This window comes from Musca domestica, unplaced genomic scaffold (assembly GCF_030504385.1).
Source record: "Musca domestica strain aabys unplaced genomic scaffold, Musca_domestica.polishedcontigs.V.1.1 17, whole genome shotgun sequence".
In the NCBI taxonomy this organism is placed as follows: Eukaryota; Metazoa; Arthropoda; class Insecta; order Diptera; family Muscidae; genus Musca; species Musca domestica.
The window spans coordinates 7,702,031-7,774,119 of record NW_026712230.1 but is presented as its reverse complement, the minus strand read 5'-3'; the positions used below and the strand labels follow the sequence as shown (position 1 = coordinate 7,774,119).

At 35.1% G+C, this 72,089-nt stretch overlaps 3 protein-coding genes and 1 pseudogene across 3 annotated transcripts; 3 read left to right on the top strand and 1 right to left on the bottom strand.

The window, feature by feature from the left end:
* Positions 1-43,569: 43,569 nt before the first annotated feature.
* Positions 43,570-49,242, bottom strand: LOC101894604 (membrane-bound alkaline phosphatase). The gene is made up of 3 exons (XM_005186596.3): positions 48,766-49,242; positions 47,697-48,711; positions 43,570-43,838 (listed from the first exon to the last, which is right to left on the bottom strand). The coding sequence occupies exons 1-3, from the start codon at positions 49,162-49,164 to the stop codon at positions 43,654-43,656; spliced, it is 1,599 nt and encodes a 532-aa protein (XP_005186653.2). The 5' UTR covers positions 49,165-49,242; the 3' UTR covers positions 43,570-43,653.
* Positions 49,243-51,766: 2,524 nt separating this feature from the next.
* Positions 51,767-53,637, top strand: LOC101894764 (alkaline phosphatase). The gene is made up of 2 exons (XM_005186597.4): positions 51,767-52,191; positions 52,257-53,637. Exons 1-2 carry the CDS (start codon positions 51,796-51,798, stop codon positions 53,466-53,468), a joined length of 1,608 nt encoding a protein of 535 aa, XP_005186654.3. The 5' UTR covers positions 51,767-51,795; the 3' UTR covers positions 53,469-53,637.
* Positions 53,638-59,745: 6,108 nt separating this feature from the next.
* Positions 59,746-64,164, top strand: LOC101894928 (membrane-bound alkaline phosphatase-like). The gene is made up of 3 exons (XM_059120695.1): positions 59,746-60,151; positions 62,869-63,892; positions 63,956-64,164. The coding sequence occupies exons 1-3, from the start codon at positions 59,765-59,767 to the stop codon at positions 64,162-64,164; spliced, it is 1,620 nt and encodes a 539-aa protein (XP_058976678.1). The 5' UTR covers positions 59,746-59,764.
* A 4,190-nt stretch (positions 64,165-68,354) lies between these two features.
* LOC131801751 (membrane-bound alkaline phosphatase-like) lies at positions 68,355-71,382 on the top strand (annotated as a pseudogene).
* The last annotated feature ends 707 nt before the right edge of the window (positions 71,383-72,089 follow it).

The window sequence follows — 72,089 nt, the reverse complement described above, 5'->3', positions numbered from 1 at the left end:
ACAACTAATAGAAGAAAAATATTACTTTGTAATAGCTGTTTCTACTACAACCCAGAGAAGATCTGATGGTTATTCACAAAAGTATTGTAGTTGTTTCGTAACAAATATGTCCAAGTCTGAAGAAAGTTATTTTTTTTTATTATTTTGGTTGGCCCACTTTCAATAGGGATAGAAGGTTTAGTGCCATGTATCCATGTGTAGCATTGCTACGATTTAATCGGTATGTTCAGTGCTGGCAATATTTTATATGTCGATTTCAGCTTCTTTGAGGAATTTAGCTACTATGTTCAGACGCTCTAAGCCTTGTGAATTTACGAAGTCTTCAAAGGTCAAGAAATCGCATAGTGTTAGGAAACATCTCCGTTTGGTATTATACTTACAGCATTCAAAAATAACGTGGGAAGCAGTTTCATCAACCCTGCAATCATGGCATAAATTAGATGTAACAACATTCATTTTGGCTAGTGTATTATTGCAAAAACAATGGCCGCTAAGTACACGATTTATCTGTTTTTGAGAAAAAGAATTAAATTTACAATTTTTAAACCAGGGTGTTCTGGATAAAGAATGAACAATTTTGTAAAAGTGAGAATTACCGTTTTGAGCTATTAAATGATATTCGCTGCTCCATTCGTTCCAGAGTGTGTTCGATATTTGATTAATGGCATCCGCTAAGGGCCATGGAATTTCAAGATTAGTTCCGTTCTGGATTGCGTTTTTTGCAGCTATATCAAGAATTTCATTAATGAGAATGTTGGAGTGACCAGGAATATAGTGAATTTGTACGTCAGTGGCAAAATTATTAACCTTGTTTATAAAAGCATCAATCAAATAATTTCTATGTTTTTGGTTGCTGATGGCCTGGATACCACTTAAGCTGCCAGTAAGAATGGCAAATTTTTGAATTTTGTTGTTTTCTGCATACTCAGCTGTTTTGAGAAAAGCTAGCACTTCGGCTGACATTGAAGAGAGTTTTTTTGAGGTGAAAAAAGACATTGTAGTGTTTGTATTAAGATGTTAGAAGGCAGCCCCAATAGTATTGTTGTTGACCGAGCCGTCAGTGGAGAAAATCTCGTAACCAGCATTCCTATGATTATTAATTTTTTCAGTGGCAATTGCTGTAATTATTTCATGATTGGCTTCAGCTTTTTTAAAGTTGGTTCCCTTGAAAAAGAAAGTATCAACTTTAATTATCATAGAATTTGAACCCTGGACTTTGGTACGAGCAATATCTGATAATATACTTTCAAATTTTGTCCATACCTTGGCATAGCTGGTATTTATGCTTGTATTGCTTCTTATGATTTCATCGCCAGGAAGGTTAAATGCAACGCATTTAGCAAGCTCCTTGGCAATAGCAAGTTGGAACCTGTAGCTAGGAGGTAGTTCACATGATAAATTATAGATAATAGCAGTGGGAGTTGATCTTATGAGTCCAAGGGCTTTTATGAGACTTTCTTGAATGCATGTTTTGAGTTTATTTTCGGATTCTTTTGTTAAATTTGATAAGGATGATGCGCCATATTCAATTTTGGATCTGACAAATGCTTTGTAGAAATGTAACGCTCTAGATGGACTGATACCAAATTTGCAACCTCTCAAAATTTTTAAGAACTTGCAACTGGATTTGACGGCAGATGTTGATTCATTCATGTGTACTTTAGCTGAACCACTAGAGGTAATGGTTACACCAAGATATTTAATTGTATTTGTTTGATTTAGTCTGATGTTGTTAATGTTGATACCAAGTTGTTGAGGTTTCCTGCTAAAGTGGACAATATTAATCTTTTCCATAATTCTTGAAAATCATTTATCTTGCTTTGCAGCATAGTTCTGGCGTTGTTTATGGTTTTATCATGGCAAACGATGAAAAAATCATCAGCAAACTGAAATAGATTGCAGTTATCGTCAATTATTTGGTGTAGCGAAGCAGTGTAGATGTTGAAAAGTATGGGACTCAAACCGCTGCCTTGAGGAATTCCATTACAGATTAATGCCAGTTTTCCAATATCGGTGTTGTCAAAAGCTTTCTCGATGTCAATGCGAGCACCAACAACAGTATTTTTGTTTTTCTTGTGAATTTCAATGGTGTTAACTAGGTCGTTAATACAATTTGTGGTGGATTTACCCAAGGAAAAGGCATAAGAACTTTTTGGAACTATTTTCTTGATATCTATGTGTTCTAATATTAAAGGTTTGATCGCAGCTTCAAGTATTTTTTGCGGGGCACACATAAGAGCAATCGGTCTATAATTTTTGACGTCGGATAGATCTTTGTTTCGTTTGTTTTGGGATTTTAATATTGCGCCACTCACTCGGAAATGAGCCATCTTTCCATGGTTGCAACAGCACATTGAGGTATTTGTTTTTTTCGGAAGCATCCAGATTGTTATTGATGTTGTATGAAATTCGATCTGGTCCAGGAGTTGAATTTATGTTCCTTTTGACAAGAAAACTTTCCATGGCACTTATTTGAAGTTCAGGTTTATTTGTGCCAATATTACCAAAAACAACAGAGGTTCGTTTTGAACAGATACGTGAAGAGCTAGTTATGTGTTTTAAAAATTTTTCGTTCTGTTCGTCATTCCAAACATTGTTGGGTGACTTTATTTTTTAATATTTTTTGACATTCTTCATTTTAGACCATACCTCTTTAATGGGGACATTTCCAGATATGTCGCTTTGTAAAAGTTTTTAAAGTTTTTCTTTTTTAATTTGGCTATTAGATTGTAAAGTTTTCTTTCAGTTCTCGCTAAATTACCGGCATCATAAGTTGGTTTTTTGATAAATTTCTCTGAGTGCAGTTCTTTCATTATATAGATTATTCACTTGGGAGTTCCACCACGGTTTGGGAACATATTTGTTATTTGAATCCACCACAATTGTATTCCGGGCTATGGCTTGGTTTATTTTGATATTGGTTTGTTGGAAGTTGTCCTCAACAATAATACCTTTGATATCGTTGTAGAGGTTCTCTTTGTGCAGTATTTTGCTATTTTTAATGGCTATTTTGTTACAGGTTTCAATGATGATAGGTAGATGGTTACTACTGGTGATTTTGTCATGTCTGACTGACCAAGAAAAGTTGAAGAAGGTACTGTTGGAAAAAGCGAGGTCCAGGAGTTGAATTTATGTTCCTTTTGACAAGAAAACTTTCCATGGCACTTATTTGAAGTTCAGGTTTATTTGTGCCAATATTACCAAAAACAACAGAGGTTCGTTTTGAACAGATACGTGAAGAGCTAGTTATGTGTTTTAAAAATTTTTCGTTCTGTTCGTCATTCCAAACATTGTTGGGTGACTTTATTTTTTAATATTTTTTGACATTCTTCATTTTAGACCATACCTCTTTAATGGGGACATTTCCAGATATGTCGCTTTGTAAAAGTTTTTAAAGTTTTTCTTTTTTAATTTGGCTATTAGATTGTAAAGTTTTCTTTCAGTTCTCGCTAAATTACCGGCATCATAAGTTGGTTTTTTGATAAATTTCTCTGAGTGCAGTTCTTTCATTATATAGATTATTCACTTGGGAGTTCCACCACGGTTTGGGAACATATTTGTTATTTGAATCCACCACAATTGTATTCCGGGCTATGGCTTGGTTTATTTTGATATTGGTTTGTTGGAAGTTGTCCTCAACAATAATACCTTTGATATCGTTGTAGAGGTTCTCTTTGTGCAGTATTTTGCTATTTTTAATGGCTATTTTGTTACAGGTTTCAATGATGATAGGTAGATGGTTACTACTGGTGATTTTGTCATGTCTGACTGACCAAGAAAAGTTGAAGAAGGTACTGTTGGAAAAAGCGATGTCAATGGCCGAATGTGTATTATTTAAAACAAAGGTGTGTTCTCCAGTGTTGAGATATGAGAAGTTGTTGATATCAGCGAATCATAATGGAGATTCCAATTACCTCATGTTCATTATCAAAATTAATGAGTGAGTATTTAAAACTGCGCTTGATATAGATGCCCACACCACCGTATCCATCGTCTCTTTTTTTCCATAAAAATTGTAGTTGCAAAGATAGGTACTTGTTCCATCTCTGACCCAAGTTTCAGTTAGAAGAGCTATGTCAATTTTTTCATTTTCAAGAAAGAGTTCAAGGATGTTTTTATTTTCAATTTTGTGTATGCTTTGTATATTATACTGCAGTATTTTAAGCGTCATAATAGATTATTTGGAATTGGAGGAGATAATCTCCTGGATGATACTGGTAGTTTCTTTAGGTTTCCTGTTAGGATTAACCAAAAGTACATCAATATTAAGTATTTCGTTTAAGATTTTGTCTTTAATATTTTTAAGTGTTATTGTTTGTGCTTCGTTTAACTTACCAATTTTTTCGGAGGTTAGTTCATTGATGTTGTTTAGCACGGTGTCTAAAATTTCTTGGGTTTTACGTATTTGTGACCCATTGGGGGAGGAGTAAATTTCCCCTTCCTCCAAAGCATCCTTGTACTCCCTCATATTTTTTCATGCATTTTCCTGCTCTCTAATTCAATTTTTATTAACTTTCGCTATTTTTGCGTATGACGATTTGGCATGGATGAAGTTAGCTGATTCAGTGTAATTATTGATGGTGTTATTTTTGTTGCCACTGGGGTATTTAGAATTTTTGTTGGACCTTTCTAGAGTTGGGAAATTTTTGTCGATGTCCTCATCGAGTATACTGTATGAGTTAAATGACCTGCATATTTCTCTCTAACTTCTTTTTGGACAAGTTTTCGATTGTCATAATTCTTTTGGTTTCATACGCTCTTTGCCTGGCATGACAGCCTCCTTCCAATGAGCTGTGGTCACCTTTACAATTGATACAGATTATTTTTTCAGCGCAAGGCTCATTTTTCTCATGAGGAGAAAAACACCGTTTACATGACTCTATTTTTTGTTTGCAGTGTTCCGCCGTATGTTCATGTCTATAGCATCTATAGCACCTTCCTAATTGGATAAAATGTTTGACCTCTTTTCTGTGAAATTCATAGATTTTGACAGTTTGTGGTAGGTTAAGACCTTTGACTTGGCCATTTGGACTAGGGTATCATTGTCTGCCAGCAGGTTAGCATTTGATGCACTATTTAATAATACTTTACTACGTCCAAAACCAATTTTCCTTATATCCAAAAACCCTGAATTTTCAAATTGAATATAGTTCGCTTTAAACTGACCGTATTTATTCCTACTCGATCATTATCTTTACTGATTTTGTCGATATACACGACATAAGGACCTTTATGGTCTTGATCATAGAAAAAATTATAGTTGTTAGGACTGTTAACCAATAATTGCAGGGTCTTACCTGTAGAGATGTGTTACCTGTATTATGTGGGATGGATTCACTAAGGCTAGTAACTCGTGCGTCGTCGCATTTCGCTAGCCTCCCCTGTTGATCGTCATCTTCCAATTTTTTCTTCTTATTATCGTCCACTCTATTCCCGCTTCGACTTCCGCTACGGTTTGTCTTTGGAATTCCATTACAGATTAATGCCAGTTTTCCAATATCGGTGTTGTCAAAAGCTTTCTCGATGTCAATGCGAGCACCAACAACAGTATTTTTGTTTTTCTTGTGAATTTCAATGGTGTTAACTAGGTCGTTAATACAATTTGTGGTGGATTTACCCAAGGAAAAGGCATAAGAACTTTTTGGAACTATTTTCTTGATATCTATGTGTTCTAATATTAAAGGTTTGATCGCAGCTTCAAGTATTTTTTGCGGGGCACACATAAGAGCAATCGGTCTATAATTTATGACGTCGGATAGATCTTTGTTTCGTTTGTTTTGGGATTTTAATATTGCGCCACTCACTCGGAAATGAGCCATCTTTCCATGGTTGCAACAGCACATTGAGGTATTTGTTTTTTTCGGAAGCATCCAGATTGTTATTGATGTTGTATGAAATTCGATCTGGTCCAGGAGTTGAATTTATGTTCCTTTTGACAAGAAAACTTTCCATGGCACTTATTTGAAGTTCAGGTTTATTTGTGCCAATATTACCAAAAACAACAGAGGTTCGTTTTGAACAGATACGTGAAGAGCTAGTTATGTGTTTTAAAAATTTTTCGTTCTGTTCGTCATTCCAAACATTGTTGGGTGACTTTATTTTTTAATATTTTTTGACATTCTTCATTTTAGACCATACCTCTTTAATGGGGACATTTCCAGATATGTCGCTTTGTAAAAGTTTTTAAAGTTTTTCTTTTTTAATTTGGCTATTAGATTGTAAAGTTTTCTTTCAGTTCTCGCTAAATTACCGGCATCATAAGTTGGTTTTTTGATAAATTTCTCTGAGTGCAGTTCTTTCATTATATAGATTATTCACTTGGGAGTTCCACCACGGTTTGGGAACATATTTGTTATTTGAATCCACCACAATTGTATTCCGGGCTATGGCTTGGTTTATTTTGATATTGGTTTGTTGGAAGTTGTCCTCAACAATAATACCTTTGATATCGTTGTAGAGGTTCTCTTTGTGCAGTATTTTGCTATTTTTAATGGCTATTTTGTTACAGGTTTCAATGATGATAGGTAGATGGTTACTACTGGTGATTTTGTCATGTCTGACTGACCAAGAAAAGTTGAAGAAGGTACTGTTGGAAAAAGCGAGGTCCAGGAGTTGAATTTATGTTCCTTTTGACAAGAAAACTTTCCATGGCACTTATTTGAAGTTCAGGTTTATTTGTGCCAATATTACCAAAAACAACAGAGGTTCGTTTTGAACAGATACGTGAAGAGCTAGTTATGTGTTTTAAAAATTTTTCGTTCTGTTCGTCATTCCAAACATTGTTGGGTGACTTTATTTTTTAATATTTTTTGACATTCTTCATTTTAGACCATACCTCTTTAATGGGGACATTTCCAGATATGTCGCTTTGTAAAAGTTTTTAAAGTTTTTCTTTTTTAATTTGGCTATTAGATTGTAAAGTTTTCTTTCAGTTCTCGCTAAATTACCGGCATCATAAGTTGGTTTTTTGATAAATTTCTCTGAGTGCAGTTCTTTCATTATATAGATTATTCACTTGGGAGTTCCACCACGGTTTGGGAACATATTTGTTATTTGAATCCACCACAATTGTATTCCGGGCTATGGCTTGGTTTATTTTGATATTGGTTTGTTGGAAGTTGTCCTCAACAATAATACCTTTGATATCGTTGTAGAGGTTCTCTTTGTGCAGTATTTTGCTATTTTTAATGGCTATTTTGTTACAGGTTTCAATGATGATAGGTAGATGGTTACTACTGGTGATTTTGTCATGTCTGACTGACCAAGAAAAGTTGAAGAAGGTACTGTTGGAAAAAGCGATGTCAATGGCCGAATGTGTATTATTTAAAACAAAGGTGTGTTCTCCAGTGTTGAGATATGAGAAGTTGTTGATATCAGCGAATCATAATGGAGATTCCAATTACCTCATGTTCATTATCAAAATTAATGAGTGAGTATTTAAAACTGCGCTTGATATAGATGCCCACACCACCGTATCCATCGTCTCTTTTTTTCCATAAAAATTGTAGTTGCAAAGATAGGTACTTGTTCCATCTCTGACCCAAGTTTCAGTTAGAAGAGCTATGTCAATTTTTTCATTTTCAAGAAAGAGTTCAAGGATGTTTTTATTTTCAATTTTGTGTATGCTTTGTATATTATACTGCAGTATTTTAAGCGTCATAATAGATTATTTGGAATTGGAGGAGATAATCTCCTGGATGATACTGGTAGTTTCTTTAGGTTTCCTGTTAGGATTAACCAAAAGTACATCAATATTAAGTATTTCGTTTAAGATTTTGTCTTTAATATTTTTAAGTGTTATTGTTTGTGCTTCGTTTAACTTACCAATTTTTTCGGAGGTTAGTTCATTGATGTTGTTTAGCACGGTGTCTAAAATTTCTTGGGTTTTACGTATTTGTGACCCATTGGGGGAGGAGTAAATTTCCCCTTCCTCCAAAGCATCCTTGTACTCCCTCATATTTTTTCATGCATTTTCCTGCTCTCTAATTCAATTTTTATTAACTTTCGCTATTTTTGCGTATGACGATTTGGCATGGATGAAGTTAGCTGATTCAGTGTAATTATTGATGGTGTTATTTTTGTTGCCACTGGGGTATTTAGAATTTTTGTTGGACCTTTCTAGAGTTGGGAAATTTTTGTCGATGTCCTCATCGAGTATACTGTATGAGTTAAAATGACCTACATATTTCTCTCTAACTTCTTTTTTGGACAAGTTTTCGATTGTCATAATTCTTTTGGTTTCATACGCTCTTTGCCTGGCATGACAGCCTCCTTCCAATGAGCTGTGGTCACCTTTACAATTGATACAGATTATTTTTTCAGCGCAAGGCTCATTTTTCTCATGAGGAGAAAAACACCGTTTACATGACTCTATTTTTTGTTTGCAGTGTTCCGCCGTATGTTCATGTCTATAGCATCTATAGCACCTTCCTAATTGGATAAAATGTTTGACCTCTTTTCTGTGAAATTCATAGATTTTGACAGTTTGTGGTAGGTTAAGACCTTTGACTTGGCCATTTGGACTAGGGTATCATTGTCTGCCAGCAGGTTAGCATTTGATGCACTATTTAATAATACTTTACTACGTCCAAAACCAATTTTCCTTATATCCAAAAACCCTGAATTTTCAAATTGAATATAGTTCGCTTTAAACTGACCGTATTTATTCCTACTCGATCATTATCTTTACTGATTTTGTCGATATACACGACATAAGGACCTTTATGGTCTTGATCATAGAAAAAATTATAGTTGTTAGGACTGTTAACCAATAATTGCAGGGTCTTACCTGTAGAGATGTGTTACCTGTATTATGTGGGATGGATTCACTAAGGCTAGTAACTCGTGCGTCGTCGCATTTCGCTAGCCTCCCCTGTTGATCGTCATCTTCCAATTTTTTCTTCTTATTATCGTCCACTCTATTCCCGCTTCGACTTCCGCTACGGTTTGTCTTTGGTTTTTCTATTTTGGTGATTTCCCTGCGCGGTGACAAAGGAGGTGGAGGGAGGACCACGTCCTCCTCCATGATGTAGTTTTGTGGTTTTCACTATTTAGCTCTGTGCTATTCTGCGCGTCAGTTTCTGTATACTGACGCCACAGAGATCCCGTTATATGAACGGTACAGCAACGTCAATGTTAAAATGTTTTACGAATCCAAACACGTGTTTGACAAAAATTGTTTTCAAAGAAATTGAAAAAAAAAATGAAAGTTTTTTAAAATGGAAATTTTTTTGTTATTATTTTAAAACACTTTTAAACAATTTATGCACAGTTTTTTGTGTATTCGATACAATGGAAAATTGATTTTAATAAAGTACAGTTTATTTTTGATGTTGCATTTATTGCGTATTTATAACTGAAGCGTCACTTTATTAAAGTTCACAATTAATGTTTTTTTTGCTTTCTTTTAAAGCGTAAGCTTTAATTGAATTTTTAATGTTTTTCATGTGAAAACATGAATTTCGAATTCTTTTTCTTTAAATGCGTTTTAATAAATCAAACGAACGATGGCGTCATTTTTATTATCTTTTCACTTAATTCACACTCCGTAACACTTGCGAAAGCAACCGTCTGCGATGGCGTTGTACAAGATAATGGAAGAAAGTATTTTATAATTTAAGAACTATAGAAAACAAATGGACGTACCATTTGTTATTTACGCAAATTTTGAATGTAATTTAGAGACTGTAATAGCAGATGGGTAAAGAGTTAAGAAGTACATTCCATGTGCATTTGGATTCAATATTAAATGTATATAGTGGCGAGGATGCAGCCCAGAAATTTATAGAGCAATAAGATGTTTCCTGTAGAGAAATTTATAATAATTACTTGTCCCTTAATATGCCAATGAAACCGCTATCATCAATCGAGCAAAATATATTTTACTCAGCAATAAATTGTCATATTTGTGATAAAAAAATTATATGATGATAAAGTTCGTTCTAAATTTACCAGTAACGTGGCAATAACTGGTAAATTTAGAGGGGCAGCTCATAATCTATGCAACATTAATAATACGGTAGCGCAATTCTTCCCAATATTATTCCATAATTTTTCAGAATATAATTGTCATTTATGATAGACGCAAGACGTTTGAATATAGATTTTTGGACTCAATTCGGTTTGTGGCTAGTAGTTTTGATGCTTTATCTAGCTACTGTACAGATGGTGATATGTTATCTATTAGAAAACATTTCACCAACGATAATGAATCCACTCTCATGAGGAAAAATGGGAATATTCTGTTCTGAATATTTAATTTCCTTTGAGGAGTGGAACGACACTATCCTTTCTCCAATCGAGTTATTTTATAGTACATTAAATGCCAAAAAGGTGCTATATGAAAGAACATGAACATGCTATAAAAGTAGCAAACATTTAATTGTAAAACTTTACGTGATTATATGGAGTTATATTTAAAGGTTGACGTTCTACTTCTTACTTACGTTTTTGAAAATTTTAGAAAGTCGTGTAAAAATGTACATAGGCTTGATCCTTGCCAGTATTATACAGCACGGGGATTATCATTTGATGCTATGCTCAGACAAACAAAAGTAGGTCTTGAATTATTAACCGGTCTAGACATATTTCATTTAATTAAGAATGGTATTAGAGGTAGTCTTACACAGTGCTCAAGGAGGTATACTAAAGCGAAGAATAAATATATGAAGAATTTTGATAAAAACTCTCCATCAAGCTACTTGTTATATATTGATGCGAATAATCTCTGCGGTTGGGCTATGAGACAATATCACCCTAATGGTAATTTTCAATGGGTCAAAAATGAAGATATAATAAGAGTTGCTACATAAATTCAGGACTTTTAAGGAAATTCAAACATTGGTTACATTGGTTACGAAGTGGATCTAACATAACGATTTGCCTTTCAGTTCTGAAATCAACAAATTTTGGGGGTTCAAAATATGATAAGCTGATAGCCGATTATGATCTAAAGAAATCGTATATCATACATTATATGACATTAAAGCAATGCTTAGATAATGGTCTGATTTTTGGATAAAGTAGTTTCCTTTGATCAGTCTTCATGGTTAGCTTCATATATAGATAAAAATTCTAGAGAAAGGCAAAAATAAGACAATGATTTCTAAAGAAATTTGTTTAAACTTTTCAGGGTTGTGTATATTGGAGTTAGCAAAATGTATGATTTCCATTACGGTTATATGAAGAACAGATTTGGTGAGTGCGTAATTCTAAATTGTATGGATACGGATTCATTCATATATACTAAATATAAGATATCTATGAGGATATAAGAGCAATGTATATACATTACCCCGACGAAATAAAAAAGTTATAGGTATGATGAAAGATGAAAATTGTCTGAAAATTATGCTTGAATTTGTTGGTTTAGGCCCAAAAATGTACTCGTATACGGTAGATCGTGGAAAGGTAGTTAAAAAAGCTCAGGGTTTAAAAAATGTGTAATTAGGCGATATAACATAGAAGATTATAGAATACTCTACTTAATAAAGTCATAGTGATACCATGTGATCTAAGCTCCATGAAATTTATACAAATGAGTTACCTAAAATTGTATTCAGTTTTAAATGTACTATAAGAATGTTTCGACAAGACAAGGTGAACACATATGCTCGGGGTCATATAGCTATATAGCGTGAAAAAAACCTTTACAAATCTATTGAATGAAGCAGATATTGGTGATACATTTTTAGTTAAGATTAACTTATTTCATACGTATGTTTATATTTGCATCTACATTTAAAAAAAAAAACGAATGAATAAAATTATCAATTTATTAATAAAGTGAGTATAGAATATTACAACATTTTTTCCATTCCATTTAAAGGATTATAGTTGATTAATCGATCGTGAAGGACTAAGCAGTAAACCGCTACACCAGCTGGAATTTGTGGATTAGTTTCAAATTCCACTTGAACATCTATTGGACCGCTTTTGACTACTTCTTTTTGGTGGCTTACATCAATTCAACAATTGGGTTTTCTTTAACCCACTTGGCACAACTGTCTTTTTAAAAGAGCACCAAAAGAACTTCTGGTAAATGAGAGAATGCACCGTATGCGCGTGTATTTCTCTAAATATTTTTATACCCTACAACACTATGTGTTGGGGGTATTATAAGTTTGATTGGGCCAAAAATTATGTAACACCACGAAATATTGGTTTCCCACATAGGAAAGTATATATGGATCATCCTAGCTCGCCGAGCTGAGTCGATCTAGCTATGTATGTCCGTCCGTCCGTCTGTCCATGTTAATTTGTAATCACTCCACAGGTCGCAATTATGGCCCGATCTTCACGAAATTTGGAATGGAGGTCGGGGTCGGCCCAGAATAGAACCTTATTCCTTTTTGAGATGATCGCCAAATGTTTAGGGGTTGAAATGGACCAAATACTGAAAAAATGTCGGATTTTGCAGTAGCTATAGAGGTCACAATTATAGACCAATCGACGTGGAATTTCGCATGTAGCTAGAGTTTAGGACGAGGAAGAAGCCTACCAATTTGGGTGGTCATCGGATAATATTTAGCGGGTAAAATAGACCATATATTTTGTGTTGAAAAAATTCAAAATTTTTCATTAAACCGCGAATATTTTAAATCCCGGCGAAATCACAAAGCCATGAGAAGGTTACTTCTGACCTTTACATTGATGTTAACATCCAACAAATCGGATATATAGCAAAAAATATGTGCGATATATATGTTTATCAAAGAAGATATGCTTGAAAGATCTCTTATATGTCGAGAACGGCTGAACTGATTTCGACAGTTCTCATTAATTCAGAATGGCCTCTTGTCAGGAAAGTAAAAATGTCTAAAAAAAATCGCATAAAAATATCTCTCTAAAGATGAAAATATTGATTTTGTAAAATTTTCTCATATTTTTTCAATTTTGTCATATTTTTGGAATATTTTCATTTTGAATTAAACATTTGGTAATATTTCTACAGCTAACAAAACTAAGTATTTAGGATACCAGGATATCATATACAGATCGCATTTATGGCCCGATCCTTACGAAATTTAGCATGGGGATAAGATGAGGGTCAGAATAGAAGCCTACTCTTTTTGGAGATGATCGCCATATATTTAGGGGTTGAAATGGACCAAAAAACTGCAAAATTGTCGGCAGGTCGTAATTATCGCCCGATCCTCACGCACATTTGAAAGGGGGTTACCGGACATTGCAAAAGCCAAGCAGTTTTGGATGGCCATCCAAAAATATTCAATGTGTGAAATAGTTTGCCAACTTTGGTAGACAAAATACGAAAATGTCCATTCCAGAGACTTTTTGGAGAATTCACAAATACAGGAAAGATGCACTTCTGACTATTTCGTTAACGCTGATTTCGTTGAAGAACATAGTCAAATGTCTGTATCTCATATAGATGCGTTTTAGTCAAAAACCAATAATAAATGTTAATCTTTTGCCACTTCTGAGAGATTATAGGTCTTTGGGAAATATTGGTTCCAGATCTAGGAAGATCTTCCAATAAATTGGAAATGAGTAAATTAGTTAAAGTTGCTATTATTCGAAAATTAGAGAACGAAACCTGAGGGTTTTCTTTTATTATTTGTCACAATATCTTGTGGAATTCTTTCGAGTAGCTCGCCTATATAAACTGTATCACTTATTATAGTGTTGGAGGGTATTCAACGGTCGGCCCCGCTCGACTGTAGCCTTTGCTTACTTGTTTTATATTATTATTGTTTATGCTTTGTTGCGTAGTTTCGCAGCTCGAAAGTGTCAGTGTTGAATACTGTTACACGTGTTTTAATTGTTTATTGAGTGTTTTGCGACAAGTTATTTTTTTAATAATGCGAAATGAAAAAAACATCCAGTTAATCATGTGTTTTGTTTAAAAATTAATATAAGTAACAACTGAGTTAACGCAACAAATAACTGAAAGCTTCTGTAATGCTGTATTGCAGAGCAAGTGCACTGTTCTTTTAAAAGAATAGTGGCAAAATATACTACCTACGTTTATAATTTTCATTACATATTATTTATGTGTTTTTGCAGCATGTCAAACCGAAAGGCATTAAAGCTTAACGAAATTTTGGAAGAACTTGATGAATTTGACTTTTTCTTTAAGATTACTGATTAACATATAAAATGGTTGTTTATTATAAAAACTTAATTAATTACAAACGAATCATTCGAATAAGAGGCCTGGATATGAATTTTGTGGTCCCGGTACAAAATTGGAAAAAAGAGGCGATAAGGGGAAAAATGTTTTAGATTCGGCATGCAAACTACATGATATTAAGTATTCCAAAACTAATGATGAAAAACACAAGGCATAAAGCGGATCAAGACCTAGCTGAAAGGGCTTGGCAACGAGTGACAGCAAAAAATAGTAACTGGGCGAAAAAATTAATGCTTTTTTATTTAGCAATACCATTAAGGATAAATTATGTATGTTGAAATCAGAAAAAAAAAACTATTTTTTCGACTTTTAAAAATGCAACTTCGATCCTTGTTTATAACAAGTAAAAAAGCTGTAAGTTCGGCCGGGCCTCCACCATTTGGTACAAATTTGGCAATTTCCAAAAAAAATAAAATAAATAAATAAATAAAATAAAAAAATCCTTTAAAAATTCTGTTAAAATCTTAAAAATACCGAATGTCTATACGACGACGTATACCTGCATAGGCAACTTTTGTCATAAGTTATTACAACATTTAAATGCGAAACTTGACGAAAAATTTGTTTTAATGTAGCTAAAATCATCAAAATACCGAATATAGGGGGTACCGTTATATGGGGGCTATATGAAGACGTGGACCTGCACAGACAATTTTCTGGCATGGGCTGAAGTATCCATTACGAACTTCAAATGCGAAATTTAAAACAATCCCGGTAAATAATGTCGCTAAAATCATCAAAATACCGAATATCGGGGGGTACGGTATATGGGGCCTATACGTAGACGTGGACCTACATGGTCCATTTTCTGTTTTCTGCTGCAGTATCTATTACGAACTTCAAATACCAAATTTGGAACGGTTCCGTTAAATAATATCGCTAAAATCATCAAAATACCGAATATGGGGGGTACGGTATATGGGGGCTATACGAAGACGTGGACCTACATGGCCCATTTTCTGTGTTCTGCTGCAGTATCTATTACGAACTTCAAATACCAAGTTTGGAACGGTTCCGTTAAATAATGTCGCTAAAATCATCAAAATACCGAATATCGGGGGGTACCGTTATATGGGGGCTATACGAAGACGTGGACCTGCACAGATAATTTTCTGTCTTAGGCTGTAGTATCCATTACGAACTTCAAATGCCAAATTTGAAACAATTCCGGTTAACTTAACCTTCCTACTGGCAAAATATACATGTGTGCAAAATTTTTGCCTTCTATCTCAATTTGTTCCAAAGATAGCGTGATTACAACAGACAGACAGACGGACAGACAGACAGACACACAGACAGACAGACGGACATGGCTAAATCGTCTTAGAATTTTATGCTGATCAAGAATATATATACTTTGTTGGGTGTGACGTGAGTATTTCGAGGAGTTACAAACGGAATGACAAAATTAATATACCCTCCATAGTATGGTGGAGGGTATAAAAAGAATCTTGGAAACTATACTGTGATATTTTACTTGACATTACTAGCTTTTTATATTTAAAAGATTCACTATATTTCTCTTTCCCTTCTACATAAAATATGTATGCACCTTTCCTACTCCCATAAATAAAATATAAAAAAAGATATATATTTTTAATTATTTATTAAAATGTTTTACAAGTATTTTAACGGATCATCATCTTTTAAATCTTCAACAGGTATTTTTAGTTGTTCTATATGCTTAGTAATAGATGAAATTAAATCTACTAATAAATTCCTTTATTGTGATTTAGAATCCCTTCCGTTTACATGTTGACTCTCCGCACTGAATTGTATGAGCCATTCGTCATCATCCTGAAGGCCTGTCAACTGCTGTCCATTCTGCTTTACCTATTTGATCACCATGGTCATCTTCTATAACTTTACTGGTAATTATGTCTTCGGAACGGAGGGGGAGATTATAATCAAAAACACGCTGATAGACCTATTGTGTTGTCTAATATTCTTCTCAGGACTGCCCAGAGAAAGCTAAAAAATCTTCCGACATATCGTCTGACAAAAGTATATCATTTATGATGCAGAGGTCTTCATCAATAAAGTATCGGTTATTTCCTCCAGTCCTCTCATCTTCACGGAATTCCTCAATCAAGAATGCTCAGAAGAAACTTTAAGAATACATACGTCATAATAAATCTATGGAGAACATCGCCATTGGTAATGGCTTTACCTCAAACCATTTAGAAATGGTATGGGTATTGTATACAAAAAGAAATCTTGGAAATTATACTGTGATCTTTTACTTGGCACCATTAGCTATTTATATTTAAAAGATTTACTATATTTCTTTTTCCCTCCTACATAAAATATGTTTGCACCTTTCCAACTCCTGTAAAAGTAATATCAAGAAAGATATACATATTTTTAATTATTTATTTAAGTGTTTTACATGTTTTTACGTATCATCATCTTTTAAATCTTCAACAGGTATTTTTAGTTGTTCTATATGCTTAGTAATAGATGCAATTAAATCTACTAATAAATTCCTTTATTGAGGATCATCATCTTTCAAATCTTCAACAGGTATTTTTAGTTGTTCTATATGCTTAGTAATATATGAAATTAAATCTACTAATAAATTCCTTTATTGTAATTCAGAATCCTTTCCGTTTATATGTTGACTCTCCGCACTGAATTGTATGAGCCATTCGTCATCATCCTGATGGCCTGTCAACTGCTGTCCATTTTGCAAGACTTCGTATGCTTTACTTATTTGACCACCATGGTCATCTTCTATAACATTACTGGCAATTATTTCTTCGGAAAGGAGGGGGAGATGGTAATCAAAAACACACTGATAGACCTCTTGTGTTGTCTGATATTCTTCGCAGGACTCCCCAGAGAAAGCTAAAAAATCTTCCGACATATCGCCTGACAAAAATATATCATTTATGATGCAGAGGTCTTCATCAATAAAGTTTCGGTTAGGTCCTCCAGACCTCTCATCTTCACGGAATTCCTCAGTCAAGAATGCTCAGAAGAAACTTTAAGAATACATACGTCATAATGAATCTATGGGGAACATCGCCATTGGTAATGGCTTTACCTCAAACCATTTAGAAATGGTATGGGTATTGTATACAAAAAGAAATCTTTGAAATTATACTGTGATATTTTACTTGATATTACCAGCTATTTATATTTAAAAGATTTACTATATTTCTCTTTCCCTCCTACATAAAATATGTTTGTACCTTTCCTACTCCCATAAATGTAGTATAAAGATAAATAATAATAAATATTTTATTAATTATTTATTTAAATTTTTAGAAATATTTTAACAGAAGCGTCATATTTTAAATCTTCAACAGGTATTTTTAGTTGTTCTATATGCTTAGTAATAGATGAAATTAAATCTACTAATAAATTCCTTTATTGTGATTCAGAATCCCTTCCGTTTATATGTTGACTCTCCGCACTGAATTGTATGAGCCACTCATCATCATCCTGAAGGCCAGTCAACTGCTGTCCATTTTGCAAGACCTCGTCTGCTTTACTTATTTGACCACCATAGTCATCTTCTATAATATTACTTGTAATTATGTCTTCGGAAAGGAGGGGGAGATGAGAATCAAAAACACGCTGATAGACCTCTTGTGTTGTCTGATATTCTTCGCAGGAGTCCCCAGAGAACGCTAAAAAATCTTCCGACATATCGACTGACAAAAATGTATCATTTATGATGTGGAGGTCTTCATCAATTATGTTTCGGTTAGGTCCTCCAGTCCTCTCATCTTCACGGATTACCTCAGTAATGAATGCTCAGAAGAAACTTGCGGAAAACATATGTCCTAATAAATCTATTGAGAACATCGCCTTTCCTACCCCCATAAATGTAATATAAAGAAAGATATTTATCTTCTTAATTATGTATTTAATTTTTTTTTTTTTTTTTTTTTTATAAATATTTTAACAGGAATATCATTTTTAAATCTTCAACAGGTATTTTTAGCTGCTCTATATGCTTAGTAACAGATGAAATAAAATCTACTAACAAATTCCTTTACTGTGGTTCAGAATCCCTTCCGTTTATATGTTGACTCTCCGCACTGAGTAGTATGAGCCATTCGTCATCATCCTGATTACCTGATTGACCTCTTGTGTTGTATGATCTTCTTCGCAGGACTCCCCAGAAAAGCTAAAAAATCTTCCTACATATCACCGGAAAAAATATATCATTTATGATATGGAGGACTTCATCAATTATAATTCGGTTAGGTCCTCCAGTCCTCTCATCTTCACGGAATTCCTCAGCAATGAATGCTCAGAAGAAACTTGAAGAAAACATACGTCATAATAAATCTATTGAGAACATCGCCATTGGTAATAGCCTTTACCTCAAACCATTCGAAATGGAATGGGTATTGTATACAAAAAGAAATCTTGGAAACTATACTGTGATATTTTACTTGGTATCACCAGCTTTTTATATTTAAAAGATTCACTATATTTCTCTTTCCCTCCTACATAAAATATGTTTGCATCTTTCCTACTTCCATAAATGAAATATAAAGAAAGATAATAATTTTTTAAATTATTTATTTAAATTTTGTATAAATATTTTAACAGGATCATCATCTTTTAAAACTTCAACCGGTATTTTTAGTTGTTCTATATGCTTAGTAATAGATGAAATTAAATCTACAAAAAAAAATTCCTTTAGTGTGGTTCAGAATTCCTTCCGTTTATATGTTGACTCTCCACACTGAATTTTATGAGCCATTCGTCATCATCCTGATGGCCTGTCAACTGCTGTCCATTTTGCAAGACCTCGTCTGTTTCACTTATTTGATCACCATGGTTATCTTCTATAATATTACTGGTAATTATGTCTTTGGAAAGGAGGAGGATATGATAGTCAAAAACACACTGATAGACCTCTTGTGTTGTCTGACCTTCTTCGGAATTCCATAGACCTTCCTCCTGGGTTTCAACCGAATCTCCTTCATTATTAATATCTTCTTCTTAATATCTTCTAGCGATTATCTCTTCATTTTCTTTTTTAAAATATTTCCGTCCAAATAAAAGTCTTCAAAAACTCTGCATCACTCCACTCGCATTGGGAAAAAAGATTTTGCTGCGTTTATTGTATTATATATTGTATGTATTATATATTTTGAAGACTGAATACCTTTCTACAAATTGTCCGATAAAAACTCCGAAAACAATTCTAATCTTAGATCTTCATTTATATTTTCTCAATATTGTATCATTTACAACTAGAATTTATCCTATTAAATAGGGATAAAGCAAATAACTATCCAACTGTAAATATATACAAGGACGTTGCTATTAAACGCACAAACAAAAGTACAAAAACACATGAATGTTTTCTCCCTAGGCACGATCGTATATGTTAACATTCGTATACAACAATATTTACTCAAAATGGTCACTTGAGTTGGTTCTAGTTCACACCCGTTTAAAAAAATCTTTTCTGGCCACACGTCTAAAAAATGTCTCTAAAATGTCTTCCGACTCAAACAGTTGTCTAAAGGAACCACTAGTAATTTTCTAGTTAACAACAACGTAAACAAACTGTAGGTGCGAAGAAAAACCTCAGCGTCACTTTTCATCGACACACGAGTCAAACAAAATTATCTAACCCCATGCAATTCTCACCGCATTTCAAAACCGTCTATTGGATTGCTCTATGTCTATTTAGTAACAACATAATCAACTGGGGTTTATATTCGTTTTCTTACTATACACAACTCGTACACAAGAACATTAAGTCAAGGTATCAATCAAAACTTGGCATAAATTATTGCCCCTAATCCCTTCCCTTTCTTGAATTGCTCTAGGTGTGAAATAAATCCTCACTTAAAACTAGATCGATCCGAACTTGTCATAATTTATTACCGCTAACCCCCTTCCCAGGAGAAGGAGAAGGAAGCGAGATAGACCCATAGTTACTATATATATAGAATCACTTTCTGAGTTGATTTATGCATGTCAGTCCGTCTGTCCATGTATTCTTGTGAACAAAATGCAGGTCGCATTTATTATCCGATTGAGATGAAATTTTGCACAAATCATTTGTTTGGCACAAGGACGAACCCTATTGAAATTGGAGATAATCTGTTAAAATTTAGATATAGCCCCTATATATATGTTCGTCCGATTTGCCTTTTATTGTGCACCAACTGTGTAATATCAGTCCGAATAGTGTGGAATTTTGCACATACAACCAAATTAGGCCTGAAAATAAGTATGCCAAATTTGATCTAAATCGATTCAGATATAGCTATAGCTCCAATATCTATTGTTCATCCGATTTGTTATTTTCGTCCTCCGCAGCCGTAATATGCACTCTGTAACAACAATGTTTGGGCAAATTTATTAAATGTAGCTCAGAAATACATTTGTTAAATTTTATCGAGATCGGTTCAGATTTGGATATATCTCCCATATATAACTTCGTCCGATTTACCTTTTATTGTGCACCAAACGTCTAATATTTTCCCGAATTGAATCTAGAAGCTAGTATGTCAAATTTGGTGAAGATCGGTTCAGATATAGCTATAGCCCATATATATAATGTTCATCAGATTTGTAGTATTTGTTACCCACAGCCGTAATATGCACTCCGTAAAAACGATATTCAGGGAAATATATCAAATAAGGCCTGAAAATAAGTATGCCAAATTTGATCGAAATCGGTTCAGATATAGCTATGGCTCCCATTTATATTGTTCATCCGATTTGTTATTTTTGTCCTCCGCAGCCGTAATATGCACTCTGTAGCAAAAATATTTGAGGAAATATATCAAATGCAGCTCAGAAATATCTTTGCCAAATTTTATCGAGATCGGTTCAGATTTGGATATAGCTCCCATATATATCTTTATCTGATTTCACATTAATTTTGCACCAAATGGACAATACAAGTCCGAATTTAAAAGATACAAATGCGTCGACATATTTAGTCCTTTGAACTTTAAATTATAATTATAATCATTGCGTGTATGATTGAATTCTCCCATTAAAACTTTTGTTATGTGGAGCTCTACTAAATTAGCAAAGTGGTGTAGAGTATCGTAAAGTCGGCCCCGCCCGACTTTAGGACTTTCTTTACTGGTTTTTAACGTGATTGTCTGGAATTGGTATTTGAAGGTTGTTACAGTTTCCCAAACACCTTGCAAAAGAAATGTTGTGGTATATCTCCAACCCGATATTCAATACTCTGCTTGCTTTCACCCATTTTTCAACGGAATTTTGTACATATTTGAAATTTCTAATGAGTGTCTAACTGTCAAAAAACATTGAACTTTGAATACCTTTCACCATTTGGAAAAAATTGGCAATTTAAAAAACCCATTGAAAAATACTGTTAGAATCATAAAAATTATACGGAAGCAAAGATCTGTAAATGTAAATTTCGAATAGGTCATTCGATATTCGAATACGAAACTTGAAATAATTCCGGTGAATAATGTCGCTAAAATCGTCAAAATACCGAATATAGGGAGGTACCGTTATATGGGGACTATACGAAGATGTGGATCTATTTTCTGTCATAGGATGTAGTACCTATTAGGAACTTCAAATTGCAAATTTGAAACATTTCCCCTAAAATATGTGACACAAATCATCAAAATACCGAATATTTGGAGGTACAGTTAAATGGGGACTATATCAAAACATAGATCTACATTCAGAGTTCTATGCAATATATCAAATTTGAAACAATTCCGGTGAATAATGTCGCTAAAATCATCAAAATACCGAAAAAGAGGAGGTATCATTATATGGGGGCTATACCAAAACGTGAACCTATATGGCCCATTTTCAATATCAAAAGTCCTGCAGACATAACATACATTTGAGTAACATTTTATCAATCTATTTCGATTCGTTCGGAAGCTAGAGTGATGAACGGACATCACTAATTTGACATAGAATTTTATGCTGATCAAAAATATATATACTTTGTGGGGTCTAAAATGTGTATTTCGAGGTGTTACAAACGGAAAGACAAACTTAATATACCCTCCTATATACTATGGTGAAGGGTATAAAAATTATCATCCCATATAGCATCAATCAATATACACATATATTCAAATTCAAATCTCCTTTCTTTTACAAAATTTCGTTTTGCAAATCTTCCCCAAAGTTACAACATAAGCCACTGCATCTGTCACTTTGTGCCTTTCGCAAAAGTACAAATTTCCATATGTGCTGTGACATACATATCAATTTCAAGTTATGACAGTTTAATATAAAACTGATTACGTTCACAAAAATGTAATATGTTCACAATAAAAAAGTTGAAAGAAATTTTGACGTGAAAAAACTAAACTTTTACGTGAAACTCTTTTTCTTCTTCTTTAAAAAATTCAATTGAGAGTTTTTTTGAAGTTATTAGTTATGATATAAATATTGTCAGCGGGGAGTTTGTGGACTCTCATAATGGTATTTCATTTTGAGTTTTTTTCGATTTTCCTTAAACACGTTTCACGTCTGATATGTTGGACTATAATAGGATGTCACACACAGCAAAATGTTTTAAAAAAATCCTTCAAACTTTTCAATAGGCTTGTTAAATTCATCACTCGTCTTCGTTTTTAAATGGTAAAGTTTGAAAAGTTTCAAAGCTTATATAAAATTTTCGTAATTCCTAATCGCCTGACTTCATTGTCATTGCCCGATTCTTATGAAAAAGACCACAAAAATAATTCTAGCCGTTCGTTTGGAAATTAATGGGTATTTCGTTAAGTTATTTAAAGATTTTTTGCAGCCATTTCAATTAAAATTACTCCTCTGAAAACGAGCTATGAATAGAACATCAATCATAAAATTATCTCATTATTTTCTCTATTAAATTTCGCATGGACAGGAGGAAATTTTAATTCCTAACAACATTAAATGACTTCACTTCTTTAGTTAGTTCACTGAGGCATTGTTCCACTAATAGGATCCTATTTCATTTCTATGTCATCTTTTATTAATTTTTTTTCGCCTACTAAGAACCAACAAAATTGAATTCACCCGCTGGTGATGACGACGTCGATGGTCGTTTAACTTTCCGCTGTGGTTTTGAAGTTATTCACAGCTATAATTGAAAATAAGTGCTTGTGTGTTGGAAAAGTGCAAGGAAAGCAAAAAACATCACAAAAATAGAAATAATAGTAGAAAGAAAATATGAAGTAAGCGATGTAATTGTGTTGTGGCTAACAGTGTGTGGTCGAAGAAATTATGGCGGTTAGCAAAATGTTGTAACGAGGTTGATTTAGTGTTTCAAAGCTAGACTCTGTAGCCATAGACGACCAAAACTCTAAACAGTGGTCATTGCATGAGAATATGAGATAATTTGCAAGGCTTTTAGGATGTCTGTGCCCCAGTAGTGCCACTACAAGTTTAGGTAGGATATATTGAGGGTATATTAACTTTGTCATTCCTTTTGCAACATCCCTAAATATTCGTCGTAGACCTCATAATCAGCATAAAATCTTAAGTCGATTTAACGATCCCCTTCTTTCTGTTTTGAAATCACGTTGCAGCCCACATTATTTGATGTAAAGCTTCAAAATCTGGCACAAGAACTTGTGTCTAGGATGGTTGGTATTGAAAATGAGATATATCGTTACACGTTTTGGTATAGCCCCCATATAACGATACCTCCTGACATTCGCTATTTTACTTTTTTTCACATTTTTTTTACGGATTTGTCCAAAAATTGGCATGTGTAATTCGTAATGGGTTCTAGCTCTGGTGGCGGAACATTGTGCACATAGGTCCACGTTTTTCTATAGCTCTCATATAACTGTACCTCCCGATATTCGGTATTTTAATGATGACGGCATCACCCCCTATATGGGTTTTGAAAAGTTTAACAGCATTATTCAAACGGTCTTACTGGTATTTATAGTTTAAAGTGCACATGTTCGAAATTAGATACTTGTATATAAAAATGTTTTCTTTACCCAATGATGGAGGGTATTAAAAGTGTGGGTTCCCGTCCGAACTTGTTTGCTTATTATAACTCAAAATGCACAGTTTAACAATTTTTTTTAATTACAACTTCATACATCGTACTTAATTTTCAGTCTTTCAAAGTTTTAAATAATATTCATACTACGCATTTTCAAAACAGTCAATTCTACATCGAGTTTCAGAATTTTATCTCTATCCCTTTACCGAATACCAAATTCAGTAATTTTCATACAAATCGAAATTTCCCATATCCGAAACCACATTTATATGTCCAGGCTACATAGGACATTGACAAATTTCTAATTTCAAGCATTATCTGTTCACTCAATACCAAATACAGTACCAGTAGTACTTTTCGTGCACTTGTAGTACACATTTTCAAAACCATCTCTTTATCATAAACCTAACACCAACGGGGACCCAAATACAAAATTTCAGCTTCATCCGTTCCTCCTAAACCAAACTTCCCCAAATTTGCTACAGTTCGAATACCTAGTACATATTTCCAAAACTACCTTCTTGATGTATGAACTACTTTCCAACCTTAATTGACATTCCAAATCAAATTTTTAGCTCTATTCGTTCACATAATACCAAATGATAGATTTGTTGTATCATTTTAGAACTTTACGTAACCTTAACGTTCGATTTTCCAAAAACTCTTTAGTATATGTATCCTGCACTCCATATGTGAATCTCAATCCAAATTTCAAAGTCTGTCTCACTTCGTTTGTCCAATACAAAGTATTCAATTATTTGTACATTTCAGTACTTTTTGTATACTTTAGTTTGAATTTCCAAAAACTCAGACTTATCACACGCCTACGCACCTAGCCTGGACGTTGATTCTCGATCAGTCAGGTATTTCACTACACTTTTAAATAACGAAGAATCTCACTTGAATCGAAACGAGACATATGAAAATATCCCAATATGGCAATAATAACGTCCTTAATTTTGATGGTTGCTTTTGCTGTATTTTTGGAACATATTTTCTTTCTCTTGCGGGCTTGACACGTTTATATGTTGATTGTTCATTTATTATGTTGGGTGGGGCTCGACTTTCTCCATCTCTTCCACAAATGCTATATGTCACCTCACCAATATCCCAATTTTATTTGCCATCTTTTTATCGAAGTAATTGTATTATCCCTTACTGTTATCACCCACTTTCGAATACTGCATTGGTATTGGTAATTGAAAAAATCAAAATTGTGTTAAATTCATCCGGTCTCTTGAATAGGATCCTATTCAGCAAAATGGTTGAGTGTTGCGGTCTCCCATTTGTTCTATGCAGTCGTCACAACCATATCGAACTTGTTGAGGGAATTTCTTTCTGAGCACAAAGCACAAATTCGCTATGCCAGGCTAGTGGTTCTGATAACTAAATAAACGTTTGAATAAAATCATTCTAATTGTCATTTCATCAAAGCCACATTCAATACAATTGGGACAAGGGAATATTTCCAATTCCCACGCTGAACAGATGTTGCTGATTCCGAGGAAAATGCAAGGTAAATATAATTAAAATTAATTTATTTTTGAGTCGGGACGTCAAACACCCAAATAAAATGAATATCCAAAAAAGTATTGGTTGGTTAGGTCAGGAGGTATCAATATATAGGGGCTATAAGAAAACGTGGACTTTTCTGCTCGCAGAAAAGAAAACGATTTAGACGCGAGCGGACTGACACTAAATGGAAAAAACGGATACAGCTAAGTGCCTTTGGATCAAATCCGTTTTAGGACATTTAGGGTCGGTCTAGGGTTGTTCGTCTGTCCGGCTGGTGCGAACCATAACTCTCTAAGGGAGCATCCGATTTAGTCCAAACTTGATACATCGCAATATTATTATTAAACTTAGGACCATTCAATTTTTTGCAAACTTTGCAAATCCTAGTATTATTTAATATTTCCCACAACAGGTCAAATTGTTGAATAACTATGAAGTTCATAAAAAGCGAAATGAGCGTCCGATACATTTAAACTCGGCACATTCCAATGTTTCTATCAATACAAAATCTGGTGTGAAGATGGTATACATCGGTCCACTTCTTCTGATACCTCCACCACAAAGGGTCAAATTTTCGAATAGTCAAAACGTTCATACAATGCAAAGTAAGACTCCGATTCTCTTCAAATTTCACACATCCCAGTATTTCTTTAAACACAATATTTTTTCTGAAGATGATATATATCGGCCCACCCCTTCTAGTACCTCCCCCACAAAGTGGTCAACATTTGCAATACTTATATGTCTCTCAGCGATTCTTTTCAAACTTGGTTTCTCTTAAACCAGAGATCTGATGTGTGTATGAAATTTATCGATCCACTCCTACTGGTGCCTCCACCAAAACAATTATTCTCATAAAATTGGAAATGAATGTTCGATTTTCTTTAACTCTTCCGTCCACTTGACTTGGTACCTCACGCACATTTCAACATTTTTCAAAGATCACATATTACCTATAAAGTGAAATAAATAGTCGATATAGTCCAAATGTGGCTCTTTGTAATACTTATATCAGACTTAAATCAAATATGAAATGGATAATATGTATTGGCTCACTTCTCGGGACCTCCCACATAATGGTGCAACAGATTGATGCAAATCAAAATATATTTTAATAAACGGACATAAGCTGAAAGAATACATCTGTCGATAAAACCGACTGATACTTTTCAACTTGTTTTACTTTTTTTAGGACATTAAATACAGGGTGAGATAAAAAAAAACTGCAAAAAGGACAAACGCCATAATTTTTACATTTTTTTTTTAAATTTTATTGAATTAAAGCAAAAAATTTCGGAAATAGCATGAAATTTTATTTTGGCCCATTCCCGGCAAAGCGCTTGAGGTGATCGACACTTTGGTATTTTTAGTGCCAACCTTGCTTTCCAAAATACGCCTGACACAATAGTCCAACGGATTGGTATCCGGAGATTTTGGTGGCCATTGTGCGCTGGAAATGACGCGAGGAACCTCATTTTGTAACCATTCTGAGGGCGATGGTGCTGAGTCCTGTTGGGTCTGTGGCCAAAATTTTTGCGTGTCGAAGGCTTTAATACACTCTCCAGAATGATTTCGCGATATGTTCGGCATTTATTCTAATGCCATGGTCGATTAATACGAGCGGAGAGCGACCATCGCTGTTATGGCAACCCAAACTATCACCATGACCGGCGCTAAAGTTCTGGTGGCCAAACCAAGGTGCACATTTTCAGCTAACATCTTTGGCAAGTAAACACGATCATTTTGTTTGTTTACAAACTGCTGGACAATGAATGTTTCCTCATCGGAGAAAACCAAATTCGTCAGTTCGGCCAAGCAGAGCAACTCTTTAACTCTTTTGAGTCTATTCTCTTTCTGTTGCAGTGTAAGTTCTTGCACTTTTTGGAATTTCAATGGCTTTACCCTGAGCTCATGTGTATACCCTACACCACAAGGTGGTCAGGGTATTATGTCTTTGTGCATTTGTTTGTAACAGGCAAAAGGAAACGAGATAGACCCATAGTTCCTTTTGATGATCTGCATAGAATCACATCCTGAGTCGATTTATGCATGTCCGTCCGTCTGTCCATGTATTTTTGTAAACAAAGTGCAGTTCGCATTTGGCCCAAGGACGAACCCTATTGAAATTAGAGATAATCAGTCAAAATTTAGATATAGCTCCCATATATATCTTCATCTGATTTGCCTTTTATTGTGCACAAAACGTGTAATATCAGTCCGAATAGTATGGAATTTTGCACGTACGATCAGATTGGACCTGAAAATAAGTGTACCAAATTTGATCGAAATCAGTTCAGATATATAGCTTCCATATATATTGTTCATCCGATTTGTTATTTTTGTCCTCCACAGCCGTAATATGCACTCTGTAACAACTATATATGGGGAAATATATCAAATACAGCTCAGAAATACATTTGCTAAATTTTATCGAGATTGCTGTGAAAAGGATCTGCCAATAGAACTTGAGTCGAACTTGGAGAGTTTCTAGTGTATAATTCGCATATGCTAATTTGCAATAAGATCGAAATATATACTACTTTCCAGAGAACGGCCCTTGTAGGCCATCATCCACACCAAATATGCCTGATGAGCCGCTTAACCAACGGCGAAACGCGTCGCATAGTGGTGAGTGTGTGATAGTGTCAATCTGGTTTTCCTTTTCACAGCAAATCTCAGATCATTAAGCTCGTCTCGAAAGAGAAAACAAACACATAAAACTTTTAGTTAAGTTATTTTTAGAATAACTTCTGGCGAGAATATCCCAGACAAAAAACAAGGGAACTGATGAGGATTGGTGGATCTTTCCGAAACCTAGGTATTCCCCGCCTTAACCCCTGGTAAACATTACCATCGTTCTCCACTAATAAACAAATGTTGTTTTTATAAAAAAAAAAAAACAACAATAAAGGGATAAAGCCTGACTATTTTGCAACAACAAAATACTACGGTATCCCGAACAAACAAATATTCAAATACAAAATCTGAAACAATTCTGTTGAATAATGTCGCTAATGTCATCAAATTTGATTTCGGTGAATAATGTTGCTAATATCATTTCAATACTCCATAAAGGGAGGAACCGTTATATGCTGGCTATACGATTACGTGGACCTGCATAGATAATTTTCTGACATAGGTTGTAGTGCTCATTACGAGCTTCAAACTTTAAATACGAAATTTGGAACAATTCCTGTCAAAAATGTCGCTAAAATCATCAAAATACCGAATATCGGGTGTTCCGTTATATCGTGGACCTATATAGACAATTCTCTTTCAGGGGGTGAAGTACTCAGAAGCGACTCCTGGTGTGGATTCTCAGAAAATTCCATTGAAAAATGTATGTGCAATCATCAAAATACCCAATATTAGGAGGTACCGTTATATGGGAGACATACGATATCGTGTACCTATAAAGACAACTCTCTTCCGGGGGTTAAAGTACTGGGAAGAGACTCCTTGTGTGGATTTTGCGACAATTCCATTGAAAAGTGTGGCTAAAATCATCAAAATACCGAATATCGGGAGATACCATTGTATGGGGAATATACGATATCGTGGACCTATATAGCCCATCTTCGAACTATCTTAATTTAGCTTCCTATGTCGAACTTATGGTATATTAATATGTATGGTGGAGGGTATAATAAATGGGGCGAGTTTCTCTCTCTTTGTCGGGCCGTCGGGGAAACATACGTTCACCATTTAGTGTTCAAAGGCAGATGAGGTTGACGGTGGCTGAAATATTTGTTATATATATATATTCGGACCGAACTTCGATACCAAATCCAAAAAAGATTGTCGATTGTATGTCGAAGGAAAACACTAATTCTGTCTGCGTTGATTTCGAGTCAAAGACTGTCCAAAAGTGACTTGAACTTGCAGCCGCATTTTCAGAAAAATCAAAGATTAAACAACATATATTTTCTCTATGGGAAATGCAACCTTTTGCCATATCCATTTTAATAACGTTTTGGCTTGGAATGTGGGAAAGTGATCGAGAGATATACCTTCAGTCTGGTTTCCAAATAAATTTAGTTGATATTTTTTCCAAAGATGGATTGACGGAAGATTTTCACTATATAACATTGTGTGTGCCCCAGCAAAATGCGTTTATTTTATAAATACTGTCCCAAACCGAAAGTTTTAAAAACTTTCTCCACATGTGAATTAATTCAATTGACTTACTAGAATTTCTTACAACCTACAACTTCTTGTTGTTATCAAATGCATACATATGCTTCCATATGTTAGTGTGTATTCTTGCTTGGGTAGATGTCTATTTGCATTTTCTAATAGTTCCTTCCTTAAAACTTTACCACATAATTTACCTTTGCAGACATTTTCGGAAATTTAATAAAAACATATCTTTCTCGACAGGTTGCAAAATGTAAATATGTGTGGATGCTTGTATGAGCATGTCATCCAACCTCTACCGCAATATTCGTCTCTTCTGCAAAATCACCTCAAACATTCAGTGCCAAATTAAGCCATATTTCTTGAGTAAAATTTATGACACACGCTTATAAATCTTAACGTAAGTATGGCAAGAATGTGTTGATGTCTTTGCAAATATATGTTTGTGTGTGTGTGATTTGAATAAATATCCTCACCTTGCTTCTAATATTTCATAAAGTTGCAAACTCTGTATGTTTTCCCCAAGGCTTTGCAGGTTTGAGACAGAACAATTTTTCTTCCCATTTAATGCCAAAAAATAAATGGGCTGACCTGTGGGAAAGTCGTAAATATTCGGCTTCTGAAAATATGGCATTTTAATTTCAAGAGCCTTGGTGATACAAAAATATGCTGCATAGGAATATGTTGAAAATTAGTATGGAGCGAGGTCGGGTTTATGGTAAAGTAAAATAAAATATACAGAAATGCAAAATATATTTTCAAACCCACACCAATGTTTATCTGAATTTTAGCGTTAATTACAACAAATTGCCTTGAATCGTGAAATTTGGTATAGCGGTAGTTTTTATACCCTCCACCATATATAGTATGGAGGGTATATTAAGGTGTCATTCCGTTTAGAACTCATCGAAAAAATAAGTTTAGACATAACAAAGTACATATATACTTGATCAGAGAAAAAATCTAAGATTTATCCCTGTCCTGTATGTCCGTCTGTTGTAATCACGCTACAGTCAAAACAAATTAAGATAGAAAGGTAAAATTTTGCACAGATCTCTGTTTTGTCTGCAGGCAGGTCAAGTTTGTAGATGAGCTATATCGGTCCACGATATTGTATATCCCCCATATAACGGTACCCTCGGTATTCGGTATTTTCATAATTTTAGCCACATTTTTCAATGGAATTGTCTGAAATTCTACCTAAGAAACTATTTGTGAGTACTTTATCCCCTAAAAGAGAATTGTATAAATAGGTACACGATATTGTATATATATATATATATATATATATATATATATATATATATATATATATATATATATATATATATATATATATATATATATATATATAAACTAGCTGAACCCGGTGCGCTTCGCTACCCCTTTTGATTTTATATGCATTCAAAATTTTATTTACGAATATATGTTGGTTAAAAAAAACAAATTTTATAATTAAAAAAAAATTATTGCACTACTTTAATGCGTAAATATACAAAACCATTAGAAAAACAGTAACATGACATATATACACGAAGGGTTTGTCGTTCGGATTTATTTATTTCATAGCAAATACCAAGCGTGCAGTAAACTGCAATCTTTTGAAGTTGAGTGGTATTTCTGTTGCAATTAATGAATTCGAGATAGCAACATACTTCGCCGTAATAAGCGTATTTCAAATTAATTGTTGTGTTGTTTTTTAGTGTTAGCCTAAGGCGTTGTGGGTCAATGGTTCTTATTAAAATCATATCCCAATCTGATACGATTTAAATATAATTTAAAAAAAATTACTTTTACACCAAATTCCGCCACACCTTTCATATTTCATTGAAATTGGTGCGTCAAATGCGTGAAATCGGCCGAGAATATATATGGGAGCTATATCCAAATCTTAACTAATTTCCAATTAATTTGTCACATTTATTATTGTAACCACACATTTGTTAGCTATACCCAAACCTCAACTGATTTCAATAAAATTTGGCAATTTTTTCTGGAGAGAGATTTCGTCTTTCTCGCTTTGGGTGCATCAAATATGTGAAATCGGCTGAGTATATATATGGGAGCTATAATTAAATCTGAGCGTATTTGAATATAATTTGTCAAATTTTTTTTTGTACCAAATTTAGCCACTCATGCCGAATTTCATTGGAATCGGAAATACGTATCGTGTTTTGTGCATCAAATATGTGAAATCGGCGGAAAATATATATGAAAGCTATATCCAAATCTGAACCGATTTTAATATAATTTGACTAATTTATTTTCTAATCAAAATCCCGTTACATATTCCAAATTTCTTTGGAATCGAACATACATATCGTGCATGGTGCATAAAATACATGAAATCGTTCGAAAATATATATGAGAGCTATATCCAAATCTGAACCGATTTTACTATAATTTGACAAATGTATATACGTTTTAATTTCCCCTACAGATTCCAATTTTCATTGAAATTAGAGATACATATCGTGTTTGGTGCATCAAATACATGAAATCGGTCGAAAATATATATGGGAGCTATATCCAAATCTGAACCGATTTCAATATAATTTGAAAAATTCATTTTTGCTCCCGATTCCGTTACTTATTTTAAATTTCATTAAATTTGGACATACATATCTTATTTGGTCCACCAAATACATGAAATCGGCCGAAAATATATATGGGAGCTATATCCAACTCTGAACCGATTTCAATATAATTTGGGAAATAATTTTTTTTAGATAAAATCTATCACACGTTTCAAATTTCATTGAAATTGGGGATACATAGCGTGTTTGGTGCATCAAATGCTTGAAATCGGCCGAAAATATATATGGGAGCTATATCCAAATCTGAACCGATTTCAATATAATTTGACAAATTTATTTTCGGATCAAATCCCGTCACATATTCCAAATTTCATTGGAATCGAACATTCATATTGTGTTTGAGGCATCAAATGAACGAAATCGGTCGAAAATATATATGGGAGCTATATCCAAATCTGAACCGATTACAATATAATTTAGCAAACTTATTTTTGTTCCAAATTCCGTTACACATTCCAAATTTGGAGACTGTATCTTTAACCGATCAATAGATATGTGCATATAAAATATAAAGTTTTGGGAGGTACCTCCGATTCTGATGCTATATCTCCAGTTCCAAGTGGAAATTCAAAAATGTATATAGCCTATGTTACTTTCAGGCGATGTTGCAGTATATATGGAAATTTTCAGAAAAATCTATTCAGCAGATTTCGAGTCCATAAATTACAAACAAACAAACAAACGTACAAACATTTTCCTCTTTTATAGATATAGATATAGATATATATATATATATATATATATATATATATATATATATATATATATATATATATATATATATATATATATATATATATATATATATCCCCCATATAACGGTACCTTCCGATTTGATGATTGTAGCAAAATTTTTCAATGGAATTGTCGGAAAATCCACACAATGAGTTCCTTCTGAGTATATTGCTCCCCTGGAAGATAATTGTTATACGATATCGCATACCACCCATACAACGGTACCCACAATACTTGTTATTTTTATGATTTTAGTGACAGTATTCACCGGAATTGTTTCAAATTTCGTATTTGAAGTTCGTAATGGGTACTTCTACCTATGACGGAAAATTTTCTATGCAGGTCCACGTCTTCGTATAGCCCCCATATAACGATACCTCCCTATACTCAGCAATTTAATGATTGTAGCCAAATTTTTAAATGGAATTGTCTGAAATCCCACACAAGGAGTTCTTTATGACCAAGATATCGTATATCCAAATATAACGATACTTACCGATATTCGGTATTTTTATGATAATTTGAAGAAGGTGTTCACCGGACAGACGGACAGGCAGACAGATTGACATGGTTAAATCGACTTAGATTTTTATGCTGATTAAGAATATATGTTCTTTATGGGGTCTACGATGAAATTTAGGGATATTACAAATGGAATGACAAAGTTAATATACCCTCCTTTCCAAGGTGGAGGGTATAATTATAAGGGAATTTAACGATGTCCGTCTGTCTGTTGATATTACGATAGAGTCCACATTATTTAACCTGGAGCTTAAAAATTTTGTCACAAAGGTTTATATTATATGTAGGTAGATTCGTATTGAAAATGGGATATATTGGTCCACCTTTAGATATGGCCCCCATAAATAGAAGCTCCCGATTTTCGGTAGTTTTGAGATTTCTGCCACAATTTCCAACCAAACCAGCTGGAACTTGGGGTTCTCAGAAAGTCTGTTTTTTTCTTTGCGAAATATATTTGATTAAGGTCCACTAATTAGTATAGTTTCCATATTACGGTACCCCTGAATTTCGGTATTTTGAGGTTTCTGTCACAATTTCCAACCATATCAGCTGAAACTTGACATTTGGGATTCTTGGTAGGTATTTTCTTTTCTTGAGAAAGATCTTCGATTCAGGTCCGCTTATTGGTATAGACCCCATATAACGGTACTTCCGAATTTTAGAACATTTTTAGGTTTCTGCCGCAGTTCTCAATCAAATTAGCTGAAACTTGACAATTGGGGTTCTCGGTAGGTCTGTTTTTTCCTTACGAAAATTATTCGATTGAGGTCATTAATTGATATACCCCGTATAAAACGGTACCTCCCAATTTTTGGTATTTTTGAGATTTCTGCCACAATTTCCAAACAAGTCAAGGTCAAGGGTTCTTAAAAGGTATGTTCTTTCCTTGCGAAAGATTTTCGATTTAGATCCACTAAATGATATAGCCCCCATATAACTTATTACTAACACTTAACTTGTTTACCTTTTAGTACTTTTTTAAAAATCCGGTTATATATCATATCGGAATTTTGACTTTGTCATATCAAATGGTAAAGCTATTTGGCTGAGCGTATAAAAATTCAAAGTAAAATATGAATTCACGTTACCAGTTGTGTCACTACTTCCACCTATGGAATTTATCAACATTTGCATCAATTTCAGACTATGATTCAAATATTTTCTAGATCAAGGTTCTCACATTGTTCCACTTAAGAGTCAGTTGCCTATAACTAACTCTGCGAATTCAGAATCAGTAGTTGGACCCAGGGTGTAATGGTATGAGAAATAAATTAGTGGTGTGAGAGAAATATTTGTATACCCTTCACCTTGAAAAGGAGGGTAAATAAATATTCATCTTAGACCCCATAAAGTGTATATATATATTCATAATCAGCATAAAATTCTAAGTCGATTTAACGATGTCCGTCTGTCTGTTGAAATCACGATACAGCCCACATTATTTGACGCAAAGCGTCAAGATTTAACAGAACAATTTGTATTGGGTCTAGGAGATATATTGGTCTACGTTTTGGTATAGTCCCCATATAACGGTACCTCCCGATATTAGATAGTTTGATGATTTTTGCAACATTTTATCACTGATTTGTCCGAAAATTGGCATTTATAGGCCATAATAGGTCCTAGTTCGTGTGCGAAATATTGTATGCATGGGTGCACGCTTTAGTAGTATTTATTAGTATTTATTGGTCATAATGGGTTCTGGCTGCGGCGTCGAAACATTGTATGTATAAGTCCACGTTTTGGTATAGCTCCCATATAACGGTACCTCCAGATATTCGGTATTTTGATGATTTTCGCCAAATTTCTTTGCGGATTTGTCTAAAAAGTGGTATATGTGTGTCCTAATGGGTTCTAGCTCCGTTGGCGAAACATTGTCTGTATAGGTTCACGTTTTTGTATTGCCCCATATAGCGGTACCTCCCGATATTCGATATTTTGGTGATTTTTGCCACATTTTCCCACGAATATGTCTAAAAATTGGTATTTGTGGGTAATTGTGGGTTCTAATGTTTCCTTTACCCTAAGGTGAAGAATATTAAAAGTTCGGCCCAGCCGAATTGGTTTTTATTAATCACGATACGAATGATAACAGTTATTTTTATTGGAAAAAGTGGCAGAAACTGCAGCGACGTCATAAGTTGAAAATTCTAGTATCGCATAGCAAAGCTTTCCGATGAAATAATTCAACCGCGATAGGTTAATGTTTATTGTATTTTGAAAATTATAAAACAAAAACCTTTTTCAATACATATTCGATTATTTTTTCTCAACAGTTGCTCCATACATCACAAATTTCGAAAACATTCTATTCTTTTCGTAAAATATCATTGAAAAATTAAATGTCACAATGGGAGTGTAGGGAGGTACGATGTCGGCATTGAGAGGTAAATTATTTACACCATACATATAATTCTGAAAGTACGAAATGGGCCATGAAATAAATTCAAATTTTGAGCAATTTCCAACAAATACATACAGTTTTAATGGGACATGAGTATGGGTAGTCACCACTCTTTCGAAGGTCATTCACAATCTGCTTCAACAATGGAACGCCCATTTTATTGCTGATAACATCACAAATTTTCAACTTTAAATCGAAAAGTTTGACGGTTTTCGACAGCAGGTTGTTTGTTGGTGTAAAATAAGTCAGCACCTTTACTTCAGCATTTAAATCCAATTCACGTTGAAAATTAAACTTGATGTTAACCGTATAGCTATTTTCTGCAATCTTCTGGAAGCCACAATCGAAATGTTTCAAGATTTGACCATATCTTTCACAGGTTATATTCTTTACTTCCAAATTAAAGCGGCGTTTCACTGACTACAAATATATAAAAATTAAAACTCAATGTATGCAAAGTTTTTCACCCGAAAAGAATTTACCAAAACTTTTGTGAAACAATTTACAAATAATAGCAGTACCACCAAAATTCGAAACGCCAACATTGCCAAATATTTATTTTGTTAAAAATGAACTTCGTAGCTCGCGTGGACAAAATGTCATTAAGCGTGTATTGATTATTCGACTTTGCTCTAGTGAGTATGAAATTGTATTTATAATAAATGTATGATTTTTTGTTGTAATTTGCAAAGTAATTAAAAAATATTATTTTTTACTTAATAGACAAATGATTAAAATCGTATCATCCGAAATATAATGCCCTACACAATGGTGTCGATTCTAACAAATTTTAAAATATGCTTTTTCAAAGAGTTTGCAAATACGAACATTTGTGTAGGGTAGCTTGTGAGGAAAAGACAAAAAACAAGTAAAAAAGCAGTAAGTTTGGCCGGGCCGAACTTTGAATTTGGAACGAATTAGAAAATTTTCAAAAAAATTAAATCCAATAAAAATTCTTTTAAAATCTTTAAAATATCTAATATAGGAAGGTGCCGATATATGGGGGGATATACGATATTGTGGACCTATAAAGACAAATCTATGTCTGCGTGTAAAGTACTCACAAGGAACTCCGTGTGTGGATTTTCAGACAATACGATTGGAAAATGTGGCTAAAATCATCAAAATACCGAATATCGCGGGGTACCGTTATATGGGAGCTATACAATATCGTTAACCTATATAGAGAATTCTCTGTCGGTGGGTAAAGTGCTCACAAAGAACACCTTGTGTACAAAGAACCCCTTGTGACCATTCCGTTGAAAAATATGGCTAAAAACATCAAAATACCGAATATCGAGGGTACCGTTATATGAGGGCTATACAATATCGTGGATCTATATAGATAATTCTCTGCCTAGGTATAAAGTACCCACAAGGAACTCCTTGCGTGGATTTTCAGACAATTCCGATGAAAAATGTGGGTCAAATCATAAAATACCGAATATCGGGAGGTACCGTTATATGTGGGATATACGATATGGTGGACCTGTATAGACAATTCTCCCTCAGGGGGTGAAGTACTCACAAGGAACTACTTGTGTTGATTTTAAGACAATTCCATTGAAAAGCGTGGCTAACATCATCAAAATACCGAATATCGGAGGTTACAGTTATATGGGGGATATACGATATCGTGGACCTATATAGACACTTCAATTTGAGGAGGTAAAATGCCCACAAGGGACTCCTTTTGTGGATTTTCAGACAATTCCGTTGAAAAATGTTAGTAAAATCATCAAAATACCAAATATCGGGGGTACCGTTATATGGGGGCTATACGATATTGTGGACCTATATAGATAATTCTCTGCCGAGGTATAAAGTACCCACAAGGAACTCCTTGTGTGGATTTTCAGACAATTCCGTTGAAAAATGTGGGTAAAATCATCAAAATACCGAATATCGGGGGGTACCGTTATATGGGGGCTATACGATATTGTGGACCTATATAGATAATTCTCTGCCGAGGTATAAAGTACCCACAAGGAACTCTTTGTGTGGATTTTCAGACAATTCCGTTCAAAAATGTGGGTAAAATCATCAAAATACCGAATATCGGGGGGTACCGTTATATGGGGGCTATACGATATTGTGGACCTATATAGATAATTCTCTGCCGAGGTATAAAGTACCCACAAGGAACTCCTTGTGTGGATTTTCAGACAATTCCGTTCAAAAATGTGGGTAAAATCATCAAAATACCGAATATCGGGGGGTACCGTTATATGGGGGCTATACGATATTGTGGACCTATATAGATAATTCTCTGCCGAGGTATAAAGTACCCACAAGGAACTCCTTGTGTGGATTTTCAGACAATTCTGTTGAAAAATGTGGGTAAAATCATCAAAATACCGAATATCGGGGGGTACCGTTACATGGGGGCTATACGATATCGTGGACCGATATAGCCCATCTTCGAACTTGACCTGCCTGCAGACAAAAGAGAGATCTGTGCAAAATTTTAGCTTCCTATCTTAATTCGTTTAGACTGTAGCGTGATTACAACAGATAGGGCTAAATCGTCTTAGAGGTCTAAAATGATTATTTCGATGAGTAACAAACGGAATGACGAACTTAATATACCCTCCATACTACGACTATATGATACCCAACCCCTAATGTTGGAAATTTGTGCCAACTAAATCATACCAACTATTATCGTCATTGAATGCGTATTACGGCGGTTCAAACATTGCTGAATCTATTCTAGTCGGCACTTTACTCAAAATTCACCCAAATAAGATAAATGTAGAATCGTTGGGAAGTATCATTTCCATCAAATTAGAGGGAAAAGTATATGGGAGTTATATCCAAATCTGAAACGATTTGGACTAAATTTGGCAGATGTATATCAATATAATCAAATCTGATATCTTGTTCCAAATATCCGAATATTCCACCCTTTTGTGATATTTGTACAGGCTATGAAATTAAAATTTTGGACAGTTTGTACGATTTTGGAATAAAACGGGAAATGTCTAAAAAGTTACGAACTCAATCTAAATTTAATTTCAGAGCTCACGAAGAAGCTTTCGCCAGAATTCCTGTTTGAAAAACAAGTAACATATCAATAAGTTCACCCTTTTCCGTTGAAAAATACTGCTAAAATCACAGAAATACCGAATGTAGGGAGTTACTGTTATATTGGGCAAGTACGTGGACCTGTATGGGCAAATGTGGTTGTGGTTGGATGTAGTACCCATTAGGAACTTCAAATTTGAAACATTTTCGGTAAAAAGTGCGACACAAAAATATTTAAACTGCCGAATATCTAGAGGTATAGTTATATGGGGATTATACCAAAACTTAGACTGTATTGACAGATCTTTTCAAATTGGTTTCTTACATAATCCAAACACATGCTGCCAATTTACAGCAAATTCGGGTTAATGTTGTGACTAAAACGACTAAAAACGTTAAATCTTTCGTTACAATTATATGGGGGTATACCAAAACATGGACCTATATAACCCATGTTCAATACCAAAAGTCCCCACATTAGAGTAAAATTCAATGAAACTTTTTCATTTCAGGCGGATGGAAATCGCTAAAACGACGCAGAATTTTATGCTTATCAATAATGTATACTTTGTGGATTCGAAAATTTATACTTCGATGTGTTACAAACGGAATGACAACACAAATTGAAAATATTTAATGCCATATAAAAATGACAAAATCAAGTTAAAAAGAATCAATCGGTTTTGCCGACAGATCTGTACCCTAAGGAGATGCTTATTTCGCTTTCCTTGAGCGTTTTGTTTTTCAAAATCACGAACTGTATGTGGGCAGGTAGCAAAAGAAATGGCCCGATCTCTACCATCTTTATAAGAGATTTTGTGTTGATGGATAATAACGAGATGTACCAAGTCTGAATGGAATCGGGTGTTAATTCCGCGTTTAATGAGCTTCATGGATATTTCAAATTTTGAGTCTTTGTTGGGGAGGTACCAGAAAGAGAGGGCCGAAATATCCCTCTATATTCACAACAGATCTTACGTTAGCAAGAAATGTTTGTATACGTGAAATATAAAGATAACGTGATGCTTATTTCGGATCGGATGAGCTTCATGGTTATTCAAAATTTTGACCCCTTGTATATATCCTACGTATATTCAGATGTGCTATATGCAGATCTGCCAAGTCTAAATGGAATCGGATTTGGATTTGTTGGAGCAAAATCGGATTATCGTTTCTCTTTCTGTGCACAAAATATAAAATTTGAAAATGCCGACCTTTTTGTGGGGGAGGTACCTGAAGGAGTAGACCAATATATTCCACCTTAACACCAGACCTTGGGTTAATAAAAATATTGGGAAAATATATTTTTTGAAAATTTCGACCTTTTGTGAGAGAGGTACCAGAAGGAGTGGGCCGATGTATTCCGTATTAACACCAGACCTTGGGTTAATAAAACGATTGGTATGTGTGAAAGACAATCGGACTCTTACATTACATTTTATAAGAGTTGTAATTATTCAAAATGTTGACCCTTTGTGGGGGAGGTACTTGATAGAGTGAACCGATATTGTCCATTTTCGCACCTGACCTATCAATTTTTTTTTTTTTTTTTTTTTTTTTTTTTTTTTTTGAAAATTTTGACCTTTTTTGGGGGAGTTACCAGAAGGAGTGGACCGATATTGCCCATCTCCGAACTCGATCTAAGTTTGACAATAATATTACGATGTACCAACTTTGGATCAAAACGGATACTTCCTTCGAGAGTTATCGTGCGCAATAGCCAGCCAGACAGACAGACGGACGGACATCACTAGATCGACTCCAAGTGTCCTGAAACGGATTTGGTCCAAAGAGACCTAGAATCTAACCTAGACCTAGTCGACTAGGCTCGTTTTGACCGTATCAAATGATATATACCCTTTCTAGCCATATGGCTGAGGGCACAACAAGCAGTTAGTTCGGCCGGGCCGAACTTTGAATACCCTTCACCCCTTTGGAGAGTTGCAGATTTTCAAAAAATTCGGTTGAAAAATACGAGAATATTTCTTACATAACAAGAACACATGCTGCCAATTTACAGCATATTCGGATTAAATTTGTGACTAAAACACATCTCATGCGATATAAAATAGCCGTAAGAGGAAGAAGATTTTGTCTGTTGTTTGCAATAATGTCATAGAGCCCTGCCCAGATCTTATCCTTACCCAATATTTACACACTCCGTCGTGTTGTTAGGTATTCAAAACAATTTTACACGAAAGTTGTAGTCCAGTTTACAGTTAAATATAATCCAATGGTCATCCAAAATGCTATACTTCTTCCCTGTCCTTAACTATCATCTCATGCAAAATTCCGCATCGATTGGTTTTCAATTGTGATTTCTAGGACAATTTTTGGTCCATTTGAACCCATAAATGTGCATCGCCCTAACCCTACCCCGTGCAAAAATTTGGGGGGATCGGACGATAGTTGCGACCTATGTAAAATACTCTCAACGCATAGTGTTGCGGTGTGTAGAAAAGCTTTAGAAAAACTACATTTCAAAATTGTAAGTCTAATTGAAAAAATCGCATGGGATAAAAAGTATGACAAAAATTAAAATATTCAATTTTTTACGCGATTTTCTTAGTTTTTTTTCCTTTTCTGGCAAGAAACCATTCCAAATTGATGAGCATTGTGAAAATCAGTCCAACAGTTCTTGACTTATAAGCAGCATAACTAAGATCTATTTCTTTTAGATATACAGGGTGAAATTTAAAAAACTGCAACAAAGTCAAACGCCATAATTTTTACATTTTTTTAAATTTTATTGAATAAAAGCAAAAAATGCATCAAATTTTAGAATAAGTTTAGATATGTTCGAATTGTTCACCTTTGGCACGGATTATGACCTTCACTCGCACTCGCGTGCTGCGTGCGAAGGTGCTGATTTATTCTGATGCCACGGTCGATTAATACGAGCGAAGAGCAACCATCGACTGTTACGGCGGCCCACAACATCATCATGGCCGGTGCTTGAGTTCTGGTGGCCAACCGAAGGTGCACATTTTCATTGATCAGCTGATCATTTTGTTCACACGATCATTTTTTTTTTTTTTTTTGATTACAAACTGCTGGACAACGAATGTTTTTTCGTCGGAGAAAAAAAAAGTCGCTTCTTTACTTTTCTAACCATTTCTGCTGATGTTGCTGTTTTCTTCCGTCCACTTCCTTCGTCGACATCGGGCTACGCTAACAGTATCACGGTAACGAGCGATTGTACGAGACACAAAGGATTTATTCACATTTAAATGCTGGTGTTCTCTAACGATTGCCACTTGTTGTTTTCCAGCCAAATATAAAGAAATCACACCATCACGCTTAAACTCCGCCACGAATAATTTTTTTCCTGGAAAATTCTCACCAAAATGTATTTGTGCGCTTGTAAACAGTATAATGAGCTGGCACTGGAATAATTTTAACAGCTGACGGACAAGTGACTTAGAAATGAAAGCAGTCTGAATTTGGTTGCTGTTTTTTTATATCACCCTGTATATTGTATCTATTTTGCTCTATATCCGATATCTTGGCTATCAGCATCACTGTAATGGTCAGAAGTAACCTTTCAATGTATTTGTGATTTGACCGGATTAAAAGTATTCGCGGTTTATTAAAAAAGTTATATTTTATTTTATCTGCTAAATATTATCCAACAACCGTCCAATTTTGTAAGCCCGGCCCTTCACTCTAACTACCTGCAATATTCCGCGTCTATTGCCTTATAATTGTGGCCTGTAGAGCAACAACAAAATCAAGAAAATTTTGTGTTTTTGGTTAATTTCAACCCCTAAATATAAATCTCCAAAATCAATGGGCTTCTATGCTGACCTAACCCCACCTCCATTTTCAATTTCGTGAGGATCGGACCATAATTGCGACCTGTAGCGTGATTAAAAAAGAACATGGACAGACATACATAGCTAGATCAATTCGGCTCGCTGAGATAGGAAGATCCATATGTAGTTTCCTATGTCTGGGACCAATATTTCGAGGTGTTGCATAATTTTTGGCTCAATTAAACTTATAATACCTCAATACATAGTGTTGTAGGGTGTAAAAATAACAAGAAATATCAACAAATGTGCGGTGTACCACTTGAAATGTCCAAAGATAGATGGGTCCTAAAACCGTTCTTTCGATTAGTCCTAATTTGGTCGCTCTACAGCCATAAGGCTGAAGATACAACTTCTAGATCCTACTAGCAGAAAATAACAATAAACGTAACACATCATAGAGTTGGCCTTTATTTGGGAATATTGAGTCTTGGATGCTTTTACCGATCATTACCATTTTATCTCCACCCGAACCCAATTATTTGTAAAATAAACAATTTCAACTTAATTGAATAGATTGTTGCAATTAGTAGTGACACCTAGCGTTGTGTAGAATAACCAAAACAAATAGTTTGTGAATTTGCTGTATCAATTTTTTGTGTACTGTACAAATCCAGTACTGTACTCCAGGTGACATATTTTTAGAGAGAAAAATTCAAACTTCACCACCAGATGTCGCCTTATAATAATTACCTGCAAAAGTCACTGATAATATTCATATCGCAACTAGATTTAAAATCCATTTTTTTCAAACAATTTTATTTTTCACTTTAAATTGTTATTCTTCCAGTGCTTACTGTTACTTAAAATTGAAATTAATGATCACTACATAGAGTTGGACCATCCCCGATGCATGCAGCATATGCCATCAAATGTGGTATCGTATGTTGTTCCATAACTCCCCGGAATAGATGTGAGTGTGGACCAGTAGCAAATATCCCAACATCATCACCGGCATGGGTACCAATCGACGAAGGAATCTGACTGGGATGTGTGAAACCTAAAAGAAACAAATTTCAAAATATGAGAAAAATATTTTCGGTCTAGAAAATGGGCTACATCGGCCAACATTCATTTAAATACCAAAATTGAAAACATAGAACCTATATAAATAAAATGTGCGCCTGTGCAGACTATTCATCACTACAAACTCTATATATCAAATTTGAAACAATCCCGTTTTCGGCATAAATTGTCAAAATGCAGAATATCGGAAAGCAATATATTTCTGTCCGAGAAATATACTAACGCAGGATATATAGAAAACCGTCCATTGACAAATGTAGTTAAATTCGTCGAAATGCCGAATATCAGTAACATAAACCAGTAAAGAAAGTCTTAAAGTCGAGCGGGTCCGACTTTATGATACCCTACATTACTTTGCTAATTTAGTAAAACTCCACATAACAATTACAAGTTTTTTAATGGATGAATTCAATCATACACGCTATGATTATAATTATAATTTAAAGTTCAAAGGACTAAATATGCCGAAGCATTTGTATCTTTTAAATTCGAACTTGTATTGCCCATTTGGTGCACAATTAATTTGAAATCGAATAAAAATATATATGGGAGCTATATCCAAATCGGAACCGATCTCGATAAAATTTGACAAAGATATTTCTGAGCTGTATTTGATATATTTCCCTGAATATCGTTGTTACGGAGTGCGTATTACGGCTGTGCGTAACAAATATGACAAATCGGATGAACAGAATATATGGGAGCTATAGCTATATCTGGACCGATCTTCACCAAATTTGACACACTAGCTTCTAGACTCAATTCGGTCGTAAGTTCCAAATTTCATCCAATTTAGGAAAATATTAGACGTTTGATGCACAATCAAAGGTAAATCGGACGAAGTTATATATGGGAGCTATATCGAAATCTGAACCGATCTCGATAAAATTTAGGAAATGTATTTCTGAGCTATATTTGATATATTTCCCCAAATATTGTTGTTACAGAGTGCATATTACGGCTGCGGAGGACAAAAAAAAAACAAATCGGATGAACAATATATATGGGAGCTATAGCTATATCTGAACCGATTTCGATCAAATTTGGCATACTTTTGTTGTATGTGCAAAATTCCATACTATTCGGGCTGATATTACACGTTTGGTGCACAATAAAAGGCAAATCGGGCGAAGATATATATGGGTGCTATATCTAAATTTTGACCGATTATCTCCAATTTCAATAGGGTTCGTCCTTGGGCCAAACAAATGATCTGTGCAAAATTTCATCTGGATCGTGCAATAAATGCGAACTGTACTTTGTTTACAAAAATACATGGACAGACGGACAGACGGACGGACGGACATGCATAAATCGACTCAGAATATGATTCTATGCAGATCATCAAAAGGAACTATGGGTCTATCTCGTTTCCTTTTGCCTGTTACAAACAAATGCACAAAGACATAATACCCTGACCACCTTGTGGTGTAGGGTATAAAGAGGTAGTGGATGAACTAGTCTAAGTGGGTTAATAAGTAGTGTTAGAAAATATTGGTTTTCATCGGGGACGCCCCTTCGAAATTGATATGGCATAAGAGAAATACTTGTTTAGACATTTAAAGTCGATCTAGGAATGCCAATGTGTAACTCTCGAATGGAGTATCCCATTTCGACAAAATTTGGCACGTAACCTCAGGTTAGAAGAGAAAATGAATAGAATCGGTTCATTTCTTCTGGTGCCACATCCACAGGGGTAACATTTTTGAATTATTATAAGACTTCTAAAAAACTTCTAAAAAGGAAATACCTTCACCTACATAAGTCCTAGTGTGAATATGCGACTTATCGGCCCACTCCTTTCGGTACCTCCACATAAAGAGTTAAAATTTTTAAATAATAGCTAGATTTTAAGCAAACTTAACATACAGTTGTATGTGGGCTATACCATATCTTGAACCTATATAGATATTTATCTTCCAGGGAGTAAAGTGCTTGGAAAGAACTTCTAGTATGGATTTTTAGACCCATTGAAAAATTTTGCTAAAATCATCAAAATAGCGAATATAGGGAGGTATCGTTATTTTGGGGATAAACGATATCGTGGAACTATATAGACAATAATCTTCCAGGTGGTGAAGTACTCAAAAGTAAATCCTTATGTGGATTTTCAGACAATTTTATTGAAAATTTTAGCTACAATCATCAAAATACCGAATATCGGGAGTACGGATGTAAGGATGATATACGATATCGAAGACTTATATAGACAATCCTCTCCCAGGTGGCAAATTACTCAAAAGAAACTTATTTTCAGACAATTTCATTGAAAAATGTGGCTAAAATCATTAAAATACCGATTATCGGGGGTACCGTACCAATATCGTTGACCTATATAAGCAATCCTCTCCCAGAGACTAAAGTACTCAGAAAGAACTCCTTTTGTAGTTTTCAGACAAATGCATTGGAAAATGTGTCTTAAATAATAAAAATACCAAATATCGGAGGGTACCGTCGTATGGGGCTATACATTATCGTTGACCTATATAAACAATCCTCTCCCAGAGGGTAAAGGACTCAGAAAGAACTCCTTTTGTAGATTTTCAGACAATTCCATTGGAAAATGTGGGTACCGTTGTGTGGGAGCGATACGATATCGTGGACCGATATAGCCCATCTTCGAACTTGAACTGCCCGCGAACAAAAGACTGATCTGTGCAAAATTTAGCTTCATATCTTTACTCATTTTGGCACTAGCGTGATTACAACAGACGGACTGATGGACAGCGCTAAATCGTCTTAGAAGTTTACGTAGATCAAGAATGTGATTAAAATGATTATTTCGATGAGTTACAAACGAAATGACGAATCTAATATATACTCCATACTATGTATGGTGGAGGGTATAAAAATAGGTAAGTCCGGCCCCTTAAAAATTTCAATTATCTGCCAGAGCAGATGGTTCTGTTTACGAACTCCAAACATCAAGTTTAAGATAATTATGTTGAAAAATATAGCTAAAATCATCAAAATACCGAATATTAACGGTACCTCGGTTATGTGGAAGCTACACGAAGGCGTGAATTTGTGTAGGCAATCTTCTGTCATAGGAAGCGGTACCCACTGCGGTACCCACAGAATTTGAAATAATTCTGGCGAAACTAGTGGCAAACATCGTCAAAATTTCTCACATAGGGACTTAGAGTTATATGGGAGTTATACGATGATGTGGAACTGTATAGGCAATTTTCTGTCATGGGAGGCAGTACCCATTACAAACTCCAAATATCAAATTTCAAAAAAAAAAAAACGGTGAAAGATGCGACATACCCGAAATCTTAGAGGAGGTATACAAAATTTTAGACCTCTACAGCCAATTATCTGCCAGTGAAGGTAGTAACAATTACGAACTTCAAATACCAAGTTTAAGACTCTATTAAAAACTGTAGCTAAAATCATCAAAATACCGAATATTTGGAGGTACCGTAATATGGGTGGTGGTATGGGAAATCAACAAAATACCGAATATATGGAGTTAGAGTTGTATGGGGGGATTTACGAAAAACGTGGATCTCCATAGCCAATTTTCGGTCAGAGAGGGCGGCGTCTATTACGAACTCCAAATATCAAATGTATTTAATCCTTAAAATAACGAAAATCTGTAGGTACATTTATATTGGGTATATACGAAAAATTGAACCTATATAGACAGTTCTATGCAAGGATGTTGGCTACATTATGGGAACACAAACAGCCAATTTACAGCAAATGCGGGCTAAAATATGGCTAAAATACCCAACAAATGTTAATCTAGCTGTACAGTTATATTGGGGCTATAAAATTATATTTACCACTATAGCCACTAGCCTTTAGGTGGTTTAAAAAATCTTACTTGCATCCTCCTTTATAATGTCCTCCAAATCAATGCGCTGACCATTTTCATCCAAATACTGTTCGGGACCAACAGCATAAGTGAGCGTGGTATATTTCACACCATTGCTGTCGACATCGTGTTGATTTAGACCCAAAATATCTGTACCCCGACCAGGATAACCAGCTATAGTCATGGGATGGCTATGATCCGATGATACCACAATTAAAGTTTCCTCTGGATTTGTTAAACCTAAAGCCACATCAATTGCTTTCTCCAGCTCCAAAGTTTCATCCAAAGCAATAAAGGGTTTATTGTTGTGATTGGCATAATCGATGAGGCCTCCCTCAACAAACAGAAAATAACCCTTGTCGTTGAAACTGAGAGATTTTAAGGCCGTCTCTGTCATTTCGGCTAGGGTGGGTTCTTGCGATGAGTTTGCCTCAACATGATAATTCATCAGTCTGGAGGCAAAGATGCCCATGATTTTTGTCACCTGGGTAATGTTTAAATCCAACAACTCTTCACGATTGGTGACAAGAGCACCGCCAGGATGAATTTCCTTCCAAAGTTGTAACAAGTTTTTGCCATCCAAACGTTCCCCGGGATGTCCATGGGCATCTGCCATAGTCCGAGGCAGGAATTTGCCCATACCACCACCCATCATAATATCGAAATTACGTCCTGGTGTTTGAGTTATCAGCTGCTCAGCCATATCCATGCAGTGCCCTTGGCGCTGAACCTCTTGGGGAATATCTGCATCACATTCCCAAAAACGACTTGCTGTCTTGGCATACAAACCCGATGGACTGGCATGAGTTAAAGAGGTGGTTGTAATAAAACCTGTGGACTTGCCAGCCCTTTGTGCCCAATCCGCAATTGATTCCAAGTGATTGGCGGGATCCATGCTCATAGTGCAATTATCGGCGGCAACATTTGCCGTTACTCCAATGGAAGTAATTTGGGTCTTCACGCCACACAAATAGGCTGTGGCTGTGCAAGCGGAGTCGGGTACTTGGGCATTGGTACAGTAGGTCTGAAATTCGAAAATAATGTAGTTCCATTTTGGAATAGCATGAGTCTTGCTTACCTTACTCAATCCTGTGTGAGGAAACCTCTGAAAACTCAGTGATTCCTCTTCACCCGTCTTACCCTTCAATTGGCCTTTGCGTATGCGTGCCGCAGTCAGGGTATTTAAGGCCATGCCATCGCCAAGAAAGAAAATAACATTCTTAGCCTTATTATAATTATACGAACATTGCTCCAATAATTTATTCATTTCCAATTTGGCCAGAGAATACCAATACTCGGGGTCCTTTTCATGTTCCGGTGTGGGCTTGCCATTACCCACATCTTCAAAGAAACGAGTGGTTGTGGGGCGTGGGGTTTCACGACCTGCCAACCGATTGGGAGGATGATATTGAATATCTTTCGAAAATCGGCCAGACACTATTTCAATGGAAAAATACAAGAGCAGCAGGATTCTCATGATGTCGTCAGTGTTATTTCGAAAACCGTTCTGATGTTGGTTGGACTTGAGCACGACAACAAATGTTCTTAATTTGATTTATATTTTGGTAATTTATACTAAAGCCCGAACATTTGTCACAAAAACGTATGTAATAAACTTTTTATCTTGAAATTAGGAAGGCAATATTTACCTGTTTTTGGTTTTTATTTATATATATATATTTGCATATGGATAAAATTATATATTATATCTATATAAGTGAGTTTTTCAAAGCCACGACCATAACGACTAGACATATTGACATTTTTAATATGAACACGTGGGCAAGGTCCTTGACATATTTTTATTAACAAGGCTATAGATATTCAGGTGAGGTGAAACAAAAAATAATTTCGAGTTTTGCCTTGTTAAGGCGAAGATCATATGTTTTATGATTTATGTGTTTGTTTTCTCTTTCGAGACGAGCTTAATGATCAGGAATTTGCAGTGAAAAGGAAAGCCAGATAGACACTATCACACACTCACCACTATGCGACGCGTTTCGCCGTTGGTTAAGCGGCTCATCAGGCATATTTGGTGTGGATGATGGCTTACAAGGGCCGTTCTCTGGAAAGTAGTATTGCAAATTAGCATATGCGAATTATACACTAGAAACTCTCCAGGTTCGACTCAAGTTCTATTGGCAGATCTTTTTCACAGCAATGTTTTTGTTTTTGTAGTGATGGAATTTTTGTCCACAACAACTACATTGCTTCCAATGCATACACTAGAGACGGCAACTTCTAGTTGGCTGCACACCGAGGTCCGCGGTTCAAATCCCACAGCCAGGCTCGGCTGAATTTTTGAGTTTTGCCTTGTTAAGGCGACTTTCGTAATAAAAATGTTCAACTCAATGGAACAAAGGTATATATAATTTGATACTGCCAAAATATGTTTCACCAAAATAAAGCATTTTTAGGGGGAAATCCGTTTGAGGATATTTGGTGCCGATCTAGCCATGTTCTTCTGTATGACCGATCTAGCCATGTTCTTCTGTCTGGTACTGATGTGCACCATAACTCTAGATGGAAGTATCCGAACTTGGTACATCGTAGAGATGGAGAAAATTGGATCCTCCAACAAAAGGTCAACATTTCCGACAAAAACGAATAATTTATCTTATCCGGGGTATCCGATTTCGTTGAAGCATCTTAATATTTGAATCAGGTCAGATGTGAAACGAAGTCGGTTGAGTACTTCTGATACCGCTTCCACAGAGGGTCGTAATGATGAATAGTAACAAATATCGATGCTAGTAATTTTCTTCAAACTACAGGGATACAGAGATAAAAAAACTGCAACAAAGACAAAGGCCATAATTTTAACATTTTTTTAATTTTATTAAATGAAAGCAAAAATGTCGGAAATTGGTTAAATTTTAGATTAAGTTAAGATTTGTTCGAATTTGTCACCTTTGGCACGAATTATGGCCTTCAAACGGCCAATGAAACCGTCACACACTGAACGAATGTTGCTCTGCGGTTTTTTTTGGCCCATTTCCGGTGAAGCGCTTGCTTGAGGTGATCGAAAGTTTGGTATTTTATGTGTGCTTTCCAAAATACTCCAGACACAATAGACCAACGGATTGGTATCCGGAGATTTTGGTAGCCATTGTGAGCTGGAAATGAAGCAAGGAACCTCATTTTGTAACCATTCTTGGGTGGCGCGTGCTGAATGCGATGGTGCTGTGTCCTGTTGGAATGTCCGAGGTCTGCGGCCAAAATGTTTGCATGCCCAAGGCTTTAATACACCCTCCAAATATTTCTGCGATAATATTCGGCATTTATTCTGATGCCACGGTCGATACGAGGGGAGAGCGACCATCGGCTGTTATGGCGGCCCACACCATCACCATGGCCGCCTCTTGAGTTCTGGTGACCAACCGAAGGTGCACATTTTCAGCTGACCTCTTTGGCAAGTAAACACTACTGGACAACAAATGTTTTCTCATCGGAGAAAACCAAATTCGGCAGTTTACCACTTTCGACCAAGCGAAGCAACTCTTTAGCTCTTTTGAGTCTATTTTCTTTCTGTTGCGGTTTGAAGTTGGTTGCAGTTTTTTCATCTCACCCTATATACTTTGTGGGGGCTAAAATTTATATTTCGAGGTGTTACAACCGGATGACAAACAAAAATTGGCCATTGTTTTGTATATTTAAAAGATTTGACTTAAGTTTGATAGAAATATATAAATAAATAGGTTAAGATCAACTCCGATAGTCCCTGTGTTCTAAAATGGAATTCCAGATATCTTAAATTTCAACTCAAACACTCATTATTTTGTAATGGGGAACATTAATTATCTTCCCGCACACATTTCGGCTATTTTGTACCGTCCAAAGTTCCTCATCTGCTGATAATTTCTTTAAGCGTGTATTATAAAAAAGTATTATCAATAGTCATAAACCCAGGCAGATGGTGGATTTTATTCACAACATCTGCTTTATTGCCGACCGCCTCTTTTACAATAGCCCAAATATCCGAATAATGTGTAGATATAATAAAAACCAAATGAGACAATGTATAAAACATGTATATGTAAATGCATTTGTGTATTCAAATGTATAAAAGTATCCGATATCAGATGCTCACGCTACAGTAATTACTGCAATGCAGCTCAAGATGCAGGCATTAGCAATTTTTATTTTACTGATTGCTTTGGCGGCGGGAAGGCAATTTCGAGATATTCATGCAGGCACCAAAAGGGTATCATCAACAATTCTTCGAAATTCCGATTTGGGAGGGCGGCTGACGGCTGGCAAAGTAACTCCACCACATGAACGGAACAGGGAATATTGGCTAAATGTGGCTCGGGAGCAATTGCTGGAACGCACTCAAACCCGCTTGAACACACATAAAGCCAAAAATGTTATATTCTTTCTGGGCGATGGTATGTCCTTGACCACAATGACCAGTGCGCGGATACTAAAGGGTCAATTGCAGGGCAAACCGGGGGAGGAAGAACAACTGAGTTTTGAAAAGTTTCCCTATGTAGGGCTAAGCAAGGTAAGTGGTAATGAGGAAGTTTTTGAAATTTTAAAATAATAGTTTTTATTTCTTGCCTTCCACAGACCTATTGCGCCAATGCCCAAGTACCAGACTCCGCCTGCACCTCCACAGCCTATATGTGTGGCGTTAAAGCAAATATTGTCACTCTGGGCGTAAGTGCCAGGGTCAATTATAACAATTGCACTGAGAGTATGAATCCCAAAAACCATGTATCCTCCATTGCCGATTGGGCTCAAAAGGCAGGGAAATCAACAGGTTTTATTACCACCACCACCCTGACTCACGCCAGTCCCTCTGGCAGCTATGCTCATGTGGCAAATCGTTTTTGGGAATGCGACAGTGATATCACCACCTGGACTGGCTTGGCAGACACCAGTCAATGCAAGGACATTGCCCAACAGCTGGTGACTCAAGCACCGGGAAAACATTTCAACATCCTGATGGGTGGTGGTATGGGTAAATTTTTGCCCAAAACCCTTAAAGATTCTCACGGAAAGATGGGTGAACGTTCCGACAATAAAAATCTACTCTCCAAGTGGCAGGGACTACATCCCAAGGGTGTGGTGGTAACAGATCGTCAAAGTTTATTAAAAGTGGATGTTAAGAAAGTTCAACACATAATGGGTCTCTTTCAGTCGGGTGTCATGGATTTCCATTCCAACGCCGACCACAAGAAACAACCCAGCCTCAAGGAAATGACTGAGGTAGCCCTAAAGCTATTGAGTAAAAATCCCAAAGGATATTTTATTTTCATTGAAGCTGGTCTCATCGATTACGGCAATCACGCCACAAATCCCGGCCAAAGCACCTCGGAAACTTTGGAATTGGATAAGGCGGTGCAAAAAGCTCGTGCCATGACCAATCCCAATGATACACTGATTGTGGTCAGTGCTGATCATGCTCATCCCTTGAGTATTGCAGGTTTTTCAAATCGTGGAAATGATATTTTGGGCATCGATTATTCCTTTCCAGATGCCAATGGCCAATTTTTTGCCACTCTTAACTATGCCTTGGGTCCTCAGCAATATTTAGATGATAGAGGTACACGTTTGAATTTGTCAGAGTTTCTCGATAACAACCGTTGGGTTGTCCATCCGAGTTACATCAAATCGGAAATGGGTGTCCATGGTGGTGATGATGTGGGTGTCTTTGCGTCTGGTCCTTACGAACATTTGTTTCGTGGTGTAATGGAACAACACACTCTGCCACATCTAATGGCCTATGCAGCGGGTATTGGCAATGGACACACAACTTGTGAGGATAAGAGAACATGAGCGTTCCGAAGATTACTTGGGAGATCAAAAGATATTGAAATCGAAATCTGCTTGTACTTTAATGGATCAATAAAAATACTGTGAATTGAATTTGTTAGGAAATATTTTTTGATTTAATGCAAATTTGAATAAGATATTTTCTTGATAAATAAAGAAAATATAGATTGAATGTCTTTTGCGGCTCATAGTTAAATTTTATGTGAAATATTATTAGCTTTCACATAATCCTCCTTTAAACTGACTTTATCCCTAAAACGTATTTTTAAATAAGTTTTAATGTTTTTATGTATTCCGAGAACTACAATAACATTTTATGACAAACAATTTTGTAGAATCTGATATTTTACTATCTGAACTTTTCAAAAAATTAGAACATAGGCACTACTTCTCCTCCCTCTTTTGGTCACCTGCAGATGTAAAGTCTCAAAATGCTGACACATAGACACTTTTTTGTCATTGGAAATTTTAAATATGAAATTTGAAACAATTCCGGTGAATAATGTCGATAAAATCATCAAAATACCGAATATAGGGAGGTACCGTTATATGGCACTAAAGAAATACCAAATAAACTTAATATACCCTCCATACTATAGTGGAGGGCATAAAAATCACATCCAATAGGTGCAATGTCTTTTCCATACCAAAAACAGAAAATTCATAAAAATGCTTTTGAATCCCATTTTTTTCTGGGAAATTCTAATTTTTGGTCACAAAATCTACAATTAATGGACTTGAAGTCCATGAGTTTTGGCTCATTTTAAACATTTTGTTTTGACTCTCTTTAAACGGATTTGTGGTCGGTCAAAATATCTATATATATAAATGTAAGTTGTGTTAGTTACTACGCTTATAACTTAAGAACCGCTGGACTGATTTTAACGATCCACACAAATTCGGAGTTGTCTCCTCTCCGAAAAGGATAATATCCAAAAAAATCGCGTAAAAATGTGATATATTAACATTTTCATTTTGACTTTTCAAATGTACAATAGTAATGTTTTATTTTGCATGATTTTTTTCTATTTTGACTGGCTTTTTTCTAATGTACATTTGTAGTGTTTTTTATATTTTATTTTTGAATTCGAATATTAAAACCAATTTATTTAATTGACTTGATTTCTTGAGAACTGAAATTGATGGCGGGTTACATGGAAGTGTAATACCGAATTATATGGTGGCGAAACGGAATAGATGATATCGAAATAATTTAACGCGGTCACACCAAAAGAAAGATAATTATTAATTAAAAGATAATTACTTTTTCAAATTCGCTAAAAAATCACGAAAAAGAGATCTCATTGCAAAAATTTTCAGTGGAATCGAATTTTAAAATAATAGTAAGGGTCTTTAAACATTTGGGTATGGGTAAATGGTGGTATCAGCGAACAAGTTGAAGATTTTTTCAATTTGTTATTCTTCTTTTGTCATTTTTTTAATTTGTATTTGCGAACACATTTAAACAACAAGAAATGACAGAAAAAGCCTAATGGAGCTCATTTCAAAGCGTGGACCTACTTCTTTCATGTGACAATAATCCGTCCAATGAGAGCTCAAAATGCAAAATTCTTTGGAAGTACAATCAGTAAAATACCAAATTTAAAGGGTGCAAAATAATAGAGCGAATGGGACTTTTAGTAAGAAAAGGATTTCTATCCTTCCAGGAATTCTTCCCAAACATTCAAGATACCTTAAATCACTTTTGCAGGTCATGATATCGATTTAAGCTATTTTTGGGGTCTTGGCCACTTTTTTCATATTTTGGCCCTTATTTGGCATCTTTGTCTCTAAGGGGTTAGGGAACCATCATACAGATAATTGCCACATAGGAATTTATTTAAGTAAAGTCCCCACATTGGAGTATCCCCAAGTCCACTTTCACATATAATGTGTGGTCAGAAAAGAAAAGTTTGTATTCTATTGAATTTGTAACTCTCAAGAGAATATTGGTTGGAAAGGTAGATTTGGGAAATACATCTATATGATAATATGGTGGATAAAACTATTTTTACTCATTTAAATCACGCGGAATGTTTTTCAGTTTGACATGCTATGTTGTTCTGTTAAATTTTTGATTTGGTCTCTATTTGTCATATTGGATTATAAGGGTTAGAAGAATGTTTTCAATGTAGGTCGATGTCTCGGAGTAGTGCCCATATAAAAGTATCTCCTGATTGTACCATATTTCAAAGGATTTGGCTAAAAATGTGTATTTGGGGGGTGAAAACTTACACAAAAATATGAACATATCTACAAATTTTAGAATTTTTTCCATATAATAGTACCCCCCTTAGGGGGACTTATAAGAACGCTAATGGACAATCTGAGGTGCTAATGGCTTAAAAAAGTAATTAACTTTGGCTATTCTTAATTCATTCAGCGCTCAATTATGAGGTGTACAAAATACAGCAAATTCCAAATATGGGTACAGCTATTTTAAATCATTTTTAATCGACCAGTACGGGAACACTTATATCAGTCATATCTGTGAATAATTATGCTTTGACAAATATGCATAATAGACAAAAACTACGGGCCGGCAACGCGGACCGGGCCAGCTAGTTATTAATATATTTAATATAACATATCTGAATTCAAACTTTAAAATACAAATACCAGTAAGACGGTTTGGATAATGCTGTTAAACTTTTCAAAAAAAACCATAAAGAGGTCGAATCCGTTGTATGCGGGCCATGCTAAAGTGGTAACCTCCATAGCAATTTTTTACTTCAAGGATTGTCATCTACAAAATCTTCTCAAATGCCAAGTTTGGAAAAATGTGGCAAAACACCGACTATCGGGAGGTAACGTTATATGGGGGCTAACCAAAACATGGACCTATGTTCCGCCACGTCGTCAAAACCCATTGCGAACTACAATTACCAATTTTTGGACAAATCCGTGAAAAAATGTAGCAAAAATCATAAAAATATCAAATATCAGGAGGTACCATTTTATGGCGGCTATACGAAAACGTGCAGCCACACATACAACGTCGACCCATACATACGGAGCTAGAACCCATTATGATCTACAAATACCCAATTCTGGACAAATCCGTGAAAAAATGTGACGAAAATCATCAAAATACCGAATATCGGGAGGCACCGTTTTATGGCGGCTATACCAAAACGTGGACCGATATATCATTTTCAATACCTACCATCCAACACAATACAAATTGTTGTGCCAAATTTTGAACATATACGTCAAATAATGTGGGCAGTATCGTGATTTCAATAGACAGACAGACGGACATCGCTAGATCGACCTAGAATTTTATGCTGATCATGAATACGATGAATATTTAGGAGTGTTACAAACGAAATGACAAATTTAATTTTTCAAGATGACCTCCACCATATGCATTGTACCCAATCTTTATGGTCCCATGCAAAGACACATAATATAACCAGTAAAGAAAGTCTTAAAGTCGGCACACTTTATGATACCCTACACCACTTTGCATGTTTAGTAGAGCTTCACATAACAAATAAAAGTCAAATCATACCAACTATGATAATAGTTATAATTTAAAGTCTAAAGGAACTAGTATATGAGAGGAATATCCTCCTCTGAATTGATTTCTACTAAATTTGTCGAGGTATTTATGCTTTTTCAATTAGGATAAATATATATATGGGAGCTATATCCGATCTCTATAACATTTGGCAAAGGTATTTTTGAGCTATATTCAATATTTTCCCCCGAATATCGTTGTTACGGAGTGCATATTACGGCTGTGAAGAACAAATATAACACATCGGATGAACATTATATATGGGACCTATAGTTATATTTGAACCGATTTTCACCAAATTTGGCATACATGTTCCTAGACTCAATTTGCCTAACTCCATTCCATTTGGTATAAAATTACACGTTTGGAGCACAATAAAAGGCAAATCGGACGAAGATATATATGGGAGCTATATCCAAATCTGAACCGATCTCGGTAAAATTTAGCTAAAGTATTTCTGAGCTGTATTTGATATATTTCTCCAAATATTGTCGACTATATGGACTGATACTAGACGGACGAACATGCGTAAAACGATTCAAAATGTGATTCTATGCAGATCATCAAAAGGAACCATGGGTCTATTTCGATTCCTTTTCACTGTTACAAACAAATCCACAAAGACATAATACCTTGTGGTGTAGGGTATAATAAAAAGGTACATTCCTTTGTTGCTTTTACTCAATAGATGGTGTAGAAAAATATAACACAACATCATATATATTGCCTATTTCCGAGGTTTTACGTCATTACGTCAGGTGGTCAGGGTATTATGGGTCAAGATAGACCCATAGTTTCTTCTGATGATCTGCATAGAATCAAATTCTGAGTCGATTTATGCATGTTCATCCGTCTGTCCTTCCGTCTGTCCATGTATTTTTGTAAACAAAGTACAGGTCGCATTTATTGCCCGATCCAGATAAAATTTTCCACAGATCATTTGTTTGGCCCAAGGACGAACCCTATTGAAATTGGATATAATCGGTCAAAATTTAGATATAGCTCCCATATATATCTTCGTCCGATTTGCCTTTTATTGTGCACCAAACGTGTAATATCAGCCCGAATTGTTTGAAATTTGCATATACACCCACATTAGGCCTGAAAATAAGTATGCCAAATTTGATCGAAATCGGTTCAGATATAGCTATAGCTCCCATACATATTGTTCATCCGATTTGTTATTTTTGTTCTTCGCAGCCGAAATATGCACTCTGCAACAACAATATTTGGGGAAATATATCAAATACAGCTCAGAAACGTATTTGCTAAATTTTATCGAGATCGGTTCAGATTTGAATATAGCTCCCATACACAACTTCGTCCAATTTACCTTTTATTGTGCACCAAACGTCTAATATTTGTCCAAATGGGATGGAATTTGGCACTTACGACCGAATTGAGTCTAGAAGCTAGTATGTCAAATTTGGTGTAGATCGGTTCAGATATAGCTATAGCTTCCATATATATTATTCATCCGATTTGTTATATTTGTCACCCACAACCGAAATATGCCTTCCGAAACAACGATATTCAGGGAAATATATCAAATACAGCTCAGGAATATCTTTGAAAAAATTTTATCGAGATCGGTTCAGATTTGGATATAGCTCTCATATATATCTTTATCCGATTTCAAAGCACCAAATGGGCAATACAATTCCAAATTTAAAAGATACAAATGCTTCGGCATATTTAGTCCTTTGAACTTTAAATTATAATTATAATCATATGATTGAATTCTCCCATAAAAACTTTTAATTGTTATGTGGAGCTCTACTAAATTAGCAAAGTGGTGTAGGGTATCATAAAGTCGGCCTCGCCCGACTTTGAGACATTCTTTACTGGTTTCGCAATGCATTTTCTCATGTCCTCCCCTAGCTATTGCCTGATGGAAATATTAAAGTCGATATGCATTTTGGCCAATCTTTATAGTCTTATGTGTTTGTTTTCTTCTAAATCTCACAAAAAAAAAACGGAAATTCCCATTTCTTAAAACCACATTTTACACTATTCGAATTCAAGCAAAAATCTCATACAAAGCATCATTTTAGAAGGACTAAATTATTATTCATCATATTTCACTATATGTCGCCAAAGAGAAGAAATCTCCATTTTCACGGTGTATGAAAAAAATATTTGCATAAAAGTCGTCGTGTCCACCAGCCTTCAGGACAGATAAACGGATACGGGCAGATAAACGGATACATTTTTTGGAACGAGAAAATAAGTCTAAATCCGTATTTTAATGAGACCAATTTTAGCCTCATAAGGCGGATGGTACAAAAAGGTTTTGACATAAAAACACTGCAAATTAGCTACGTTAACGTAACACTTTATTATCACATCTTTGAAGAAAACAATTTAAATTATTGCCCTTTTGCTGCTACACTCAACAACAGGTTCGGGTGTGTTTATAATTTTGCGTTACCCATATTCGAATAAATGTTGACATTTTGTGTACCTCTTGCATTAATTTACTATCTATTCTAAAATATTTTTATGACAAATCTTTAATTTTTATAAAAACCTCGTTGTCATTTTCAATTCAATTGTATTTGTTTCCTTACCCAAATACCCTTAAAGAACAAATATCTTGGTCATTATTTTGTAAACTCGTGTAACTGTAACTGATGCCCCTCAATACATTGTTACATTTTCATGAAAACCAGTTCGTAATCCAAAAATCCAACAACTTTTGATATATGCCGCCTTTCCAACACTTACCAAAATTAGTCTCATTAAAACGCTGCAAAGCTTAACACACCATTGAGCTATGTATAAAATTCTAGCAAGTTTCATAGTTATCGTCCTCATAATTTGGTTATTGTTACACAATGGTGGCCGTACGCAAAAAAATCATAGTGAATCAAAACCCGAAATATTTAATCCTCGAAAGATATTCAATGAAAATAGATTTACTCCAAAAGTGGAAAAACAAACAGAATATTGGCATTCAATCGGCAAAATGGAATTATTGAAAATTTTACAGAGAAAAGAACTGAATTTAAATAAAGCCAAAAATGTTATTCTGTTTCTCGGCGATGGTATGTCTGTGAGCACCCTTACAGCAGCCCGCATTCTCAAGGGACAACGGAAAAATCAAACGGGTGAAGAAGAGTCACTGAGTTTTGAAAAGTTCCCTTATGTCGCCCTCAGTAAGGTAGGTACTGAAGAAACAAAAGATTTGATATAATTGGCTGCAATTTTAGAATATATATAAGAACGGAGGACCATTTTCTCATCTCATCTAGGCCTTATCTAAATATTACTATGTTCCAAGTTTAAACTATGTTGCGATCTTTCTTCCTTTAATATGACATTTTTTACAAATTTTTTAACTTTATGTGAGAAGTGCCAGGATTTGAACCAAATCGGTTACAGTTACGGTGCGTTACAGTGCACACCAGCCGTCTATACAGACCAGGGCATGCAATTTCACTTGCTGACAACGTAAAAAATATAATTCTCATTCATTCGGTACACCAGAACCTCTTGTACTTCATCTTATTTTGGACCAAATTTCAATTTTGTTGCATCAACTCAGTATAATGGAAGTAAAGGAAAATAAATTTCCATTCCTTGGTGACTCATAGTCAAATTTGACGAAGAATAATTGAGTCTTTGTCGTTAACCTTCTAAAATGATGATAATTTATCCCTAAAATGTGTTTTAATATGTATGTATTTTTATTAGCACATCTAAGTTCCGGCCGGGCCGGAGCATATATAAAGAGTGGTTCTATAAAGACAATTTTCTGTCATAGGTTAAAGTATACATTACGAACTTCAAATAGGAAATTTGAAACAATTCCGACGAATAACCTCGCTAAAATTATCAAAATAACGAATATCGGAAGGTATCGTTATATGGTGGCTATACGAAGACGTGGACCTGTATACGCTATTTTTATACCCTCCACCATACATAGTATGGAGGGGGTATTAAGTTCGTCATTCCATTTGTAACTCATCGAAATAATCATTTTAGACATAACAAAGTATATATATTCTTGATCAGCGTAAAATTCTAAGACGATTTAGTAGGTCTGTCCGTCCGTCCGTCTGCCCGTATGTTGTAATCACGCTAGAGTCAAAATGAATAAAGATAAGAAGCTAAAATTTTGCACAGGTCAGTCTTTTGTCTACAGACAGGTCAAGTTCGAAGATGGGCTATATCGGTCCACGATATCGTATAGCCCCCATTCAATGGTACCCCCGATATTCGGTATTTTGATGATTTTAGCCATATTTTCCAACGGAATTGTCTAAAAACACAAGGAGTTATTTCAGAGGACTTAACCCTCTGAATGAGATTGGTTAATATAGGTCCACGATATCGTATAGCCCCCTTACAATGGCACCCCCACATTCGGTATTTTGCCGATTTTAGCCACATTTTCCAATAGAATTGTCTGAAAATCCACATAAGGATTTCCTTCTGAGTATTTCATCCCCTGGAAGAATATTGTCTATATAGATCCACGATATCGTTTATCCCCAATATAACGGTACCCCCTATATTCAGCATTTCGATGATTTTAGCTAAATTTTTCATTGGAATTGTCTAAAAATCTATACTAGAAGTTCTTTCCAAGCACTTTACTCCCTGGAAGAGATATATCTTTATAGGTTCAAGATATCGTATAGCCCACATACAACGATACCCCCCGATATTAGACATTTGGCGATTTTGGGACGTTATTCACCGGACTTGTTTGAAATTGCGTATTTAGAGTTCGTAATGGGAACTACAGCCTATGACAGAAAAATGTTTATGCTGGTCCAGGCCTTCGTACAAGCCCCATATATCAGTACCTCCCTATATTCGGTATTTTGATGATTTTAGCTACATTATTCACGGTTTTTTTTTTAAAGTTTCTTATTTCAATATTGTAATGGCTTATGATAAAACTTGACTATGCATTTCCACGTCTTCGTATAGACCCCACTATAATGGATATTTTTTTAGACTTTAACAGAGTTTTTGGTGAATATTATTTTTTGAAAATATCCAAATTAGTTCCAAATGGTGGAGGGTATTCAAAGTTCGGCCGGCCGAACTTACTGCTTTTTTACTTGTTTGTCATAGGCTGTGGTATCCATTACGAACTTTTAATGCCAAATTTGAATCAATTCTGTTCTATAATGTATCTATTACCAGAAAAATACCGAATTTTGGGAAGTACCGTTATGTGGGGATATACAAAGACGTGGCCCTGCATACGCAATTTTTTGTCATAGGCTGTGGAAATTTGAAACAATTCCGGGCTATAATGTATCTAATACCAGAAACATACCGAATATTGGGAGGGCCTATACGAAGACGTGGACCTGCATAAGTATTTTTTTGCTGTAGTACCCATTAAGATCTTCCAATACGAAATTTAAAACAATTCCGGTGAATAATGTAGCTTATCAAAATACGGTATATTGAGAGGTACCGTTATATTGGTGCTATACGAAAACGTGGGCCGACATGAACCATTTACGAACTTAACCTACTGGAAAAAAAAACATATGTGTGCAGAATTTTACCCTTCTATCATCAATTCTCAAAGAGCGGGAGGGGAGTAATTTTGTATAAAATAACACACATATAAAGAAAGAAAGAAAAGAAATACAACAACAGTGTGACAAAAACTAAAAGAGTGCTCGTCAAGAGTACAATCTACTCGATTTTGAGCGCATTTTGTTTCCACTCAAAAGCGATAAAAAAACATGCTCACTCATATTCGAGCGATATCCAAAAATTAAGGTTGCTCACTCCCTCAAATTCAAGTAGGTTTCACTCTTTGTGCAAATTCGAGGTGTGCTATTAAGGATACTTTGCGATGTATAATTTGCAAGTACACTTTCTTTGTTTTTCTTCCACCCTTAGACATATTGCGCTAATTCCCAGGTGGCTGATTCCGCTTGTACCGCCACCGCCTATCTATGTGGTGTAAAGGGAAATATTGGCACCATTGGTGTAAATGGTCATGTAGAATTTGGTAATTGTACAGCCAGCATGGATCCGGCAAATCAAGTCTCCTCCATACTTGCCTGGGCACAAAAGGCGGGAAAAGCTACTGGATTCATAACCACAACCTCGCTAACGCATGCCAGTCCGGCAGGGACCTACGCCCATGTGGCAAGTCGTTTGTGGGAAAGTGATAGCGACATAATTAAATACTCCAATGGTAAAATCGATACCAGCACTTGTCCAGATATGGCTCAACAAATGATTAGCCAAGAGCCGGGGCGTAATTTCGACATAATAATGGGCGGTGGTATGGGTAAATTTATACCCCGGACTACCAAAGACTATCATGGCAATGGGGGCGAACGGAAGGATAATAGAAATTTACTTTCTCTATGGCAAACAATGCATCCCCTAGGAGTGCTGGTGACAAATCGTCAACAATTGTTCAAAGTAAATACTTCTGAAATTTCACATATCATGGGTATATTTCAAAGTGAGACCATGCAATATCATGCCCTGGCTGATGAGGCACAACAACCCACGTTAATGGAAATGACAAAAGTGGCATTGGAGTTTTTGCGTCGTAAAAATCGAGAGTATTTCATATTCATCGAAGGCGGTAAAATCGATTCAGCCCATCATTTCACAAAGGCCGGTTTGGCTTTGGATGAAACATTGGAATTTGAAAAGGCCATACAATTGGCTCGCGATATGACAGATCCAAAAGATTCCCTCATTGTGGTCACAGCCGATCATGGCCAACCCTTAACTATTGGAGGCTATCCAAGACGTGGTAGTCCCATATTGGGCCTCAATGAAAATGAACGAGCTTCGGATGGTTTGAAATTCTCCACACTAAATTATCCGATGGGTCCGCAACAATATCGTGATGAGAAAACCGGAAAACGTTTGGGTCTTGGCAAATTCCCATTTAAAATTGGTAAGATAATGCAGTTGTTATCAAAAAGGAAAGACAATTGATTACGATTCTCTCCAATTTCAGATAGCCCATATCCCAGTTATATTCCTTCGTTTTACAGCTCACATTCTGGTGAGGATGTTGGTGTCTATGCTTCGGGTCCCCATGATTATCTGTTTACTGGTGTTCTGCAACAGAATACGATACCTCATCTCATTGCATATGCTGCCTGCCTTGGTAAGGGTCTAACGATTTGCAACAAACACGGTGAAGGGAAGAATATAAGTAATTAGGTAAAATGAAATAAATCTACTTCGGATTTTAGTAAAATTATTCATTGTATATTAGCAAACGTTCACTATTTTGTATGCGGAATAAGCAATTTATATTTGCGTATACCAAAAAAATTTAAGTGAATTTTTGTTAAGAGAATTTTTTGTACCCCAAATAAAAAGCTTTAAATAAAACACCAAAATTTATTATTAATATCAAGTTATAAATTGGAAGACTTTCCAGATTTAATACCATTTAACGCTTTTTAGTATATATTTCTAAATCGACCTATACATATCATCCCTGCCGCACAAAAAGCGATCCAAATTTTAGACTTCCAGCTTTATTTCTACCATAAATAGCAAATTTAGAAGTATTTAGTACTTTCGAACTTTTTTGGTACAAATTTCCGAAGCATCTCCCAATCCTAATGCCAATTGCAGATTTCAAGCACTATTCGACTTATACCAACATTTAGTACTCTTCGTATAAGTTTAGTACGCATTTCCAAAATCGCCTTCTTTTATCAATCCTACCTCCCAGACTTGATTTTCGTACCAAATTTCAAGTTTTACCTCTATCCCTTCACATAATTCCAAACTAGCACCAAATTTAGTGCATGTTAGCACATTTGTCACATACTTATTGTTTGAATTTCGAAAAAAAACGATAGTTTGTCTCTCCAAAACCACATCGAAAACTCTCATTTCAAATTTCAGATTTCCATCTATATTCCTTCCCCAAACCTAACTATTTATTGGTATTTTATCTTAGCATTTTTCTCACTTTTTTGGTACTTATTTTAAAATCTCGGCTCCACGTATCAGATTAACAGTATAAAAGGTGGTCCTAATGCCAAATTTTGGACTCCAACTCAGTCCCTTACCCTAATACCAAATTTAGTACTTTTTAGAACTAATTTACAAAACCACCTCCAAATCTTAAACCTACACATTACCAGTGTCAAATTTTAGATTTCACGCGGTATCCGTCGACGCAATACCGAATTTCGTATAATTTAACACCGTTCGGACCTTTTGTACTCCTGTAATACTTAGTTTCAAATATAATACCAAATGTTAAAGACTCCAAATCTATAGGTTCACCCAAACCCAATCTATAGCAAATTTAGTACCATTAGTTACACAGAAGTATGAATTTCCAAGAGTTCCTACATAATCCAATCCAACAGTAATCTTAAGTCCTAATTTCAAGATTACAGCTCTTTCGGTTGACCCTAATCAAAATTATACCAAATTTAGTGCTATTTAATATGTACCCCAATCCTATACTTCAACAGTAATCCTAATTCAAAGTCTCAAGATTCCATCCCATTTCGGTTCACACAAATCCAAATTGTACCAAATTTAGTACACATAAGTATGAATTTCCAAAACTACCTACATACCCTACACTCCATCAGTAATCTTGATTCCATATTTCAGGACTCCAACTCTATCGGTTTACCCAAATACAAATTGTACAAAATTTGGTACATTTTAGTACATATAAGTACAAATTTCCAAAACTTCCTACATATCCCAATCCTATAATGCAATAGTAATGTTATTTCCAAAATTCAGGATTCGATCTCTATCGGTTCTCCCAAAATTTAAATGGTTGTTATAACATGCAAAATATCAAAAAATTGATTTTTTGTACAACCAAGACACAACTTCTTACAACCGGCACACAAACGATACAATCTCGAATACAATCTCTCCAAGTTGTACAACCAATTGTATGGTGTGTGGCTTGCATTATTTCCAAATTTTAGCATTCCAGCTTTATCGGTTCACATAAATCGAAATTTTAGCAAATTTAGTACCATTCAGATCTTCTCGTGTACATAAGTACAAATTTCAAAAACTACCTCCATATTCCAATCCTACACTCCGCCAAAAATGTTCATTTCAAATTTCAGAATTACAGCTGCATCTACTCCTCCAAATTTAAATTGTACCAAATTTAGGACCGTGCAATACTTTTCCTATATATAAATACACAATTCCAAAACTGACTTATTACATCGAGCCTACTCCTTAACCTTGGATTCCATTCAGATGATACGAAATGGTACCAAATGTAGCATATTCAAGTACTTTACGTACAGTTATAGCGTGTATTTCCAAAAGCCCTTTGGTGCACCTATCATGCACTAAATAAGTGACCCTCATTTCAAATCTTCTGGTTCGTCAAATACGAAGGATACCATATTTTGTACCTTTTAGTACTTTTCGTACGGTTCTAGTAGGAGTTTTAAAAAATCCAGCCCAATTTGACACCTTCGGACCAAAAGTGACGCTCACACAAAATTTCTGACGTTTCGTGTGGGCGTTGACGAAGCGTTAAGTCAGTCAGTCAATTACTTTTCTCATGATTTTCTCTTTATTAATATTGATAAAAAATGTAAATACAAATATATTTTTAATAAAAAAAACCCATTTTGTTTGGAAAAAAAAAACATAAAGAAAAATTAGTTATTTCATGGCATGTACACGACAGCCGATTTTCCCCAGCAACTAGATAATTCTCACACTCAGTAACTAACTGTCAAAAACACTCGATCTCACTTACTGGGCTTTCGGATTATCGAGTTATCCTATTGGGTTATGCACACCTAATGTTGAGTATCAAGGATTCTGCAAATATTTGTTAAAATAAACAGCCTTAAAAACGCTCAACTAAAACAGATTTACTTCAGTCGCATTCCGACAAGTATTTCATCAGATTGATGATATAAAAGTACATTCAAACCGATCTATTGAGTAAATGCTGTCGAAGAAAACAAGGAACCATATACTAATAAATTACGTATTATGCGAATATGTATATTTAAAAAAAGGTACAACAACAAATGTACAACTCTGCCTAACGTATTTAGCAATTGTCAAAAAAAATAATTGACAAATTACTCAATACCAGTTTTTATCCAAAATCATGATGATTCATAAATGTTATTAAAATACAAGCATGCATTGCAGGTGAATAACCAGTAACGTGCAGAGGTCGGTTGTTGCTACCACTTTTTTGTGGTATTCTAATTAAACTGTTAAATGTTTCTTTAATTGTCTGATTTTGGAAGATTTTAATCTCTCTGTCATCACTTAACAATGAAAAATCCCTTTATGGCTTTTCACTTAAAAAAAAAGTTTGTGGCGTTAAATTAATCAAAAATGCAATTTCATATAAAGTTGTTAAGAAATTTATCATTATTATTAGCATTACGAATATGATCGCTCATTCACTCAAAGAGTGGCATATCTCAAAAATGGCACTCTTTTGACTTAGCGATATTTATTTCTTCTATGAATCTTACTTTATCCCTCCATAACTTTTCATGTTGAACTCATAGAGTTACATATTTTAACTTGGAGTTTGATATAAATCCATAAAACAGTATATTGAGTTTATAAAGCACATAAACACTAAGCCATGCTTAATCTTGCACAAAACATTATCACAGATATCTGGTGACCTCGTTTTCAAATATTTTTCTATATAGTTATACTACTTCAAATTTCAATCGATAACTTTAAATGCGTTTAATACGAAATGAGCAATACGTAAAATTTTTAAGAATCGATGAAGGCAAATTTGCAATAATCGCTGAACAAGCAGTACTTGCCGTCCGCTTAAAATAAGAATCTTCAAAAATACAAACAAGAGATACCCTCGCGTAAAATTTAAATTGTATATCTTCTACTGATTGTAGAAAAAACCGTTGTACATTTTAGTACTTTTTGTACCTTTAAATTAAGAATATTCCAAAATACAACCTTATCTCATATATTTTCACAAACACCATGCGTTATCCATTCACCCAATACAATTCGTATTCGTAATGCAAATTTCTAAAATCCCAGCCCTTAATTGGCCTTCAGGGAAAATTTCAAAATTTTAGATTCAGACGTTTCGTCTTGGCGTCAATCAGTCAATCTGTGAATCACTCAACTTATTTTGGCTTAACTCTAGTTTGGTAAAAACTCTGGGATTTTTTAATGTTTTTGTACCCTGCTTCCGGATAAGTATCTTTTATTGGAGGAGGGACCCAGATACTCCGATATTTGACCCAAAAGTGCGGTTACACCCGGATCTACTAAACTGATTTGGAAAAATTATATAATTAAATACATACCTAACAGGTAGTCAGTGGGATTATTTAAAAACTTTGGGAGCTATTTTTTTATAAAATCCCCAAAACTCGAAAATGGTCACATTATGTATGTCCACGATACAAAATGTTCAGTTGTCAAATTAAAGTTGACACTATAACCTCCCGAACAGTTTTACATAACCATATGTTGGATAGATAACTTTCAAATGACATCTACATTGTTCATATAGGTAAAAAAATCACTCTAGATTCGTATAGCCCCCATATAACGGTATCACCCGATATTCGGTATTTTGATGATTTAAGCGACATTATTCGCCGGAATTGTTTCAAATTTGGTATTTGAAGTTCGTAATACATATTACAGCCTAAGGCAGGAAATGAGCCATGTAGGCCCACGTCTTCGTATAGCTCCCATATAACGGTACCTCCCGATATTCGGTATTTTGAAGATTTTAGCGACATTATTTACCGGAGTTTCTTCAAATTTCGCCTTTTAAGTTCGTAATGGATACTGCAGTCTATGCCTGAAAATGGTCTGGGCAGGTCCACGTCTTCGTATAGCCCACATATAACGGTACCCCCCGATATTCGATATTTTGATGATTTTAGCGACATTATTTACCGGAATTATTTCAAAATTTGTATTTGAAGTTCGTAATGGATACTACTGCCTATGCCAGAAAATTGTCTGTGCAGGTCCACTTTTTTAACCCCCATGGTACCTCCCTATATTCGGTATTTCGATGATTTTAGCTTCATTATAAACAGATTTTTTTTTTAGTTTCGCTTTTGAATATTGTAATATCTTATAACAAAATTGCCTATACAGATCCACGTCGTCGTATAGACCCTAATATATGGCTGCATTCGGTATTTTTAATATTTTAACAGAATTTTTAACGGATTTTATTTTTTTTTTTTTTTTTATTTATTTATTATTATTATTATTATTATTATTTATTTTTTTTTTGAAAATTGCCAAATTTGTACCAAATGGTGGAGGGTATTCAAAGTTCGGCTCGGCCGAACTTACAGCTTTTTTACTTGTTCATATATTAGCATATATAAAGTTTAAACAATTTATCTCAAAAAATTGAATTGGAAAGTTCAGAAGCAAGATTTTGGTATTGCGGCATCAAATAAATTGTCGATTTTTTCATAATTTCTTTGTCAGCATTTGTCAGCAATTACCCCTGATTAAAAACATAACGAAACATCAATAATTTATATAAAATATATCCTAACTTGTAGTCGAAAAGAAAAACTCGACTGCGACTTTGTTCCAAACGAATCAGCAGTAATTTGGCAACTCAGGTTCTCTCACAAATATTTTTTAGATATGTTCATTATTTGATGTAGGAAGACAATGAATATAATGCAACAACTTCGTAAACCTACTAATGCATACTAGCAATTTGGTCATCTCTAAACAAGTTTGAAGTCACTTCCCATTTAAACCATAAATTATAAATACGACTCATAATGACCAACTAAAGTATAGTCTTCACGCCACTTTAAAACAATCAGGCATCAAAGAAGCAACGTCATGAATACCCTTCCCAATTTTTATCTGTTTTTGTTTACCTCAGATTCGGAAAAACGGATATTGTCGAAGACAAACTCTTCCATAGTCCAATGACAATGTTGGCCATGCTAAATGGGCAGATAACTCAATTTGATTTCAGCCAAAAACCTCCCGATGAAGAAAGAAGCCCGAAATTTTGGCGTTCTCTGGCGAGAGAAGAACTTTTCAGGAATGTATGGAAACAGGACTTCAATGTGCATAAGGCAAAAATATTATTTTGCCCCTGGGCGATGGTATGTCATTGAATACGGTCGCAGCAGCAAGGATACTCAAGGGACAAGTTTTGAGTTTTGAAAAGTTTCCCCATACGGGACTGGGTAAGGTATGATTTGGAAGTCTCATTTACCTATATTATTTCAATAATAATATTTATCCATAATAGACCTATTGCGCTAATGCCCAAGTTGCAGACTCGTCCTGCACCGCCACCGCCTATTTGTGTGGAGTGAAAACGAACCTTTTCAATACTGGTGTCAGTGCCAATTTAGAGTATAATAACTGTACAGCCAGTATGGAGCCCAGTACTCAAGTGTCCTCCATTGCTTCCTGGGGTCAGGCTGCCGGAAAAACCACCGGTTTCAAAACCACAAATACATTAACCCATGCAAGTCCTGCCGGCACTTATGCCCATGTGTCCAATCGTTTACATGAAAGCGATGCTGATGTTTTAAAATTCGGACAAGATTCGGCCATCTGCATAGATATAGCCCAGCAGTTGGTGTTGCAAGAACCTGGTCAAAACTTTAATGGTGGCGGAATGGAAAAGTTTGTTCCATTCTATCAACGTGATGACCATGGAAACTTTGGGCGGCGTCAGGATGGCAGAAACTTAATTTCGCAATGGCAAGACGATCATCCCCAGGGTCAGGTAGTTACAAATCGAAATCAATTATTGAATTTGAACACTTCCGCTATGGATTATCACATTTTGGCCAATCAAAGCAAGCAGCCTTCGTTATCTGAAATGACAGAGTTGGCCTTGAAACTTTTGCGGAAAAACGAGAAAGGATACTTCATCTTCATCGAAGGTGGTTCTGGAAGAAACTTTGGAATTTGAAAAGGCCATACAATTGGCTCGTGATATGACTGATGTCAAAGACACTCTCATTGTGGTCACCGCCGACCATAGCCATACCCTAACCATTGTGGTAATCCAAAATTGAGTTTAAATAAACACGATCGTGCACAGGATGGTTTGAAATTTTCAACTCTTAACTACGTTTTGGGGCTGCTACAGTATGTGGATGCCAGAGGGAAACGTTTGAATTTGGATAGAATGCCCAGAACAATTGGTGAGATTGCCAAATATTTTACAAATAAGTAGTTTTTTAACGGTTTTCTTGTTTAGAGAGCATATTTCCCAGTTACATTAAAACCCCAGCGCGCCACCATTCCAGCGAAGATGTTGGCATATTTTCCTCTGGACCTTTTGCCCATCTCTTTACGGGAGTGCTGCAACAGCACACAATACCTCATTTAATGGCCTATGCGTCATGTAGTGGTGATGGACCATCTGTGTGTAAGGATATTTAGGATTATCGGTGGAAGACTAGTGCCCTTCATAAATACAAAATGTCGACAATAAGAATTCTACCCTCTGCCATAAAATGGAAGATATATTTTATATACAGACCCAATAAAGTACATATTCATGATCAGCGAAAACTAAGCTATGCTCATCTTTCTAATCGTCTTTTGAAATCTAAATAGAATAAAAGATATTAAAATTTGGAATTCTGCAGCTTTACCATTACAAGTAAGATGTTTGGTATTTCGAATATTATGGTCTCATTATGAACGATACGATCACAACGTGCCTCATCGAAATAATAGTTTTATACCCATGGTCTCTTTGGAGCAAATCGGTTCCAAGACGTTCGGAACATTTGGAACATATCTGGCTGACTGGTGCGCACGATAACTCTCGAACTCCGATTTGAAAAAAACTTGGTTTGAAAACCTCGTAATATTATTGTCAAACTTAGATCGAGTTCGGTAATGGGCAATATTGGTCCACTCCATCATATACCTCCTCCACAAAAGGTTACAATTTCCACAGAAAATAATTTATAATTTATTTAGGATAAAAAAGGATTATTTGATTTTGTTTAAACTTTGCGGATTCTAAAATTTTTGTCCTTGCGAAAATAGACAATATCGGTCTACTTCTTTTAGTACCTCCATTATAAAGGGTCAACATTTTGAATAATCTCAATGCATATAAAATGTTAAATAAGAGT

Bases quoted from the DNA above. Each gene is read 5' to 3' on its own strand.
- LOC101894604 (XM_005186596.3), bottom strand. From the start codon at position 49,164: ATGAGAATCCTGCTGCTCTTGTATTTTTCCATTGAAATAGTGTCTGGC. The intron at 48,712-48,765 runs GTAAGCAAGACT...TTCGAATTTCAG, and splicing joins CTCACACAGGATTGAGTAAG to ACCTACTGTACCAATGCCCA. The intron at 43,839-47,696 runs GTAAGATTTTTT...TGTTTCTTTTAG, and splicing joins CATTATAAAGGAGGATGCAA to GTTTCACACATCCCAGTCAG.
- LOC101894928 (XM_059120695.1), top strand. From the start codon at position 59,765: ATGTATAAAATTCTAGCAAGTTTCATAGTTATCGTCCTCATAATTTGG. The intron at 60,152-62,868 runs GTAGGTACTGAA...TTCCACCCTTAG, and splicing joins CTTATGTCGCCCTCAGTAAG to ACATATTGCGCTAATTCCCA. The intron at 63,893-63,955 runs GTAAGATAATGC...CTCCAATTTCAG, and splicing joins CAAATTCCCATTTAAAATTG to ATAGCCCATATCCCAGTTAT.
- LOC101894764 (XM_005186597.4), top strand. From the start codon at position 51,796: ATGCAGCTCAAGATGCAGGCATTAGCAATTTTTATTTTACTGATTGCT. The intron at 52,192-52,256 runs GTAAGTGGTAAT...TGCCTTCCACAG, and splicing joins CCTATGTAGGGCTAAGCAAG to ACCTATTGCGCCAATGCCCA.